General features: G+C 36.7%; 3 protein-coding genes across 3 annotated transcripts; 2 read left to right on the top strand and 1 right to left on the bottom strand.

Annotated features, from left to right (window-relative positions):
- Positions 1–63,179: 63,179 nt before the first annotated feature.
- LOC147512100 (protein FAR1-RELATED SEQUENCE 5-like) lies at positions 63,180–64,406 on the bottom strand. The gene is made up of 2 exons (XM_086598649.1): positions 63,569–64,406; positions 63,180–63,481 (listed from the first exon to the last, which is right to left on the bottom strand). Exons 1-2 carry the CDS (start codon positions 64,404–64,406, stop codon positions 63,180–63,182), a joined length of 1,140 nt encoding a protein of 379 aa, XP_086454775.1.
- Positions 64,407–66,347: 1,941 nt separating this feature from the next.
- LOC147512099 (protein FAR1-RELATED SEQUENCE 5-like) lies at positions 66,348–67,748 on the top strand. Its single transcript, XM_086598648.1, has 2 exons — positions 66,348–66,431; positions 66,906–67,748. Exons 1-2 carry the CDS (start codon positions 66,348–66,350, stop codon positions 67,746–67,748), a joined length of 927 nt encoding a protein of 308 aa, XP_086454774.1.
- Positions 67,749–67,828: 80 nt separating this feature from the next.
- LOC147512098 (protein FAR-RED IMPAIRED RESPONSE 1-like) lies at positions 67,829–68,262 on the top strand. The gene is made up of 2 exons (XM_086598647.1): positions 67,829–67,920; positions 67,998–68,262. Exons 1-2 carry the CDS (start codon positions 67,829–67,831, stop codon positions 68,260–68,262), a joined length of 357 nt encoding a protein of 118 aa, XP_086454773.1.
- The last annotated feature ends 3,827 nt before the right edge of the window (positions 68,263–72,089 follow it).

Here is a 72,089-nt window from a genome sequence, read left to right as displayed (position 1 = left end):
CATTAATTAGTTTTAGAACTTAGTTTAATTAGTTTCAATTCATTGTATTAGATTAAACCTTTGAATCTTGTTCTTCATTTGATTAGATCAATAAAGTAGTATTCTTTATCAATTTCGATTTTGTCATTTCCAATTCTAGATCTAATTTCAATTCTGTCCTTATTTCATTTTAGTCATTAAATTAGATTTCATTATTGTTTAATTAAGTAAATTTGAATCTTGATAGTATGTTTAGTTATAATAATATGGGAAATTATGTTTTGATGACTCAAGGCTAAAACCTCCATTAGAGGGTTGATGAAGCCTTGATGAAGACTTAGTTGTTTAGTATAGAATTGGTTGTAGAATCTATTCCACTCTAGAAGGTGGAGTGTTTAGCCATGAGAATGGGTGGGCGACCTCACATGCTAGTTAGTATCCGGTAGAAATGCCATGAACACTAGGGATTAGACTCTCGAAATTCTTGCAGTGAAAGCGTAAGAATCGAGATCGACAATCTATACTAGGTTATTAAGTTGGATTAGAGGTGGATTCAATTCCCTACAATCCTTTATCTAGATTCAAACAATCGTATTTCCGTAGCTTCGTAGATTAACTTTAGTTTATATTTTATCTTGTTACTTATTATATCTCGTTAGTTAAATTAATGTGTCTTGTTAGCATAACATTTCGTAAAGCTCTCATTGACTTAAGACTGATTTCTTAGACTTAGAAGACAATCCATGCTAGGGAACTAGGAGTGGAACGAACTTCCTACTCCACTTAGTGCAATTCGCATCGAGAGTAGAACCTTTGATAATAGACTCGTAAAAGATTAGTTTTAGTTTACTTACGTTTTGAATTCATCGTTCATTTCGTAGGTAAACTATTCATTTTATGGTTATCAACATACAAATACTCATCAGGAAAAGAGTTAGGTATGGACTCAGAATCACTATCATCGTCGTTTGTCAGACTAGATAAGTGGTCGGCAACTACATTTTTGACCTCTTTTGTCCTTTATTTCTAGTGTGAACTCTTGCAGGAGGAGAATCCATCAGATTAATCTCTGCTTAGCATTCTTCTTTGCGAGAAGGTACCTAAGGGCTGCATGGTCCATGTAAACTAGGGTCTTAGAACCAACCAAATAAGGACGAAACTTATCTAAAGCATAAACGACAGGTAAGAATTCTTTTTCAGTAGTTGTATAATTCCTTTGAGCATCGTTTAGAGTTTTACTAGCATAATAAATAACAGTGGATTTATTATCTAGTTTAAATCCCAAAGACACCAACCTGCATAATCACTAGCATCACACATGAGTTGAAAGATTTAAACCAATCGGGAGGCTGATAATGGGTGCAGAACTTAAGGTGACTTTTAAAGTTTCAAAAGCCTATTTACAGTTAAAATTAAAATCAAAGATGACATCCTTTAAAAGCATATTAGTTAGCGGCCTAGCTATTTTCGAAAAATCTTTGATAAAGTGCCTATAAAAACTTGCATTGCCTAGAAAGGCTCTAATATCACGGACAGTCCATGGTATAGGTAGAGTCGCTATCTTATCTAGTTTGGCCTTATCAACTTCTATGCCACCACTAGATACAATGTGACCTAGTACTATGCCCTTTTTTACCATGAAATGATATTTTTCCCAATTTAAAACTAGACTCTTCTCTTCACACCGTGTCAAAATCTTAGATAGGTTAGATAGGCAGTCAATGAAAGAGTCTCCATAGATAGAAAAATCATCCATGAATACTTCCATGAAACGCTCTACCATGTCACTAAATATATGAAGCATACACCGCTGGAAGGTACCGGGAGCATTACAAAGGCCAAAAGGCATTCGTTTATAGGCGTATGTTCCAAAAGGACATGTAAAGGTAGTCTTTTCTTGGTCATCAATATCAATAATAATTTGGAAATAGCTAGAGTAGCCATCCAAAAAACAGTAAAAAGCATGACCAGCTAGACGTTCTAGCATCTGATCTATAAAGGGTAAGGGAAAATGATCCTTTCGTGTCATGGCATTTAAACGTCTGTAATCAATACAGATCCTCCATTTCATAGGACCATGTGTGGCAATATATTCACCCTTGGCATTACGTACCATGGTGATCCCTGATTTCTTTAGAACTACATGAATGGGACTTACCCATTAGCTATCAGAGATTGGGTATATGATACCCGCATCGAGTAACCGTAAGACTTCTTCCCTGACCACTTCTTTCATGGCAGGGTTCAAGCGACGCTGAGGTTCGCGAGAAGTCTTTGTGTTATCCTCTAAATGGATACGGTGAGTGCACACATTAGGGTCAATTCCCTTAATGTTAGCTAGGGACCAACCAATCGCAGAACGATGTTCCCTAATCACCCTGATTAAACGTGTCTCTTCCTTCTTAGATAACAGAGAAGATATAATTACCGGATGACTATCATCCGGGTCAAGTTGAATATATTTTAACTCAGGAGGAAGAGGTTTAAATACCGAGGTGGTTGGTATGTCGATAAAAGCTTCTGGAGGGTCCTCATCTTGAGTAATGAATACTTGCTTAGGAAACAGGTCTTCAAACTCTGTATATGGAGCAACCGAAGGGTCTACGATTTGTGTAGACTTGAAGATGGTGTTGACTTCTTCTACGTAGGAGTCATCAACAAAATTTGAACTTCCAAAATAAAGGAATTTATGCATGTGGTTTTCTGGAAACGTGTTATTAAAGTAATCTTGAGCTAAGCTCTCGATCATGCTAACCTCTCCATCAATAGACAAATCTGGTAACTATTTCATCATTTTAAAAACATTTACCTCAACCGAAAGATGGCCAAAAGATAAGGACATCGAACCATTGCAGCAGTTTATAAGTGTGTTGGCAGTTGCCAAGAATGGTCGCCCTAAGATGATCGGAACAGAGTCATTAACGACTTCTGTATCAAGGATAACAAAATCAGCAGGATAGTAAAAATCCTGGACCTTAACTAGCATATTTTCAACCACACCCTTAGGATACTTAATAGACCTATCCGCTAATTGCAACATCATTTTAGTAGGTTGCATCTCTTGTGAACCTATTTGTTTGTATAAATAATACGGGAGTAAGTTGACACTTGCCCCCAGGTCTAATAAAGCGGTGGTCGTGTGAGAATCTCCTAAGGTGCATTGTACAGTAGGACGACCAGGGTCCTTATACTTAACTATTCCATTATGTTCTGATAAAGTTCGAAATTGTTCAGTTAGAAAGGCATCTTTAGGAATATTTGTCCTACGCCTAGTAGTGCACAACTCCTTAAGAAACTTAGCGTGGTGAGGTAATTTTTTTATTGCTTCGAGAAAGGGTAGGTTAATCGTTAGATTCTTGAATACTTCCCTAATCTCGTCAAAGTTTGTATCTCGGTTTAACATAGCTAATTTCTGTGGAAACGGTGGTTTCTCTCTATACTTAGCGTATGGTTCAACTGGATGTCTAAGCTTTACTTTTTGTTTCTTAGGTTGTGGGTTAACTGGTACCTCTACAGGGGTAGGCTCTTCAGTTTCCATTTCGGTATCTAGTTCAATCTCTGGTGTAGGGACTACTTGTGGGGTAACTATAGGCATAGTTACATTGTTATCAACCACTCTGCCAAACTGGAGAGTGGTGATGGCATTTAGCTCACCTACGTTTGCATTTTCCGTACTAGTATTACCGTTCACCTCAAAGGCTGTGTTTGTTATTTTAGGATTAGGTATTGCTTGTCCTGGAAACACACCTTTAGGTTGTACTTTCTCTTGAGCTAACTGCTGTAAAGAAAGTTGGATGGCTTGTAAAATCTGTTGTTGAGATTGTATAAAGGTATCGAAATGATCCGGTTGTGGAAGAGTGTTAGCTATAGGTTGTGTGACAAGAACTATGTCACGTTGATTATTAATGGGTGGATTTTGATAGTGATTATTTATCGTAACGATACCTCTATTAGCATTATAATTATTATTGTTATAATTATTATAATTACCCTAACCTTGTGCTTGACCTTGTCGTGGTTGCGCTTGGTTGTTATAATTATTATAATTACCCTGACCTTGTCCTTGTCGTGGTGGAGCTTGGTTTAATTGTTTGCTTGCCTAACATTTTGATTATTAAACCCTGGAGGTGTTACTTGTTGATTATTTCTCCAACTGAAGTTGGGGTGTTGTCTCTAAGGGGCGTTAGAAATAGTATAACTACTAATTGAATAAACATTATCTTGTTGTAATGTTTGTTGTTCGTAAACGAGAGGACAATAGGAGTCGGGGTGCTCTGGACTCAAATAGAAAGTACATGGATTGGAGTTAACATTCATGATGGGGATAGGCTTTTGTTGAACAGAAATAGCCTCTACCTTTCTAGTTAAATATTCGATTAAATTTTTAAGTTTCGGATCAGGTTTCATCTCAAACATACCCGCGGCTTTAACTGTTGTAGAAGAACTAGCGCAACAGGAGATATCATCACTACCCCCAATTATTATTATGCTTAGTTTGATCTTCTAAAAATTTTTACGCCTCTGAGGCTCCTTTAGTTAGGAAACTACCCCCATTCATTATGTCAAGCACCTCCTTATGGTGGTGTAACAGTCCCTTGAAAAAGGCACGAACTAGCGTGTCTTTAGCGAGGTTATGGTGTGGACACTCTATAAGTAGATCGGTGAAATGATTTCAAGCCTTTGAAAATGATTCATGAGAATTCTGTCGAAAGAAATGAATCTTGGAAAGCATTTCATCGGTCTTCAGTGGTCGGTAAAAATGTTCCATAAACAATTGAACAAGTTTAGCCCATGAGTCCACAGAATTAGGCGCTTGGGCAGTTAACCAAGACGCCGCCTTGTCGGCTAAAGTGAAAGGAAATACCCTCAGTTTAATTTGTTCAGCACCAACCGTAGGATGGTGGAAGGTAGTAAGGACTTGGTCAATCCTACGCATGTGCTGATAAGGTTTTTCATGGTCTATCCCATGAAAAACAAGTAACAAATTAAATATATTTTGGGGGATTCGGAAATCCCCCACTAGGTCTGATAGAACGATGCAAGATTTAGGGCTATCGCTCAAGGCTTTGTAAAAGTCCGAGAGAGGAGTCTCTCTTTCTTCAGCCATTACTTCAGGTGTGGTGTGTGTTTGCTAGCTAAAGGTGTAGTAAGGCGTGTTTGTTGATTTTGTCGGTTAATTACATTAGGCGTTTTTCTTCGGCCTGACCTTAATCTCATGCATTGCTAAAACCAATCTTAACGAAATACAACAACACTCCAAACAATCCTGATATGCTAGTATGAACCTCTAACAGAAGATGCGAGGTGTGGAAGAAAAGAGTACCTGAAAACCTCCTTACTTCGCTTATGAATAGCGTCTTGTTTACGCGTGCTCAGTGTATATAACAAGTTAGAACACCAAAAACTTTGAAAGAAATGTAAATTTGAAAAAAACCTGTGGAAATCGGGCTGTTCCAGCAGAGGTCGCAGGTAGCGCTCCAAATATGCCTAGGCAGGGCGCAGGTCGCGCTCCAAGTTGGCCTTGGTAGGGCGCAGGTCGTGCTCAGGCAAGGAGTGGAATTCCAGGTGTGTGGGCACAGGGTGCGCTCCAAGTTGGCCTTGGTAGGGCGCAGGTCGCACTCAGGCAAGGAGTGGAATTCCAGGCGTGTGGGCGCAGGGTGCGCTCCAATTTGGCTTGCCCAGGGCGCGGGTCGCGCTCTGAGTAATTTTCTGAGGAAAATTGCAGTGCTGAAATGGACAACCCCGGTAAGAATCAAACAAGGGTGAGTGGGTTATGGGACTTTGAAAAACTATCAATTTTAAAGAAAACAATACTAAAGAGTACTAAGAGGGCAGCGGCGCCATTTGATAAACGATAAAAATGATTAGTTTTTCCTACGACATAAAACGATGAAACTTCAAAACGCAAGTAAAACTAAACTATTTTTTATGCTTGCTCGATTGCTTATCAAAAATATCTATTCTCTCGAATCTATCGAAATAGAGTGAAGTAAAAGATTCGTTCCACTCCTAATCCTTTAGCATTCAAGTTTTCTACAATTGACAAGTCTGTTCAAAGTCTAATGAGAGTAATGGTGGGATTTTATACTACGATGTGAATTCAATAACACGATATGAATAACGAAATGACAGAATGCTAAGGTTCGAATCTAGAATAAGAATTAAAGGGAATTGAAACCACCTTAACTCGACTTAATCAACTAACAAAGATTCGTCATGATCCAAATTGCAATGCTTCGCATATCAAAATGGTAATTCTAATCCCTAATTATACATGGCATCTCTACCAATTAATAACTAACATGTGAGGTCGTCCACCCATTCTCATGGCAAATCAACGACCTTCTAGAGTGGAATAAACTCTCACGACGATTCTAAGTTAACAAGGATCAAGCTTCATCAAGGCTTCTTCAACCCCTCTAATGGAGGTTTAGCCTTGATTCATCAAGCTATCATTTCTCATTGAATTAACACTAGACATAATATAAAGATTTGAACTTTACTAATTTTAACTAAACAATGCTTCAAATTTAATTAATAACTAAGAATTAAATAACAACAAGAATTGAAATTAGATCTACAAATTTAAATGACAAAATCGAAATGATCAAGAACTACTATTTTATTTATGTAATCAATGAAGAACAATCATTCAAATAACTAATCTAAAAACAATATATGAAACTAATTAATTAACTAATTGAAATTCAAAATCTAGATCTACAAGCTATTCTAATGGCTACTTTCTATTCTAAACTATTTTTTTATATTTTCTTAAGAGCTAAGTCTTGTTTTTATGTAAAGGAGGAGATCAGATCCACAATTTCGTGCATGGGCTGAGGAACCATGTTTTGGGCCGAAAAATCGAGCCCAAAGCCCAATTTCTTCAGTTCACAGAGCCTGTTTCAACTGGCTTTTACTTTAGCAGACTTTTCGTCCACTTTTGCTCCTTTGTTTTGGTCAAGGCTTTGTCCATTGGAAAGCTCTTTCCGAGCCGGTCATTTTGACATAAGGTAGGCCCAATTCCGAGGCCTGAGTCCAAAGATATGGTATTCGGAAGTTCTGCTGACTTGTGCACTATTTTTGCCCGTGTTGACTTTTCAGCTTTTGATCGAGCTATACAAAGGCTTTGTCTCCTTGAATCTTGGCCTTTAGCACAGAACTTCTTAGCAACCAACCCTTGCTCCTTTATCTCGCCAAAATGGCACATTTCTGCACATAATCGACTTTACTGCCTGAAATACATAAAAACACGTAATCAGCATTAACTCTTGTTTATTACTCGCATAATTGGTCTAAAAGTATGATTGTTAAGTGGTTAAAACTATAGTATTGGGCTCTTATCAAGTAGTCTATTCCTATAGAGCAAGTATACATTTTTCTTTTTCTTTATTTTACATTCTTTTTCAGAATAGATTTTCTTTGTTGTGTTTTATAAAAGCTCTTGTGTTTCATGTGCTTATAATAGAGGATTCTCGATACAACACTAGTCATGTGATTTTCTAAAACATGGGCAATGGATTCTACATAGACCAACCCCTAGAACAATACAATCTAGGGGCGGTTTGAGATCGGTTTTACTTATTAAAGGTTGCCTATATCACCACACTAATCACACTGGTCTGGACGTTTATGTCTTACGCAGTAAATCCCTCAACTCGTGTAACTGAATCTCAGTCAGTCTGGATTGGGTTTGCCTCAGAGCCGACACAAAAGTTGCCTAAGATCACTTGTTATGGTTTGTTTTAAAAACTTAGCCTTAGAAATCACGTCTTTTGTACGAGTTATCTTTATATATCTCTATATAGTTTTTCAAAAACTTGAGGATATAAAATTTTAAATTATTACATCCCAGAGTAACCAAAATGATACTGGATAAATGTATAATTTTAATTTTATCTTCTTATGTAAAACCCTCTATATGGCTAGAGATACCTTTTGAGGGGGGGGGGGACTCAACGAGGCGTCAAAATCTAAAATTAAACAAATGGTGTAACCCAAAGTGAAACCATTATCTATTCAATTCTATCTTATATGCACCTCTCTATTATTGTCTCGAGAATCTGACATTAAAAGACTCATTTTGTACAAAAATTTCAAAAATTCTTTTCCCCCTCCCTTTCTAAAAATCTTGAAAACTTTTCAAAAATGTCTAAAAACAGTTTTTCTCCACGGAGCAGTACTCAATAGAGACGTGTACCAACCCCTTCTAAAGTTTTTATAGCTCTTCCAATTGATATAAAACTTGATATTTGGAAAAGAGTTCACAATACAAAACCAGGTCAAGGAAAAAGTTCTTTCACACACAAAAGACGTGCAGTTAGGGAAAATTGGTGTATGCGCTGTCAAACACTAGATTGCCCTGGCCTTCAACCTCTTAGCGAAGGTTCAGTTTTCATAGTTTATACTTGTTTAACACCAGCAAGTCATCAACAACTTCTACATGTCATCCCACCATCTGGTTGGGAATGATTCGTGTTATGTTCAGTCTTGGGGATCTGACTATAAACGACCTACCTTTTTACAGCTTTTCAAAAATTTAGTCCAAAAAAATTAATTAATCTTTAATTTCAAAGTTTGTAAATCCAAAATAATGTTCCATTTTCCTTTGGTCTCGTAGCTTTCTTTTTTATTCATTCCACCATTCGTACACCTTGCTTTCAAGTTTGACACTCTCTATTTCTGTTAGAGCTCATTTATGTTTAAAACTTATGACATCTACGCATTTCAAGGCGTTTCTCCATCATCCTTTGTGTCATTCACACTTGGATGATAGCATGTGATATACCGTTGCATTGGTTTTTTTTAGCCGATCGTTTTGGTAGCTCATTGGTCCAAATCGAACAGGTAACAAAACGGGAATCTGCATTTTACACTTTTCGAGGTACAAACTACAAGATCATAATTATTGCATTTCATATGGGCTCGGGCCAAAAAAATTAAAAACCTAAAAAAAAGGGCATGTGTGGTGCACGTTCCTACTTCATTTCTACCCCCGTGTTCACCCCCATCGCTCTCCATCTTCCCTAGCCAAAACAAAACCCTAGCCACCGCAACTCAACCCACACCGATCCCTAATTAGGTCACGTCCGCCCCTCTACCCACCAACACCACCCACCAAAAATTTCACAGTTCACTCCATTTTTTACCCCAACAAAAAATCTCCACTCCTATTTCACTAATTCAAAGCCGAAATGAACTAGGTCACAAAAATCGTTCCAGAACAAAATTTTGAGCACCTATTCAATTCCATTCTTTTTGGTATACATTTCAAGGCAGAGATAGAGAGAAGACATTGGGAGTCTTTGGTTGAGTTGGTGCATACAACTTACTCTCCCTCGCTCACTCTTTCATTTTATAAAAGTATGCACCGAGCGGCGGATGGTATGGTTTTTTGTACATTTGTTGAGGGTACGTTTGAGCTTACACTGAGGTTGTGAGTGAAACCATCGGGATTCCGTTGAATGCTTACACTCAGACAGAACAGTCTCCAGAAAATAAGTCTGTACATGTTCTGATCGCCGAGATGCTTCTGGAGGGTAGGAAGAACACCACATCTCACTGCACTTATCAAAACTCGCTGAGGAGGAATCAGTTGGCAGTTTCACAATGGATAGCCTACAGTCTTATAGGCTCAGCCAAGCCCTCCGATATCGGTAAGAGTATTTTTGCACATTCTTTGGATTCTACAAGAGCAGAAAAACAGTTTCTACATAGTTCATTTCATTTGGGAGCAGCTTCGTAAAGTCCGTAGGACTTATGCTTCCCTCCCTGTGATTGCAACTCTCATCATGCAATAAACGGATTTTGAGCTTCCTAATGACAAAGTGGAATTCTAGTACGCTATGACTGGTCCCATCTATGCCCACTGTGTCTAGCAATACTAGCATTCTCCTACATCCAAAGCAGCTGAGCACATTCGTGCTAGTCCAGAACCTGAAGACAACTTTGCTCTAGGCGCTACTTGCCAGTTCACTCAGCCAATAGACATAATTTATTTCCTCCATGAGGGTTAGAGACTCCTCCACGAGCAAGTTCTCAAACTCAGGCAAACTCAAGAAGCCAGACTAGGTAATCAACAAGCCTTCCAGCATAAGCAGAGATTCTCTCAACACAATGTCGCAAAGACATTGCATAGGATACAGAATGCTGTCACCGGTAGAGAACACATAAACCGTCGTCAACCAGGAGAAGGATCTTCTCGGCATAACGACGAGTCACGCACGGATTCTGACTAGGCACATCCCAAGCGTCCGTATAGATAGTTTTATGTTTACTATTTGCATTTATTATTTGTAATAACTGTTAGTAGTATGAATGTATATTTAGAATTTTCTTATGGAAAATTTGGTATATGAGTAGAAGGTAAAACAAGTACATCATACCAAAATTTTCTAATTTCTGCATTATATATGCTTTTTTTAAAATAAATACAAAAACTCAAAAATTTCATGGTAGAATAATTATGTAACTTACTATCTAGATAAACCATGTATTTCTTGTTCTATATCCATCAACCCACGCTCCAAACTTGTTTGGGGGTGGTATATTTTCATCACGAAGACCATAATACAGGCATACTGCCGTTTTTGTTCATTTCCTATGGTAATATTTTTTCTTATCTCTTCATATTTTGAGGACAAAGCATATTTCTGTTTGGAGGTGGTATAGTAACATTCTGCAAAAACAAGGCATTTCTTATATTAGGTATATTAGTATATTTATTTCTTTCTTAAAATATTTTCAAAAAGATCAAAAATAGTTTTTCTGTTTAGTACTAAAAATCTTGTTTCCTTTTTCTATGATGAATACATGGTCTAGAAGTCTCATTATAGCAATAGAGTAAGGATTCGTTCTTTGAACTTAGACTAATATTCGTACAATAGTTTTTGCATCTTTTCATGAAAGGCATGCATAAGTGATAATAATTAAATTGGACGTCACTCTAACTCACACTTATATCAATTACCTTACTCTCAAATTTTGTTAAAAGATAACTCGAGTAAAGGTATCGTCCCATGCCTAACATTGAAGCACGTTTGGTTTACAACTTAGCTAGACTAATCACAAGAAACCTTTAATGAGAGAAGGCTTTAGGTGGAAGTTTTTACACTACTCTTGGATTATCTTACTTTAACTTACAATTTACATAAACTTGATTTGTACCTACTTACACAAAGAGAATTTAGAGAAAGAGAAAAAGATGTGGAAAGTTATATGTGGAGGATTAACTTTACTCATGCAAGGATAACTACCATTTTTAATCAATTCGTTACCCTAGAATACCCTAACAAGTCCTAGCTTGTTATCAACATAAACTATTTTGGAGTTGATGTTGATAACAAGCTTGTGAAAATTTAAAGTAATGAAAGACTCCATTAATGAAGCTTCTCCTCACATGAGCATCATTAACCCTCCACAAAGGAGGGTTTAGCTCATGATCCTAGGACCTATGAACTACTTACAAAAGAACTAGAGATTGAGAAGAAGAAGAAAAAGAAGAAGAAGAAGAAGAAGCCCAAAAAGTTTTAACCCTTAATAAAGAGACCAATTATGTGAAGTAAGGCTACGTGTTTTAAGGCTTCAAAGTCCATTATGTGCGTAAATGTGCCACAAATCACAAGTGAATTGGGCCTACCTTATGCCAAAAAGTTTATTTAGTGGACGAAAAGCACCAACAGGCCCTCAAGCCCATGCACGATTTTTGGATCTGAATTTATAGTTTTAAATAATAGTAGATAGCTTAGAAAGGAGATCTAGTTTTATTTAAGATGGGAATCTTGTTCTTCATTAGGATCAATAAAAGATTTTATCCATTTCAAATTTTTATTTATTTTCAATCATTAAATTAGATTTCATTATTGTTTAAAGTAAATTTCAATGCTTTATATTATGTTTAGTTGGAATGTTTTAATCTAAATGGAAATGAAATGGAATGATTCAAGGCTAAAACCTGATGAAAGCTTGATTCGATTATCGTAGAAAAATGCCGTATTTTCTATTCCACTTTCTAGAAATGATTAGTTCAATGGAATTTATTTAATCTAATGAATTGGGAAAGAAAATTGGGATTGAAATAGTAATTCCCATTACAAGATAAATAATTTAGATAATGGTTTTGAGCGAACTTATCTACTCCACTATATTATTAAGAATTCTTTGATAAATTAGACACGTAAAAGGACTTACGTTGTGGAAAGTAGGGGTGATTTAGAGCACCACCCCTCCATATTACATCTTATATTTTCCAAAGGTTACAAATTAAACTTTTACAATGGAATTTATTTAATCATGATGAATAGTAATTTGGGATTTTTAACTTTGTCATTGAATTCGGACTTGGTTCGGACCTGTTTCAAATTCTAGTCTAGTAAATTGATGGAAGCTAAATACCATTGTGTAGAGCTTGTTATGATGATCGTTTTGACAGGTCACACGCCCAAAACGGAGTTTGGAGTCAAAAGATATGATTTTCCGAAGTTTCGCTAATTTTTCTACAAGATTTGACCCGGAATTGACCATTTTGACTAGGCTTACTTCATGGGCTTGATTTAAGCTTCCAATGGACTTCTTTTGGACTTGATAAAAAGGTTTTATTTCCAATTAGCATATTCACCTTGTTTCCATGCCAAAATGCCGGTTTTGTTGAAATTTCATCGTTTACGTGTCAAAACCTGCAAAAGCATGGAAATATAATTATTTTACATTTATTACACACATAATTAACCAATATGTAATGTCTCTACGGGGTTTATATTATAGTTTTGGGTACTTATCAACCACCCCCAAACAGCACTTTGCTTGTCCTCAAGCAAAGAAAAGACACTAAACAGATAAGTTGGGCAAAAATGTGTAGTCTACGCTAATTCTCGTTTCGCAGAGTGTGATTGCATTGACCGTATACAACAAGGCCTTAAACCACTAGAAGTTCCCTAGTGGACGAGTTATAGCCTCGTGAGAGTTTTCCAGAGAAGATACTCACAAACTTCATTTATACTACAATGACTCAATAACAAAGACTTATTTCCTTAATTAATCTCATATATCTATACATCTCATTAACGGGGAACAAGAACTAATTCCATTGAAACTTGAGTTAATAAATTTACAATAATTAAAACATCTACATATGATCATGCATGCAGTGAATATTTACAATAAACTGTACAAGCAGGGCCGTTTCTGGATCTTTTGGAGAGCGTCCTTAAGTAGGTTCTCACAGGTATGTGTCGAAATACAAATTCTCTCATAATTTTTACCACTCAGGTTTTGCTTACTCCAGTGTGCAGTGGGCACACGTTTCCTCACATTCTCAATGACATTCAGAAGAGTCGAGGTCAATCGATCACAACTACTACTTATTATCACACTACCCTACTCCTAATTGAGCTAGAGGTCTTTAATAGGAATTATGGGGATTAGGGGATAGTGTAGAAAAAATGGAAAAATCAAAAATATGATAAGTATGAGAGAACAGGGTCTTCAAAAAATTTAACACTAGAGAAATCCTTTATTTGCTGCTTCTAACTTATGTTTCCATTCTCATGCTTTTTTGGCTTGTGACTCATTTTGATTTGACTTAGAGAGTTCTAACTTTCTTTTTCTTTTCTTTTTGGAAACTTATTTCTATTTTTCTTTTCTTTTCTGAAGCAAGTAACTGATTTTTGTTTGGACAAGTCTTTCTCTTCACTTTTCTGCATTCATCCTATTTATCATACTCATCCAATAGATGGGTTTATTTTATTTTGGGGTTAATAGATGGGTAAGGAAATGTTGGTGAAAATGAAAATGGCTAAATGAAAGGTTCAATGGGGCGACTAGCGATAAAATTTGTACAGGTATATATTTATGGCTATATCGATCCAAAGAAGGCCTAAATTCTCTTCTAGGATTCGGATGGTGATCAAGTAAGTAGACGTGTGATTTCTCTACTCGAAATAACTACTCTTCTGTGTCATTACTCATAAATCACTCCTGTCGAGGCTTTTAGGCTAGATTCTCACTGGATTTGAAATTAAGTAGTCTAACCGTGGGTCCCAGAAACTTACTGCTAAGTACAGTCAACGATACTTATTGCATGAATGTTCATGAAAAGATGTAAAAACTATTACCTACGTATTAACCTAAGTTTCAAGGAACAAATTCTCATCCTAGTGCTAAGGTGAGATTTCTAGACAATTTTCATCACAGAAAAGAAAACAAAACTTTGTCACTAAATACGTTGAAAAGAAAAGAAAGAAAGAAAAAACTATAAACAAGCTAATAATATGCTAAATTTTTGCAAAAAAAAAAGGTTTTTACCACCCCCAAACAGAAGGACACTTTGTCCTCAAAGTGTAAGAGAAAGAGAGAAAATACCTGAGAAGCTTAAGCAAAGATTTAGCGAACAAACTGCAACAAAATGGTATTCAAGCACAATATACAATATACCAAAAGAAAACTGAAAATATCACACTAAGCAAAGAAAACAAACAACAAACAAATATCACACAACAAAAAGGAAAAACACACCAAATACATATATATATATACAACCCAATATCAGACGACATTTATACTCAATTTTGAAATAGTGTTGTTGTGGACGAAGGCTCCGGCGCTTGCAACCACATACTCCAAGAAAGAAAATAAAGGAGGGCCCGGGTACCAATATGGTGCACTCCCTCTAAATAAGAATGGAATGGAGTGCACCGAAAGACAAGATGAGTTGTTTATAGTCAGATACTCGAGACTATATGGGGGTCTTTTTAAGTCAGATTCCCTAAGACTGTGCACACCTTGAGGTGGAACTGGATGGATGATATTTTGTCAACTATACGCTAATAGTCGAAAGAGTTGTTGGTCTAGCCATAAAAATATAATATAGCATGCACCCCCAAACAAGAAGAAATGGTGTCTTTGAATTTTATGGTGAATAGTAACAAAGATAAACTTATTCCACCCATCATAGAACTTATGCAAGATCCCGTCATGCAACACATCATGTTGTAGTTGATCAAAAGAGTGAGAATGTCCCAAAAGATGAACTTGTGATATTTGAGATGAGAGAGAATGGAAGTGAGGTTGTAGTTGTCCTTCATGAAACTTAGTTAATGAAAGAGTAGACAAAATAGGTTCCGCAAAATACTCAGGCAAAACTTGTCTCTCAACTATAGGTACAATGGACTCATGGGTATGTGGGCTAGGAAAAGATTTGTCACCGTGAGGATTGAAAAAGTTATATAGGACCTCTGAGGCAAAAGGCTTAAGTGCAAATTGGAGGTTCATTCGAAAAGGTCAAGAGATGGAAGGCTTGATAGAATTTACATTTCCTACGTCAGACACCTCAATTTCGACTTGCATCAGTTTAGAATCAGTGGTCTCGATTTCCTTACCTTTTTCCTCTGGAACTGTAACAAGTTCCATTATAACATTATCAAAATGTTCTAGTTTGGCTATGTCATTGTCCTTTCTTCCTATAACTTCAAAAATTTTCCTCAATGGGTTCGTCCATATGTGTCGATTCATTTTCCAACCCAAGGCCTAAAGAGTCCTCTGCAGGAATTTCCTCATTCATGAGAGCAGTGCGTTTTTCCAAGTGAGAAGGTTCACATTGACCGAAATCTGATGTTTCATAGTTTGTGGTTAACATGTCAATGATGAATTGTAAGGGTGATGGTGCACTAGGGTGAATGAGAGACGCTAAATTTTGAGGCGTATAGTCATCATTAGAGGCTATAGAGTTCACACAATTGTCAAATGGAGGGTCATGGGGTTGTGGTTGTTCAGCAAATGTTTTATTTATGGTAACACTTTGGTCCACTTGTTTGTTGTGGTCTAGACTGGTTGGAAGAATATTAGTCTCAGGTGGGGCATATGTCGAAGTGGATTGTAACAAACACAAGGACTGTGTTATTTCTTGAAGTGTTTTTGCATGATTGGTCATTGCTTGCTAAATCAGGTCTGTGAAAGGTGGCGGAGCGGAAGGTGGATTGTATGGTTCTTCCCACTGAGTAGTATTGTCAGTGTTGGCCAGTGCTTCTGTTGGGTATTGAAATGAATAGTCAGGGCAACTGGTAAGCTAATTAAACATGAGTTTAGTGGGTGATTGTGTATGGAAGGATGGAATGGGCATGGAATAGGAATTGGGTAGGGGTTGCGAATTTAGTTGGGAGTTCGGTACTTCCCACTGAGTAGATGTAATGTTACTTGGGAAGTTGCTCAATATTTGTGATTGTTGGGCCATTAGTCTAGAGAATTCATGGGATTGACTTTTTGTGAACCTGTAATCGGACTGCCTAGGTGTAAACATGAATGGTCGTTGACTCGTTGTGGTTGAACTCCATGAATTATTAGGATGACTATAAAACTCCTGAGTACTATACAAGTTGGAATGTTGAGGCTCAAAATTGTACGATTGTCCCATAGTATTCTCAAACTCTTGATATGATGGACATTGAGAAGCCCAATGGTAATGACTACCATAACAAGAACAAGGTTTTGGATGTGCATAGTTATTCCAGGAGGGATGTTGCGATAATGATTGGCCATAACTATGGTAGTTACTGGCAACAGTTAGGCTTGTGCGAATTGTTGCAGTTAAGCGCTAGCTAGAATCGCATGCGCATATACCAACAGGCAGGGCACTTGTTAGAGTTGAAGGAGGTTTTTTGTGCTTGCTCGTTCCTTAATTAGAGAACCTCAATCAAGCAAGTGTCCTAGACACTGTTTGTATATTTTTTTTTTTCGATGGCATAAACTAACAGGCAAGTCACAGGAAAGATACGAGGGAGGGTTCCGTGCAAGCACGGTCCTAATTAAGTAACCTCAACTTTCAAGTTTCCTAGACACCATTAGAATATGATTAAGATTTATGCGTTTTTTTTTTTTTTTTTTTTTTTTTTTTTTTTTTTTTTTTTTTTACGTAGTTAAGAATTATACAAACAAATATGGCAATACAACACAAACTAAAACACAATTTATACAAGGTACAAAAATATCTAGCATGCAAACAACTTATAATCAACAAATTTTAACATGCAACGTAAAAACAAATCTCATATTACTAATATGCTTAGACAACTCAAATTATAAGTATGCTATATACGATAACTCACGAAACATGCATCTGTTTACACAATATATACGACACTAGTTAACGCGTGTTTTGTATAAAGATTCAATTCCGTCAATACTCATTGAGATTGTGAATGTCATATAGAGAGCAGCTTTACCCCGAAGGGCTTAAAAACAACTTACCCAACTTAGATTTTAACCCTTGTTGGAATATTTTCCTCTTTCTTGACAAAATCGAATACTTATACAAACATCCAAACCATACATACATACATACATACATATATACTAAATAATCCTAATCATGCAAACAAATATTATAATACATACTACTATACGTATACAAGGTCTAAATAGGTTATATCATGCAAGAAGTTACTCCTCTAGCAAGTGAGTCAAGGAGTACTGGTAGAAAATGGAACCTGAAAAGCATCCCGCAACTCCACCTTATAGATATAAAAATGATTTCGGAACTTCCTCGCAAGATATGAAACATTAATGTCCCCTTCAGTAAGGGGACTCGCGCACACCACCTTTTCAGTCGCGTCCCGCAACGTGAATCTAGTGCCAGAAATGAGAACCTGTGACCAAAAACAAAACAAAAGTTAAAATATAACAGTAGACAAAAAAGAATAAAGAGAAAAAAATAGAAGGGAGAGAAGTGGGGGGATTCCCCGTGACGTAGACGTGCTTCGTTGTCGCGCTCCGATAGATGTTAGGACGAGAATGGTGCCATTTGATAAGAATTAAATTGAAATAGCTTTTCCCCGGTAGCGGCGCTGTTTGATAAGTGTTAAATTGGACGTCACTCCAACTCACACTTATATCAATTACCTTACTCACAAATTATGTTAAAAGATAGCTCGAGTAAAGGTATCGTCCCATGCCTAACATTAAAGCACGTTTGGTTTACAACTTAGCTAGACTAATCACAAGAAACCTTTAATGAGAGAAGGCTTTAGGTGGAAGTTTTTACACTACTCTTGGATTATTTTACCTTAACTTACAATTTACGTAAACTTGATTTGTACCTACTTAATTACACAAAGAGAATTTAGAGAGAGAAAAAGATGTAGAGAGTTATATGTGGAGGATTAACTTTACTCATGCAAGGATAACTACCATTTTTAATCAATTCATTACAAGAACTATAATTATTATTGGGTTCATAGACAAACCCAAGAATAATATCAAGTTTGATCCCTAGTAGATTTTTCTTATCTCTAAGACAACCTACTAGCATGTGGAGTTATTATGGTACTCTATCTCTAGAATACCCTAACAAGTCCTAGCTTGTTATCAACATAAACTATTTTGGAGTTGATGTTGATAACAAGCTTGTGAAAATTTAAAGTAATGAAAGACTCCATTAATGGAGCTTCTCCTCACATGAGCATCATTAACCCTCCACAAAGGAGGGTTTAGCTCATGATTCTAGGACCTATGAACCACTTACAAAAGAACTAGAGATTGAGAAGAAGAAGAGAGTGAAGGGCTACAAGGCCACAAATCATAAGTGAATTGGCAAGTTTATTTAGAGCACCACCCCTCTTATTTATAGTTTCAAAAAGAGTGAGATGGGTGGCCAAGATTACATCTTACATTTTCAATCCAAAGGTTACAAATTAATCTACTTTTACAATGGAATTTATTTAATCTAAGTGGAGAAAAGTGGGTGAAATAGTAATTCCCATTATAAGATAAATAATTATGAGTGGTTTGTGCACTTATTAAGTGGAGAAAGTGGGTGATTACATAAGCTTCCACTTAATGACATCATGATGAATAGTAATCGAACTTTTACTTTGTCTTTGTTAAGACCTGCTTCAAATCCTAGTCTAGTAAATTGATGGAAGTTATACACCATTGTGTAGAGCTTGTTACGCTGATCGTTTTGATAGGTCACACGCCCAAAACAGAGTTCAGAGTCAAAAGATATGATTTTCCGAAGTTTCGCTGATTTTTCTACAATATTTGACCCGGAATTGACCATTTTGACCAGGCTTACTTCATGGGCTTGATTTAAGCTTCTGATAAAACGCTCTTTATACACGTTTTGGTTTTCAGTTACTTATTTTCTTAAGTCCGAGGTCCACAGTCCAAAGTCCAAAGTCCAAAGACCCAAGTCCAAAGTCCAAATTCCAACATCCGTATAGTCGTACGTTTTAGTCAAGTTACCTTACTCACGTGGGTTTGGTAGGATAGGTCGAGTAAGGGATCGTCCAAACCTTAGGGCTCGGATAGGTTCACAACTGGAATTACAACTTTTAGTGAGTAGGATTTTTAGGTTTTTTTAGTTGGTTTAATAAATTTTACGGTAATGCAAATAATGTAAATTAATACGGTGATTTTTATGTAGGTGAACAAGGGTGGAGAAACAGGGAGAGAGTTAATCATGCTCATGCAAGAATCATTTTTTAACAGTTTATATTACCAAATCACTACATCTCTACTTCGTCTCGTTTTCGGAGACGACGTCGAGTATTGATCCCCCTAGCATGCCCACATCTCTAGGTCGCATTTCACTAGCATAAGGAGTTTCAATAATACCTCATCTCTGGTATATTATTTCATCTCCTGGCTCGATTTCACATCAGCTGGGCGAATTGGAGAGCTGTCTGACACCAGAGAGTCGCTACAGACATTTTGGGGTCGTGGCGTGAGACTGTCTTGGAGCATCAGCAGTCCAACTTTGTACAGTCTAGTCATTTTGGGACCGGATGTCAATTCTAAGCCTAATTCCTAAGTAGTGATTCTAGAATATTAACGAGTCAATCCGGATTTTCACACGAGCAGCATAACCCTCCCCCTGAGGGGGGGGATTAGCTCATGGTCATAGAAGGAATAATAAAACTTGTTGTATACATTAAGTAAATAAATGCACGGGATGAGAAATTAAACTAGAAAAGAAATGATCTGTTATTAAAGGGTAAAATAACTTACGATATTTAAGCTCTTTGGAATGGAAATGGCGAGAATGTGTAAATCTTGAAGGAAAAATCTAACTAAAGCGGAAGCTAAAGCATTAATATCTTTGAAGGGTAATAATGAAGGCGACCCCTTCATATATATATAGGCTGATACGAGGAAGGCTATCCGTGAATGTTTTAGATTTTGGCTTTATGCTAATTGAATGGTTCAAAACAAAATTTTGTTTTAACTGCGTTTTAATTTTGTCTTTTTGCTTTTAAGGTTTGGTTTGTTAGCTCATTTCAATTCAAACCACCGGTTTGAATTGGTGCGTAATCTTCTCTCTTGCCGAGGTGGTACCAAATTGAAACCATTCTTTGCCACCTGCCTATATGCCGACTTCGTCATGCCTTACGGGCCCCAAAGTGTGTCCACTCGGTGTGTCCGCGGCGCCCGATTTTGGTGTTTTTACGACTTTTGTCCTTGCGCCAAAGTTAAGTTGCCGGTCGCTATGGCAGCTTCACCACCAACGTCGGCATCTAGATTTATCCGATTTGAGCTTCGGAAGTTTCCTGCTTCTTTATATGTGGGCCCATTCTGCACTGGTTTTGTTCTTTTGGAAACTTCGGCTCTAGTCAGGCTTTGTTGGGCTTCACGGGGATTGAGTGGGAACTCCAAATATTCCTATACTTGGCAGCTTCACTAGCCAACGTCGGCATCTAGATTTATCTGATTTGAGCTTCGGAAGTTTGCTGCTTCTTTATATGTGGACCCGTTCTGCACTGGTTTTGTTCTTTTGGAAACTTCGGCTTTAGTCAGGCTTTGTTGGGCTTCACGGGGGTCGAGTGGGAAACTTCAATTATTCCCGTATTCTTGTACTTCAATGCATGTTTTATCACTATATTTATTTTAATTGCGGAATCCTGCAAAAGTATGAAAATATAATTATTACATGATTATTAAACACATAATCGACCAAAATGCTATGTCTCTCGGGGTTTAATATTACAGTTTTGGGTGCTTATCACACCACCCCCAAACAGCACTTTGCTTGTCCTCAAGCAAAGAAGAGACATTAAAACGATAAGTGGTCAAAAATGTGTTGTCTAAGCTAAATCTCATTTTAGCGAGTCGCGGTTGCATTGACCGTATGCAACAAGGCCTTGAACCACTAGGAATTCCCTAGTGGACGAGTTATAGCCTCGTGAGAGATTTCTAGAGAAGATACTCACAAACTTCATTTATACTACAACGACTCAGTAACAAAGACTTGTTTCTTTAATTAATCTCCGGTATCTAGACATCTCATTAGCAGGGGAAACAAGGATTTTATTCTTTCGAAATTCAAGTTAATATACATACAATAATTGAAACATCTACGTATGAGCATGCATGCAGTAATCTAATAATGAAATGTATGAGCAGGGCCATTTCTGGATCCTTTGGATAGCGTCCTTAATTAGGTTCTCACAGGTATGTGTCGAAACACAATTTCTCTCTTATTTTTCCACTCAAGCTTTGCTATCTCCAGTGTGCAGTGGGCACACGTTTCCTCACATACTCAATGACGGTTAGAGGGCCAGAGGTCGAGAAGTCACAACTACTACTTATTATCACATTATCCTATTCCTAATTGAGCTAGAGGTCTTTATTAGGTGTTATGGGGCTTAGGTGGTAGTGTAGAAGAAAATGGAATGGAAAGTTCAAAAATGATAAGTATGAGAGAATAAGGTCTTCGAGATATTTATACTAGAGAATCCTTATTTTCTTTCCTGCTTCTAACATGGGTTTCCATACTTGGATTTTTCAAGCTTTTGTATTCCCTTTTGATTTGATTTTTTTTGGGGGGGGGGGGGATTCTAACCTTGACATTTCTTTTGATTTTTGGAAACATATTTCTATTTTGTTCTTTTTCTTTTCTTCTGAAACAGGTAACTGATTTTGATTTGTGACAAGGTTTTTCTCTTCATTTTTCTGCACTTCATCCTATTTCTCATACTCATCATCTAGGTAGGCTTATTTATTTGTGGTTACTATATGGGTAATGATTTTTTTTTTTTTTGTGAGTGGAAAGTATTAATGAAAGGTTCAGTGGGCAACTAGCGGTAATTTTTTTTTTTTTTTTTTCAGGTGTGAATTTTTGGCTATATCGATCCAAAAAAGGCCTAAATTCTCGCCTAGGATTTGGGTAGTGATCAAGTAAGTAGACGTGTGAACTTCTCTATTCGGAAGAAGAACTCCTCCTCGTGTCATTACTCATATATCATACATTTTGAGGCTTTTGGTTAGATTCTTACAGGATATGGAAACTAAGTTGTCTAACCGTAGGTCCCAGAAACTTACTGTTGTGTACATTTAATGATAGTCAGTGCATGAATGCTTATGAAAAGATGTAAAAACTATTGCATAATTATTAAATTAAGTTTCTAAGAACAAGTCCCGATTTCGATGCTAGGGGAGATTTCTAAATATTTTTCATCATAGAAAGGAAACGAGAATTTGTCACTAAACACGTTTATTTAGACATTAAGTAAACTATATACAACTATGCATGCCTAATTTTTGCAAAAGTTCTCACCACCCAAAGCAATTCGGACTTTGTGTCCTCAAAGTGTTAAGAGGAAGAAAGAGTATACGAGAGGCTTTGAGCAAAAATAAAGCTAACATCTTCCACAGAAATTTATTGTAACACACTATATATTATACATCATAAAAGTAGAAGCACTGCTTGTTAGAGTAGCACATTGTTAGGTTATTTATTTATTTCACATCAAAGCGTAAAACAAATATGTACATGCATCAACTCACATTGCCCCATCCTTGAGGCGGGGGATAGTCCCTCCTTGCCTCGTCCACGTAGAAATGCCATTCCTTTGCATCCCGCCAATCTATCATAGCTTTCCAAACTTCACTCCACTTCCTCTTCTTTGCATTGTCTAGATGAGCTATCATTTTATCATCATCAGGGAAAGAACGAACTTTCTTAAGATACCTTGCAGGGCGTGTCCATGTCGAAATTGCAAAAGAACGAATTATCTTGTTTGTTGGACACATAAATTCGACCTTTACCCAGTCCTGAAAGGTGGCCGCAAACTCAGGGAAGTACGTCCTCACTATCCTGCATGCTATAACTGGCAAGGTGATATAGTGTTGCTGAAAAGACCGAGCCTTCTTAAGATTCTCAATTACTAGTTATGTAATGTCGAAGGTGGTATGTTGCTGGGCCAATACATGGAATGTCTTACATGCTGATTTTGATGTAGTGGAAAAATGTCAATCCCCCATGATGTTGAGAAGAATAAATAGCATGGCAGTTCCAACATTCATGGTCATACTGACTAGTGGAATAGTGAATTCGACCATCGGCCAGCTTCGACACGTTCTTTGACGTGGGCAAGGCCATCGCCATACTGGGCAGCAAAGTCTTCCCTAGAATAGTCATTAAGGTCATTCTCTATCATGTATTGAATGGGGAGATCTGGCTGAAGAGGAGGAAGGTCTAGAGCCATAGCCACTGTTGGCTTATAAAAAGCGTGTCATGTGTTACCAATACGTAGTGTAAAACCATTCAAAAGGAAACCCTGGACAGCTGGTAGATCTTCCATGTGATCATAAAAATAAGTTGCCAAACCTGGGGAGTACGTCTTCTCCGGGTGTAGAATAAGAGAGTTCCAACCAACTCGAGTGATGTAGTCTCTAAAAAGATGTCCATATGCCGGAGAATTCAACAACGAGTGGAAAGATTGTTCTGGAATCATCTTTGGAGCTTCCATTGTAGAAGATGTGTGAAAAAAAATGTGACCTGTTTAGACAAGGATAAACAAATATTAGAGTATGATGAGAATAATTAAGTAAAAACAAATTACCATATGAAAATTAAAAACTAAAAAGAAAATGATAAATAATATAAAATTGCAAAATTTAAATGGTTTCATTGGCCCAAGTAACGGCGAGGATCCTTTTGTGGGAGGGATCCGTTTATAAGATTTTCTATATGTCAATCCAATCCGTGCGGCGACTGTTTGCAACATTTTGTTTTAAATGCGGTAAATCTCGTGGTTCTCCATTATGAGAGTGTGATTTGCCAAGAATTGGTTGTGGCTGTGCAAGAATTGTGCTTGTTCCTCTTCGTTTATTGTCCGCAGGTCCTGAAATTCAAGAAGGCTGGTGATAATTATGTTCTGACGTTTGAATAATGTCATCAGTCCTTGTTGAATTAAGAGAAGCCCTTCCATGGGATTAAATACGTTGCATAATGCATTTTCAGTAAAGATGTTGTTGGTGGAACAATCTTCGTTGGTTCCTGCACTGACATGGTTCTTTGCAACGTCGGGGTTCCAAAATCCGTTCCTACATACTGAGTGAATGGTAAGAATGTTAGCTATTCGAAGAGGTGTATGAGGAGAAGTACTAGAAAAACCCCAATGTATCATGATAAGTGTCACAATGGTTGGTAAAGGAGCTGCCTTTTTCCTGGCACGTGCGATCGCATTCCAAAGAAATTTAATAATGCAAAAATCATTGCAGTTACTCTGCAAGACCCAAAGTAAATGGAGGAGGGGTTTGGTTATTTCAGAAGTCTTAGACGTGCCTAGGACATTATGAGCTACCCATTGGATCACAGATAATTGGTTCTTTTGTAAGGATCTCTGATAAACAATACGGTTTTTCTGGTTGTATTCGCCGTGAAGGATAGTTGCAAACATCAGATGCCGGATATTATCGAAAGGTGAATCCTGAAGGTGTACTCCTTGGTTTGTAATAGGAATTTGAAGTACCTCAGAGATGATTTCCATAGTTAATTCATGTTCGCATCCGTTAGCACGGACAAAGAATTGTCCGTTTTGGAAATAACCGCTTTTATAAAATAACAAGACCAACTCTCTGGAATAAAATGCTTGCTTATGGTGTAAAAGAGGGTACCATCCTCGACGTAATATTTCAGTGTCAAAAAAAGGATGAAAAAGACCATTTTGGAAATTTTCCATAAAATTTTGCTCGGGCACGAAACTTCGAGTGAGGGCCATTAAAGATGGAGTGGTGGAAAAGAAAAAATTATTTTGGAAAAAGGGAAGTTAAATTTTTGAGGTGTCTATCCTTGGTATAAATAAGCACCCATCCGAAACTGTAAAAGATACGTTTTGAGGTGTCACAGGGTAGTTAGACCACGTGTATCTTCTAAGATATGCGCAAAAGTGGATGTAGTGTGGATGAGAAGAATGGGGCATGTGACAAGGAGTGCCCTTTTTTTCTTTTTTTTTTTTTTTTTTTTTTTTTAAACGTAAGTAGAATGACAAGGAAACTGTAGATATACGATTACAATAAGATGTAAGAACGTACAACGGTATGGAAACACAACATAATGATACAATGACTTAAATACAAACCTAAATGTTAGATAGAACTATATGCCACATGAACAACATGACTATAATAAAACAACCGAGCATGAAGACTTGAGTAGCATATTCAATCTCTTCTTTGCTCAAACTTTTCTAGTGCATCCATGAATCTTGAGCTTGGAGTGATCCAAAAATGGTTTTTAGAATAAGAAGTGTAGAGGGAAGAATATGAAATGAGTGAATATGGAGGAAGAGTTGAACTTATTTATAGAGAGAAAATTGCCGTTTTCTGACCGTTTTCTGGATGTGGTCATGACCGTTTTCTGACCGTTTTTTAGATGTGGTTCATGACCGTTTTCTTACCGTTTTTTTTTATGCGTTTTCATTATCGGTTTCTGAACGTTTTATAAAACGTTAGTTACGTTAAAATTTGTTGTTTAAGTATGACATGTAAAATATATATTTATATATGTATATAATTTATTATTACCAATATATGTTCCTACCTATATACTATAATATTAGATATAGCTAATATATCAAGATAGAAATATTTAGGAACTATCTACTATTAAGCTGGAAAATGCAAACACGTAAATAAAATATCTGATATAAATATTATACAAGACCGGAAAAAAATAAATCTAGCTACTGATGATCCTCAGTCTTTGTAGCGAGAATCATCGGGGCGCTGCGAAGAAGAACCGGGAGTCTGCGGCGTCGTGCGATCGAGCTCCCATGGAGGCTAACTGCTCTGGATATCACCAAGAGTATCCATCACGAGCACGGCCCGATCTTTGGCTCGCCATGAACATTTGCTGAAACCGGTTACGGGGAGTAAGCATATTGTCTGAAATCAGTCATGGAGGCTCTCATTTCCCTCTGGAATTAGCCCATCTTCATGCGTCATCGACTTCGTGGCGAGTGGTCATATCTGTCCTTAACTTCGCCCAAAGGTGCGTCTCATCGATACGGCGAGTGTACATGTCTCTCGGACCCTTTGTTCACAACATGTAGGGCCTCATGGGTTGGGTGATCTTACTCATGGCAGTCTCATCAAAGTATGGTGGGTGAGAGGATCCTACGCTAAGCGTGCTTTCGGCAGCCCTAGGTCTTTGTGGGTTCCCAAAGGGTCTGTATGCATTTCTTGAAGACAAGCATATTCTCATATTGTGGTATAGGGAGTAGTGGGGTGGCGGATGAGAAACCCAGTTAATCATGACTTGCGTTACTAGAGCGGCAAGGGGGGCTGACCTAAGAGTGGCATGTGTGATAATATCAAAAGAAAGGTAGCGATGCGAAGTTACCCTTTAAATCTGGAGGATCCAGAGAAGGTGGAGGAAGGTCTTGTTGATGTCGGAAGGTTTGAGGTGCCAATGACGTTCAGTCCCAGCCATTAAGTCACTGCTAGCTGGTTCCGTCGCATCGAGCGCTGATACGCGCATTTCCCGTCGATGTTGTACTCTCCCTCGATTAGCGTGTCGAGCATTAGGTCGTAAGTCCGTGGGTACATGGACTGCTGCTGAGTTAGTACGTGGTCAACCAGAGGAATGCCCGTGATCCCGGAGAGCAACACAGGTGTGACTTCGTGGCGCACACCCTCGACGGTGACCCAAAAATGGTCGCCATTAAAGCTCCCATTGTCGTAGAATTTCATCACCAAATCCTTGGAATAAAGCCCTCCATTGGCATATAACAAACTCTCCCATCCTCTAGAGTGAATTTCGTGATCAAAGAATGGAGCAAACATCCCGTTTTCAAACAAATTTCCAAAATTTCTTTCCACACAAATCCGTCTGTTTCCGGCCATTCTTTGGTCTTAGAGCGAGGATGGCTATTGATTCTTGATGAGGGGAAGAAATGGGATGTTCGATGGAAGGAAAACTTGGTGGGGAGATGTGAGGGTCTCGCGCGAGACCTAGTTTTAGTGTGGGCCTGTCTCGTGCGAGACTTAATCGAGAGGGGGCAAGATCCGGTTTTTGAGGAAGAAGAGTGATGGAAATGTGACGCGTGTTATTGGTTTTTTTGGGTTTAAATGGACCGAGAAATCGATATTTTGGTTGGGCCAAAAAATTTCTCGAAGCCCAAATCAAGCCTAAAGCCCGATTTAAACATAAAAAATCTAAATGTTTACCCACGACTCGTTTGGACTCCGAATTGGACGAATGAGATACCAAAACGATTGGCACGAAAAATGCTATCCAATTGTATGAGTCATTCTTGAAAGTCACAATTTTTTTTTTTTTTTTTTTTAAAAAAAAAAACAGAGAGTGTTTTATTTATAAACAAAGGTTTTATTTACATACAAGGGAGATATACGTGAAAAACACTGGATGTCCAGGGGAGTCACCATCTTAAATCATAGACAACTGTCATGTCGGCTCTGGAGCGAACCCAATCCAGCCAGACTGTGGCTTCACCTCTATGTATTATGGGGTTAGGGGCAGGACGGTACCATCCTGGACCGTGCGCGCTATGGTCTAATAAAATTGCCCTTATTACATACGGTTATCCTCAAACCGCCCCAAGGGACTCAAAGTAACCAATTCTAGGGTTGGTCTGGTGGAATCCATTGCCCGTTTGTGTTCCAAGTATGCAACATATGAGGTTTGACACGAATCCCATGTGCAAAACTTAATGCAAAGGGAAAAGGCAACAATATAAACATATTTATAAGGTGAGTCTTTTAACGTCAGATACTCAAGACGAGTTGAGTCCTTTAACGTCAGATTCTCAAGATGAATCCCAACCTGTGGGAGAAACGTCGCGGCGACGAATATTATCCTGCGCAACTGGTGTTAGACAAAAGTATACCTTAAACTGGCTAGTATCAGATAGGAAGTCAAAGCCTAGACAGAAGGGTGTTTGGCAATGCATACACCAGCCCATCCTTCGCGCACGTCGTTTACGAGCAAAAGAACTATGACCATTCCCTATTCGTGATGAGTGAGACTTACACCAAATGATTAGTTGAAGTTCGCGAGGTAGAGAGTAGAAAAGGGAAGAGAAGGAAGGAGGTGAAATTTTAGGTACCCATCGTTTACGAGAATACGTTTGCTTTCGTGTTCTGAGAAGACATTTATACTCAGTTCTGAAAAAGAGTTTTCGTGGACTAAGGTTCCGGCGCTTGCAACCAGACACTTCAAAGAACTTTGGAGATCTTAAGATAGAAGATGGCTCGGCTACCAAAATGGCATACCCTCTATAGAAACAAGATTGAGATGCGCCAAGCGAAACATCTAGTCGGTGTATCTTTGGATTCGAAGAAGAGTATGTTCAACATCGGTGGCGTAATCGTGGTAATGTTTTAGGCATTGTCCATTGACTCGAAATTCACTGTTATCTTTTGGATTAAGCAAAGAGATTGCCCCATAATGTTTTACAGGTGACACAATGAAAGGACCGGACCATCGTGTTTTCAATTTACGGGGAAAGATGTGTAATCACGGGTTATGCAAGTAAAACTTTTTGGCCAATTTTGAAATCCTTACGCAAAAAATGTGCTTGTCGTGCACTCTTTTCATATTAGCTTTGTAGGATTTCGAGAGATCATAAGCATCACTCCGAATCTCCTCCAGCTCATTTAATTGCAGTTTTCGCTTCTCACCTGCCTCGATGATATTGTAATTAAGGCTTTTGATGGCCCAAAGGGCATGATGCTCAAGTTCAACTGGCAGATGACAAGGTTTTCCAAAAACAATGCGGTAAGGAGACATCCCTATAAGTGTCTTAAATGATGTTGGTATGCCCACAAGGCATCCGATAAGCGGAAGACCGATCCTTTCTTGATGGGGTTGACAGTTTTCTCGAATAGACTTTATCTCTGTTGGAGACTTCCACTTGGCCACTCGTTTGTGGGTGGTATGGAATAGCAACCTTGTGAGTAACTCCATATTTCTTCATTAAAAACCCAAAATTTTGTTACAAAATGTGTACCCCATCGATGATAGCTTTGGGAACACCAAAGCGAGAGAAAATGTTTTCTTTTACAAATCTCCACGGCAGTCTTGTGGTCATTTGAGCGACATCACGAGTGCCTCAATCCATTTGGACACATAGTCTACTGACTAAAATGTATAGAAAACCTTGGAAAATAGGGAAGGGTCCCATAAAATCAATGCCCCAAACATCAAAAAATTTCACAATCAAGATAGGATTTAGGGGCATCATATTTCGTTTGGTAATTCGACCTAGGTGCTGACAATGAATGCAAGCTATGCAATGTTCGTGTGCATCGCGAAAAAGGGTAGGCTAGTAAAAACCATATTGTAACACCTTGGCCGCAGTTTTCTTCCCACTGAAATGACCTCCGCAAGATTGTTCATGGCAAAAGGATAATACGTCGGTGTGTTCCCAGTCGGGAATGCAGTGACGAATGAGTTGGTCGGAATAATACTTAAAGAGGTAGGGTTCATCCCAGAAATAATATTTTACAGTGGATAAGAACTTTTTATGATCAGGACGTGACCAAAAGGAGGGGACTTCCTCAGTAACTAGGTAGTTAACGATATCCGCGTACCATGGGGATGAGAAAATAGAGTACAAGTATTCGTCTGGGAAGGAATCACCGATAGCTTCAGAATCACTATCGATGTCACTAACCAGCCTTGATAAATGGTCGGCTATGACATTTTCTGTTCCTTTCTTGTCTTTGATTTCCAAGGTGAATTCTTGTAAGAGAAGGATCCAACGGAACAATCGTTGTTTTGCGTCCTTTTTCGCGAGTAAGTACTGAATTGCTGCATGGTCAGTATATACGATGGTCGATGTTCCAACTAGGTAGTGGCGAAACTTATCCAAAGCATAGACAACAGCTAGGAACTCTTTCTTAGTTGTGGTATAATTACGTTGAGCGTCGTTAAGAGTTTTACTAGCGTAGTAAATGACAATGGGTTTGTCGTCACGTCGTTGGCCTATACGGCACCAGTAGTAAAAGTCGCTAAGCGTCACACATCGATTCGAATGGTTGAGACCAATCGAGGGGTTGAATGATAGGAGGCGGTAGTCGAGGCGGTTTTAGAGTATCAAAAGCTTGTTTGCAATTGAAATTGAAGTCAAATACTACATCCTTAAGGGGAGATTGGTTAAGGGTCGAGCAACTTTAGAAAAATCCTGAATGAATCTCTGTAAAACCCAGTGGCCTAAAAAGGCACGGATATCCGAACGCATACATGGGAAAGGTAGCGAAGAAATTTTAACAATTTTAGCTTTATCAACCTCTATCCGTCTTTTGAAACAATATGACCTAGAACAAGTCCTTTGGTAACCATGAAATGACACTTCTCCCAATTTAGTACCAGATTTTTTCTCTTCAACGCGTTAATACTTTAGAAAGGTTGGATAAACAGTCGTTAAAGGAATTTCCGTAAATGGAAAAGTCGTCCATGAAGACTTCCATATAACGTTCCACCATATCACTAAAAATGTGAAGCATGCAGCGTTGGAAAGTGTCTGGGGCATTACAAAGACCAAAAGGCATTCGTCTGTATGCAAAGGTTCTAAAGGGACACGTGAAAGTTGTCTTTTCTTGATCGGCGGGATCGATGACGATTTGGAAGTATCCAGAATAGCCATCAAGAAAAGAGTAGTAAGCATGACCGGCTAAACGTTCTAGCATCTGGTCAATGAATGGGAGAGGGAAGTGATCTTTACGGGTTCTGGCATTAAGTTTGCGATAGTTAATGCAAATTCTCCATTTCAAAGGAATGCGAGTGGAGATGCACTCACCATTTTCATTTTGTACAACTTGAATGCCGGACTTTTTGGGAACAACGTGGACAGGACTAACCCAGTCACTATCTGAGATAGGGTATATGATACCCGCATCAAGTAAACGTAAAACTTCCTCTCTCACTACTTCCTTCATGGCGGGATTAAAGGCGTTGTGGTTCTCGTGATGTCTTTTGTGCGTCATCAAGATGTATACGATGCGTGCACATGCTAGGGTCTATTCCCTTGATATCATCTAAGGACCATCTGATAGCGGAGCGGTGTTCACGAATGACATGAATCAAACGTGCCTCTTCGTATGTAGTCAAGTGAGCAAAAATTATTATAGGGTGACTACCATCGAGATCGAGATGCACTTACTTCAAATCAGAGGGTAGAGGTTTTAAATCCGGAGTTGGAGGATTAGGGATCAAGGATTCGTGAGGGATCATCTCTTCAATGGAAAAGAGCGAATCTGGTTCTACGAATCGGTTTGCACGAAGCATTAGGGTCAAATAGTGATGCGACTCCAATAATGCATGGACATCCCTTACGTCACGAGTCATCGTCAAACTCGGATTATCAAAGAAAGAAATTGGTGTACCTCAAAAATGGGGAAAAGAGTTTGTGAAATAATCATGTTCGGACTATCAACCGGGCTAATCTCGCCCTCCATTATAGGATCGGAAACTGTTTCATTAATTTGAACCACGTTAAGTTCGGTCTGGGGTGCGAAAGGTTCGAAAGACAATGTCATTGAACCGTCCGACAATTTATGAGGCGTTAGCGATTGATAAAAGAAAAGGGCGTCCCAAGATGATAGGAATGGAGTCACGAGGCCAAAAAAAATTATCTAAAATGACAAAATCCACTGGGTAGTAAAAATCTTGGACCTTTACTATAACGTTCTCTACTATGCCTTTTGTGTACTTGATGGAGCGATCCGCGAGTTGCGAGTCATATTGGTAGGTTTTAATTCATGAAGACCTAACTGCTTAAATAAGTAGTAGGGAAGTAGGTTAACACCGGCACCTAAGTCTAAAAAGTGCGATGTAGCGGTATACTTGTGGCGTGCATGGATACGGTTTGGTTTCGACCTAGGTCCACTATACTTTACCACACCATTGGTAGTGGTAATCGAAACCGCGCCTTTTCGATGAGGCGGCTTGTTGAGGTACATTGATGCGTCGTTTGGTGGTGCACATTTCCTTCAAAAACTTGGCATGCTTGGGCAAATGCTTTGCCATTTAAAGCGCATCTAGGAAAGGTAAGTTTATGGTCAAATTTTTGAAGGTTTCACGGATCTCATCAAAATGTTCATCATGTTTGTTCTTTACCAAGCGGGCGGGGAGCGGAGCTTTTGGGGAATCGCGATATAAGGATCGATGGCGGCGTCTCTTTCCCTAGGGGCGTAGGTGTAGATTTTGAAGGTACAACCGTCCGTTATAGGTTGAGGTAGGTAGGAGTTGGAAGGGCGTCGGTCGTGACTTTCGTCGACTCCGTCGGCATCACGTATATTATTGTCGATGGTTGGCCCGAGCGAAGAGTGGTAATGGCATTTACCTCACCCTAGCTTGGATTACTAGGTCATTTTGGTGCATTATTGAGTTCAAAGGAAATGGTGTTTGTAGGATTAGGGTTTGGAAGCTGCTTGGCGATAAGGGAACACGTTTCTTTTTGACTTTTATCCCGAGCTAACAATTTGAAGACCTGTTGGATAGAAGCTAGGATTTGATTCTGTTGATTCATGTATGTCGGGGAAAGTTTCAGCCCGTTTTATCGGGTATGGATTTACCAAAGGAGATAGCAGGAACTAGTTCTAGTTCGGTTATTATTCACGGGTTGATTTTGGTAGCCATATCCTTGATTAAGCGGGAACAAGGTTGCGGTTGTTTTGGTATCCTATATTTGTGTTGTTGGGAAAATTACCTTGCCCTTCTTTGGAATTGTGGAGGATTTCCTTGACAATAGGAATTTGTAGTTTGGTGGTCATACTGAAGCGTTGTTGCCACTGAAGGTGCTTGTTGTTGGGCGGGGGTGCCGAAGCTAAATTCGGATGTTGTCGCCAAGGTGCATTAGGGATGTTGAAAGCACAAGCCTCTTGAAGGTAAGGGGAGGACACTTTCGTATACCAAAGGACAATAAGAATCGGGTTTGCTTTTACCTAGGACTTTTCGGGGCTTAAGCAAAGAGGGCATGGGGAAGCGTTGTTTGTAGCCATGACTTTGTTTGGGTTTTGTTCATTTACTTGTACGAGAAAGAGCATCGACATTTTTGTTTAGGGACTTCGATTAGAGTTTTAATTCGGATCGGGTTTGACCTCGAACATAGGCGTAACTTTGGTAGGAGTGTCTTTAGAAGATCTAGAAGAATCGGTGTTTCCCCGATGGGTGCCGTGAGGCCTGTTTCTCAAGAAAAGTGTATGCTTCAAGATGCGCCCTTGTCCATAAAACAACCGCCGTTCATGATATCTAATGTTTCCTTTTGATGGTCGGAGAGACCATTAAAGAATGAACGGACTAATACGGGTTTTGTGTCGAGTTGATGATGGGGACATTAGAAGTAGATCAATAAATCTGCTCCACGCCCGAAAAGGATTCACAGGGTCTTTGGCGAAAAGAATTGAATCTTTTGAAGCATTTCGTAGTTTTCCGAGTATAAAACTTTATCATGAATGCTTGAACAAGTTTGGCCCATGTGTCAATGGATTGCGGCGCTTGTCCGGCGAGCCAAATTTTTGAAGCTTTATCGGCTAAGGTGAAGGGAAACAACCTAAGCAAGACTTGTTCGTTGGTAACGGTCGGATGGCGAAAAGTGGTGACTACTTGTTGCATCGGCGAAGATGATTATCGGTTTTTTCATGGTCTAACCCATGGTAAGCAGGTAACAAACCGAAAATGTTTGGCGGAATCTGAAAATCACCTACAATAGCATCGAGTTTAATGCGAGAAGCGGAGGTCCTTCTGTAAGGCGATATAGAAATCCGAAAGGGTTTTCATTTGTGAGATTTTCCTCACCATAATTAAAGGAGATAATGGCAACGGAGATGTTTGACGAGGTTGATTTACGGAGGAGGGACTATGTCTAGGAGATAACATAAACAGTTGTTTCTTGTATTTTCGACGATGATATGTAAGTTCTAATATAATTCCTTATGTTTACCGGACCGTAGTCTCATACAAATATAATTTTAATTTAAGGCTCATAAGGAACGAACAATGACTGGAGGTTTTAGATTTTAGGAAGGAGGGAGTTGAAACACGTCTTCCGAAATTTGCTAACTTCGGCGCAGGAAGCTAGGATAACGTGTGAATATTCCAACAGCCAGGTCACCCGAGAGAATTGAGGGAGGTTGTTCGTGCTAGCACGTTCCTTAATTAGGAAACCTCAATTTTTTTTTCAAGTTTCTTAGGCACTGATGAAATAGGATGATGATTTATGATGGTGTATTATGCGGGGTGTTATTAAGATGATTTAGATGAAATTTTTAATTACTATGATTTTTTACTTTTTTTATTTTTTATTATTTTTTATATTTTTTATATTTTATTTTATTTTTTTTTTTTTTTTTATTTTTTATTTTTTATTTTTTTTGTTTACGTAATTAATGTATTATGGAGACGTAATTACGAAAAATGCAATTAAAACGATAGATGCCAAAATAGAAACTAACTAACATATACTAGTTTACGCAGAAAGTCTACCCATGCAAATCTATATTACCTATACGTGCAACTATATGTAAGTTATACGTGAGGTAGGGGAATGTCAAGAACGAACTCATGCAATTGAATACCGTGTATGTGAATTGATGTAACATATACATACAAAAATATTCTAAGCAGATGGTTTGACGCTACGCATATATCAAAATATATTTGAATCATATTGTGTTAACGTGAATATGTAATGACGAACCACCTTTACATGCAAGGAGTTCTCATGCCAACAAATATACGAGGTAAAACAAGTTATAGCAAATAATATCCTCGACAAAGTTTGAGGAGTTTAAGAGTTGAAACATGGCGTCCCGCGATTCCTCGTATAGCGATCGACTACTCCCGAGTTTATGCTTACTAGCAAAACAGGACCAAAGAGCCCAAAAGAGTACTGAAAAGGAAAGTGGCATGTACCTGAAAACTGGAGTGTTGATACTCCAGGTTAGTCTCGCGTGCTACTAATTCAGTCTCGTCGAGACTCTTTTTGTGCATTCAAGATTACTTCAAATTCCTACGAGTACTTAGATCGTGCTAATGAAAATAAACAAAACTTGGTTCCACGGATATTTGTTAGTAGAAAAAGTTAAGGTAAACTGCCCAGTAACTTCGTTAGTATTGTAACATAAATGAAAATTAAAAAGATGAGGAGGTAGGGAGGGGGTTTTATGGATGTATTCCGGTTATTACGTTAAGTCCAGAGTCCTCGGGCGCAAAGGCGCCATTTGACAAAAACGCTCTTTATACACGTTTTGGTTTTCGATTATTTATTTTCTTAAGTCCGAGGTCCACACGGTCAAAGTCCGAAGTCCAAAGACCCAAGTCCAAAGTCCAAATTCCAACGTCCGTGATAGTAAATACATTTTAGTCAAGTTACCTTACTTACGTGGGTTTGGAGGGATAGGTCGAGTAAGGGATCGTCCAAACCTTAGGGCTCGGATAGGTTCACAACTGGAATTACAACTTTTTAGTAAGTAGGATTTTTAGGTTTTTTAGTTGGTTTAATAAATTTTACGGTAATGCAAATAATGTAAATTAATACGGTGATTTTATGTAGGTGAACAAGGGTGGAGAAAGCGGAGAGAGTTAATCATGCTCATGCAAGAATCATTTTTAACGGTTTATATTACCAAATCACTACATCTCTACTTCGCCTCCGTTTCGGAGGCGACGCGTCGAGTATTGATCCCTAGCGCATGCCCACATCTCTAGGTCGCATTTCACTAGCATAAGGAGTTTCAATAATACCTCATCTACGGTATATTATTTCAGCTCCCGGCTCGATTTCACATCACCGGGCGAATTGGAGAGTCATTCGACACGAGGAGAGTCGCGCGAGACATTTTGGGTCGTAGCGTGAGGCTATCTCTAGAGCATCAGCATGATCCAACTTTGTCTGATCTCGATCATTTTGGGACCGGATGTCAATTCTAAGCCTAATTCCTAACTAGTGATTCTAGAATATTAACGAAGTCAATCGGATTTTCACACGAAGCAAAGATAACCCTCCCCCAAGGGGATTAGCTCATGGTCATAGAAGGAATAATAAAACTTGCTGTATGCTTTAAGTAAATAAATGCAGGAGAGAAATTAAACTAGAAAAGAAATGACTGTTATTAAGGGTAAAAATAACTTACAGTATTTAAGCTACTGGAATGGAAATGGCAGAATGTAAGTACTGAAGGAAAAATCTAACTAAGCGGAAGCTAAAGCATTAATATGCTGAAGGGGTAATAATGAAGGTGACCCCTTCATATATATAGGCTGATACAGGAAGGCTATCCATGAATGTTTTAGATTTTGGCTTTATGCTAATTGAATGGTTCGAAACAAAATTTTGTTTTAAGTGTTTTAATTTTTGTCTTTTTGCTTTTAAGGTTTTGTTTGTTAGCTCATTTCAATTCAAACCACCTGGTTTGAATTGGTACGTGTCTTCTCTCTTTCCAGGTGGTACCAAATTGAAACCATTCTTTGCCACATGCCTATGCTGACTCGTCATGCCTTCTGGGCCCGCAGAGTGTGTCCACTTAGTGTGTCCAGTGGCGGTGCCGATTTTGGCATTTTTACGACTTTTTGTCCTTGCGCAGAGTTCGTCGCTTGGTCGCTATGGCAGCTTCACCAGCCAACGTCGGCATCTAGATTTATCCGATTTGAGCTTCGGAAGTTTCCTGCTTCTTTATATGTGGGCCCGTTCTGCACTGGTTTTGTTCTTTTGGAAACTTCGGCTCTAGTCAGGCTTTGTTGGGCTTCACGGGAATTGAGTGGGAACTCCAAATATTCCCGTATTTCAGATTTAGCAACTTCACTAGCCAACGTCGGCATCTAGATTTATCCGATTTGAGCCGGAAGTTTCTTTGCTTCTTTATATGTGGACCCGCCGAAGACCGGTTTTGTTTTGTTTTGGAAACTTCGGCTTTAGTCGGGCTTTGTTGGGCTTCACGGGGGTCGAGTGAGAAACTTCAATTATTCCCGTATTCCTGTACTTCGATGCATGTTTTATCACTATATTTATTTTAATTGTGGAATCCTGCAAAAGTACGAAAATATAATTATTACATGATTATTAAACACATAATCGACCAAAATGTTATGTCTCTCGGGGTTTAATATTATAGTTTTTGGTGCTTATCAGCTTCCAATGGGCTTCTTTTAGACTTGATAAAAAGGCTTTGTTTCCAATTAGCATATTCACCTTGTTTCCATGCCAAAATGCGGTTTTGTTGAAATTTCATCGTTTACTTGTCGAAACCTGCAAAAGCATAGAAAGACAATTATTTTGCATTTATTACACACATAATTAACCAATATGCAATGTCTCTACGGGGTTTATATTATAGTTTTGGGTGCTTATCAATAAGCATTTGATTGCATATAGCAGTAAGTTTCCGAGACCAAGGTTAGAACAATTAAGTTCCATATCATGTAAGAATCTAGCCAAAAGCCTCATCTGTATGTTTATTAAGTGATGACACAAAGGATGTCTGGATAGAAAGACCACACATCCACTTGCTTGATCACCACGCCATTTCCTATGAGAGAATTTAGGCCCTTTTTGGATTGATATAGCTAAATAAACGTTAAAAACCCAAAAAGAAAATTTTCATTTAGTTACCCTTTTTTTAGCCTTCAAAAACTTTTAAAAGCTTTTTTATTTTTCACCATCAAATCATTAACCCATTGCTACACACAAAAAAAGCTTACCCAGCTGGGGAATTAAGAATTGGATGAGCGGTGAAAAGAAAAGAGAAGACCTTGTACAAAAACTAAACAGTTAGTTGCTTCGAAAAGAAAAGAAAAGAAAGATTCATATCAAAAATCGAAACTCCCAAAAGTTCAAAATCAAATGGAGTTGATTTCAAAAGAAACAAAAGCAAAGTTAGAACTCCCAAAAATCAAAATCATATGGAGTCACAAAGTCAAAGGGCTAAAGAATAAATCACAAATTTGGAAACAAAGAACAAAACGAGGCTCTTCTCTTGTTATAAATATCCTGAAAACCCGATTTCTCAACTTATCAGAGTTTGTTTTTCCGTTCCTTTTTAGTTCTAAACCACCACCTTACCCTCGTAACTCCTAATAAAAGACATCTAGTTTAACTAAGAATAGGATGGTGTGAGAGTAAATGGCAATTATGAGCAATCGACCCCGGTTTTCTTTGGACATCATTCGTGTATGTGAGGAATATAAGTGCCCTTTGCATTTGAGAGAACAAAACTTGAGTGAATCTATCATAGAGTTTGTGTTTTAGCACATTCCTGTGAGAACCCACCTTAAGGACGCTCTCCAAAAGTTTCGGAAGCGCCTCCGCTTTTGCATTTCATTGCTCATGTTTGCGCATTTATATGTAGATGATTAAATTATTGTACATATGTTATCCTAAGTTCAAAGGAGCTTATCCTTATTCCCCGCTAATGAGATATATGGACTTCTGAGAATAAATAAGGAGACAAGACTCTTTGTGCTAGATAGAGGAAGTTTGTGAGTACCTTCTCTCGAAAACTCTCACGAGGCTTAAAGTTCATCTACTAGGGAATTCCTAATGGTTTAATGCTTTGTTGCATACAGTCAATGTAGTTGCACTCTGCAAAACGAGATTAGTATATTAAACACATATTTGACTTCTTCTGTTTTGTTTCTCATCTTCGCTTGAGGAAAAACAAAATGCTGTTTGGGGGTAGTTGATCAGTCCCCAAATATGCGTTTTTATCCTCTAATAATGCTTCAATTTAGTCAAATTATATGATCAATAATGTAGAAAACTCGTATTCTTGTCCCTTTTTCAGGATACAACCCTATTCTTGACCAAATAACTCAAAATACTTGATCTAGAGCCAAAAGGAGCCTAAAAGGAACCTTATAGGACAACTGAGAAAAAGTGCCAAAAAGTTAACGGTCAAAGTCAAAGTCAAAGTCAACGATCAAAGTCAACTCAAGGGTCCAAAAACCCAAAAGCTCAGGAAACACTCCAAGGCTTCAAGGACCAAGGACTCAACCCTTTACAAGACAAGGACTAAACACAAAAGTCTCAAAAGACCAAAGGATCAAATTCCCAAAGACATGGGCTTGGGCCCAAAAGGCTTGACCCTATCCACTCAAAGAAGGCACAAGAAGCTTCTAGATTAGGTTACTTGTTGGATAAGATTAGATGAGGTCAAACTTGTACATCTCTACACATATATAAGTGTAGAGATGCCTACAAAATAAGGGAGTTAGTTAACTAATAGTTAGACTCTAATAAGAGTAGGAAATAAGAATTTAGTTAATTGTTTTTTTTTTTTTTTTTTTTTTTTTTGCTAAGAAAGTTAAGAATTCTATTAAAGGAAAGCATTATACAAGTACATTAACATGACATCACTCCCCCTAATCTACTTGGTTCAAGCAAATCGCGTAAAGGTTTTGTAAGGCACCTCCCATTTATGAATCCATGGGGATTTCTCATTACAAACAATTAACTGATCTTTCTCTAGGTTTGAGGCTTTTTTGGCTATGGCATCCTCCACGGTATTCCCTTCCCTCCATATGTGAGAGAGGTAAAAGAAATGTAGTCTCTTCATGCAATTCTGCCATCTGTACTTCATCTGCCACGGCATTGAATTGGAAGTGTAAGCAGAAACCGCTGGCCGCGATTCCGATTCCACCCACACATTCAGCCATCCTTGCTCAATAGCGATTTCCACACTTTCCAAGATACCCATGCTCTCTGCCCAATAACTTGTAGCTTCGCCCAGCCCTTTTCCACGAATTAGCATAAAATTCCCATCATGATCCCTAAAGGATGACCCATACCCCGCCTGACCTGGATTACCTTTAGCAGCACCATCGGTATTAATTTTGACGACCCGGGGCGGCAGCCAAATGCCCTCTTTGAACCCTCGGGGCTCTTTGTGGGTCTCATGCTCAATCCCCAAATTCGAAAGTAATCTCGGTTCTTGTAAAGAGTTATGGGTGTGAGCTATCGAGAGAGTAGCCGCATTATGAATCTCTTTTGAATCAGATTGAAACAATACTTGAAGTGTGGGAGTTCTTCCTTCAAAATGTGCTTACATTTTCTGACTTTCCAAATAGCAACCATGCCACCACTAACCGCCACCGGCCCACAACTGTTTTTGAAAGGGACTCACTTGTCGCGGACCGACTCATTGCATCTCTCGGCTTTTTCTAAAGCCGCTCTGAATTTGAACCTTCCCGCCACCAATTCCAAGTCTTATCGGCAAAATCACATTGCCACAAGAGATGGTTCAGTCCTCTTCTTGCAGTCCACATAGCTTACATTTTGACGCTTATTTGGATGCCCTTTTTCTTAGTTTTGCTAAATGTGTCATTTGCTCTTCCACTATAAAGTTTCCAAGCGTTAGCTGCTAAATCTGCCCTCTTCTTGTTTTTTTTTACTTTTATGGGGTTATTTAGACTTACACCCCCCCGCCCCATAATAGTTGCAATTAGTGTTACCCCCAATTGCAAGATCCAACGGCTACTGAGATGATTTTTTTTTTAGGATGAAGAAATCTAACCATTGGATCTTACAAAAATGGGGTGGGGTATCACTAATATTTTTGAAAATGGGGGGGTAACACTAATTGCAACTATTAATAGGGGGTAAGTCTAACTAACCTTACTTTTAATTCATTGTTTTCCATTTTCATTACTTTAAAGCTTGAAGCTTTGTTGAATCTAGTTGGTTTTCTTCCATTCAAAGTGTTTAATTTTGTTTTTCATAACAAGGAGTTCTTCAAAACATCTTCTTAATCATTTATTTACCCAACCAAAGTTGGTTATACTCATTTGAATCAATCAAATGAGTGTAACCAACTTTGGTTGGGTAAATAAATGATTGAGAAGATGTTCAATCAAATGAGTGTAACTTGCTAACCAAGTCACCTTTCTCTTATCTAATCTTCATGTTTCTCAAGCTAAAACAACTCTTAATTACATGTTTTAATCATCAAAACAGTAATAACTAGTTCTCAACATCATCATACATCAAAAACCATACCAAAAACAATAAAGAAATCAAAGAAAAGTTGGGGTTTTCTCCATCACCATTCTTCTCACATTAGATCTAAGATTAACAACTTCAAAACCCCAAAAAGTCTCGATATGTGTGATATATGAGTATTGACACAAAAGGGTAGTTTTTCTAAATAGAGAAATTATGCATCTACTTACCTGATCACCATCCGAATCCTAGGCGAGAATTTAGGCCTTCTTTGGATCGACATAGCCAAAAATTCATACCTGCTATAAATTTTACTGCTAGTCACCCCACTGAACCTTCCATCAAACCTTTCACTTTCACCAACAATTCCCTACCCATCTATTAACCCCCGAATAAAATAAACCCGCCTAAAGGATAAGTATGAGAAATTGGATGAAAAGTGGAAAAATAAAGAGAAAGACTTGTCACAAATTAAAATTAGTTACTTGCTTCAGAAAGAAAAGAAAAGAAAAATAGAAATATGTTTCCAAAATTCAAAAGAAAAATGGATGAGTCTAGTTAACAATCAAAGTTAGAACTCCCCAAAATCAAATCAAAAGGAGTCCAAAAGCTTAAAAGTGTTAAGCATGGAAACTCGTGTTAGAAGCAAGAAAAGAAAACAAGGATTTCTCTGGTGTAAATATCTCAAAGACCTTATTCTCTCATACTTATCATTTTTTATTTTTCATTCTCATTTTCTTCTACACCAACACCTAAACCCCATAATACCTAATAAAGACCTCTAGCTTAATTAGGAGTAGGATGGTGTGATAGTAAGTAGTAGACATGATTGATCGACCTCGGCTCCTCTGATTGTCATTAAGATGTGAGAAAACATGATGTGCCACTACACATTGGAATTAGCAAAACCTGAGTGGAAAAATTATAAGTGAATTTGTGTTTCGGCATATACCTATGAGAACCTATTTAGGGACATTCTCCAAAGGATCCAAAAACGTCCCTGCTTATACATATCATTGTAAAGTTCACTGTATGCATGTTCATATGTATATGTTTTAATTATTTCATGCATATTAACTTGAGTTTCAAAATAATTAATCCTTGTTCCCCGCTAGTGAGATGTATAGATATCTGAAAGTAATTAAAGGAACAAGCCTTTGTTACTAAGTCGTTGTGGTATAAATAAAGTTTGTGAGTATCTTCTCTGAAAAACTCTTACGAGGCTATAACTCGTCCACTAGGGAATTCCTAGTGGTTTAAAGCCTTGTTGTATATGGTCAATGCAACCGCACTCTGCGAAACGAGACTTAGTTTAGGACTACACATTTTTTGCCACTTATCTGTTTTAATGTCTCTTCTTTATTTGAGGACAAGCAAAGTGCTGTTTGGGGGTGGTGTGATAACCACCCAAAACTATAATATAAAACTCCGTAGAGACATAACATTTTGTTAATTATATGTTTAATAATCATGAATTAATTATATTTTTGTGCTTCTACAGGTTTTCGCAATGAACATAAAAATGAGGATAAAGCCAGTATTTAAGCATGAAATAGTGTGTCCACGTGAAGCATTTTGATTTAGCCCATGCAAAGCTCAAATGAAGCCTGACTAAAGCCGGGGACTCAAACAAGATAGTTCTAAGGCATAACAGGATCAACGTGCTAGAAAGCATCAAACTTCTAAAGCTCATATCTTCTTAACCTAGACTACAAATCCAGCAAGTGAACCATCAGAACGATCAGTTCGACAAGCTCTATCTCAGGCTAGATTTTGTAGATATCGATTTTTGGACCCACCACTAGACAGAGCACATGGGCCCACTATACGAACCCACAGAATTTGGTGTTCAAGCTCACACGTCAAACTTCCACACAAGTCAAGCACTTTGGCACAGAAGTCTTGATAGGTGGCACAAAATTAGGAATCACAAAGTCTTGATTAGTTGGATGATGGGAGTTGAAATTAAATGTGCCAAAAGTCTTGATTGAAGAAAAAATCAAAAGGAGCATTAATGGGATAGTTGAGTTCACGTGGAGCAAAAGAGAAAGGAAGCAATCTCTTGCTTTAAAAGGTAGTCTTCATTGGCAAGACACAAGTTTGGCATTCTTAAGTTAGTTTAGTTTTCATTTTGCTCAAAAGTTAGCAAAGTTACATTTTCTAGTTCTAAGTTTGTAATTAAACTTTGTATAAGTTTTCACAAAGCCTTTTAATAAAAATACTATCTTGTCAAATTAGGATTTCCTTAACGTTGTTCTCTTTTCTTCCTATCAATTGAATTCTCTTTAATTTATAGAATCTAAGGATCATGAGCTAAAATCCTCCTTGGTGGAGGGTTAATGACGCTCATGTGAAGATCAAATTGTAGTTATGGAGACCTGGATCAATGCTTAGGACTTAGGTTGTATTTGACATCATGTCACAAAATGACAGTGATCGTCCAAGATTGGAGCCTGGACCTCTGGACAAGCTCGCATGCGCAACCCTAGTGACACTAAAACAATTCAATCCGGGTTCTGAAAAATTGTGCAGCTGGTGTTGAATAGAACCAGGGGTTGAAAAGGTATTTCAGAGATGAAATATCAATTCAATATCTCATGCTAACAAGATCGGCTTAGAAATAGGTTCGTGTTGTTAGAGATCGACGTCTTAACTTGTTTTGGGTTTGTCTATGAACCTAAAACAAGTTAAAGACAATATGATTAAGGCTTCTTAATTATAGAATGGTTTAACATGAGTTGAATCAACTCTCCACCCTTCTTTCTCTCTATCTCTTTTGTGTTAAGAAAATCAGTTTTTGTAAGTTTTAGTAATTGAACTTCAAGCAACATAGTTGAGTAGTTCAAATAACCACTTTTAAAATCCTTCTCACGAGCTCCCTAGGTAGTAATTCTAGTGAAGCAACTTTAAAGTTCTAGTCTTTAGGTGTGGAACGATACCTTTAATCGAAGTGTATTCCAACGTGCATGTAAGTTAGGTACTTGATTGATTCGTGCTTGAGCGTGTATATGATCTAAACTTTGTATACATATCAACTCAATTTTTAAAAAGTCCCTACTTAAAACATAATTAATACATAGATTACCTATTTAACCTTATTATTGGTGTATTTTGAAATTTAAAAAAAAAATGTTTTGATCTTTTTACATACTTTTGAAATAAGAAAACCAAGTGCACGCCCTTATTTGAATTATACATTGAGGGTAATTGAGTAATTAACTATGGAAAATAGAAATAAAACCCGAACTCCCTTCGTGAAACACTCCAAACTCTCACAAAAATGACTCTTCGTCAAACTCGCCCTAAGTCCAAGTCTTTTCAAGGTTGAAGCTTCTCTCTTCAGTACGTAGTAGCTATCTTACCAAAAAATTTGATTCATGCCAAAGGTTTTCCAGCAAATATGTTTTAGGTAGAACTCCTTAGGTGCATTTGAGGTATTTGAAGTTTCTTTTTCAAAATTTGGTTATGTTTGATTCTTACAGGAGTTGTAAAAGGTTTTAATGAAATTCAAAATTGAAACCCAAACCCCATACCAATTCTAGATTCCTAAAAACCCAACACAGTACCGTCTCGAACAATCAGTTGTGAATAGAATCGCAGCAGGTGAAGTGATTCAAAGACCAATTTCGACTGTCAAAGAATTCATCAAGAATAGTCTCTAGATGCTTCTTATTTTTCTATGGATAGGTTTCTTCATTATGGGTTCAAATTTGTTGTTGAAAGCGTTCAATTGGTAAAGTGTTCGATTGGTCTCTCACTTAAGTCTAATTCATTGTAGGTTTATTTATTTCTTTATAACTTTTAATCGATCTTGAAATAGGTTTTTGAAATTGACCTATTTATTTCCAGATGCTCCATATATTTTTTTTGTTATGTATTTATGTGACAATATATTGGTTTAAGTGCTACTTACGTAGTAAAAACATGCCAGGGGATAGTCTTATCTGATTATAATGTTATAGATTCATGTATGGTGTTGTGTGGTTGATTTGATATTCTCGAGCCCATCCCCATGGAAATTATGGAATTTCTTGAAGCTTTGCAAGAATTGAAGTCTGAAGCATGTGTGGAAAAAGATTGGGCACTACAAAATGAATGTAGGTGGTTTCCTGGCTTTAATGAAGCCATGCTTAACAATTTTGTCCATCATAGCCATTGTTTTCTAGACGAATCCATGTCATTGAAAATGAGTGTGCTTGAATGAGCTCACTGGATGTGGTCAAGTTTGACGTGAAGTTATTTATTTTACCATTCATTTTACCACATATTATTGAACCATTGATTTTGAATTTAGGTGGGCAAAAGAATGCAATTGGAGTTCTGTAGCAGTTTTCGGGTGCCAAGGAAGTAGAATTTTGGAATAAGGTTCGGTCAAGACAATTATTATAATAGCTGTTGTTACATTTTTGTTGTTGTTGTTGTTGTTATTTTTGTTGTTGTTGTTATTGTTGTTGTGTAACCTTTTGTGTAGGTTGAGACGGATCAAATTTGAAGTGGAATATAGAAGAAAAAAGAATTAGAGCAAGAAAAGTAGAGAAAGATTTTTATTTTCATTTGTTATGTGCCGAATTTTATGTTTATAGGAGTAGGACCTTTTTGTGTTGATTGCATTTGTGTTTGTTCTGGCATTCAGCTTGCCTCTACAAATAATCAGTCCTTTACCTCAAACTATTGTAAGACAATGAGCTTCATGCTGTAAAGGCTGTGGCTAATGCATCTAAAGCGGCTCTGAAGTTTTCTACTGCTCAATGTGAAGATGACAAAGGGTCTGGCGAACGAAATGGTTTGAGAGAAAATAACAGGATATAACACAAGCTAAGCATTTCTTTTTTCTTTTAATAGGTTTTTTTTGCATTGATTGTTTAACTTTTAGTTTGTGTTTTAAAACAAGTATACATTGTTCTTCAAAATATGTATTTTAGTTTTTTATATATTCTTTATTCGATATAGCCCTCCAATTATGAGCCACATACCATCACTATTGTAGTGGAGCTTGGTTGAATTTTACTATGATAACCAACCCCTATAGTTAGTTGTTTATGTACTTTCAGCAAGCTAGACATACACGTTGACGCTCCTTTGATACATAGATCACCTGATTAATTATCAAACTTTGTTCCATGAGAATTGAAAATAATATATATGAATGAAGCTTTAATGTCATTAGGTTGTTGCGAGTGGATGAATGTTTACTGATATATACTTTTCCTAGGCTTTTGCTAGTTCAGTATGTAACTATTAATTTATATTTTTAAAAGGTCTTTAAAGATTAAGTAACACTTCTCCATATTTAAACCTTCTTAAAAAAAATCAAATTGTTTATGTAAAGCAAGCTTATTTTCACCATATATTATGTGTTTCAATGCTAAGATCTTTTTTTTTTTCCTTTTTCTTTGTGTAAGTTAACTGGATTTAATGCAAGTGTATATTTGGAGTAAATTGGCTTCAATTAGGCTAACTAGATCCCTGCTTCTCGACAAAAGAAATGGACAAGTTTATCCTATGAAAGAGACCCCCTAGGCCCTAATGTGCCTATGAAGCAAACATATGTTCCGAGTTCTTAGATTTTTCCAAACTTGAGAACTTATATTTTTTTCGCTAGCGTGAAAGCCGTGACATTATGAAATGTTGCTATTGTGGTTTTTCATGTACATGGTTTTTGAGTTGAAGCATGCCACTTAAGCTGTTGGTGTTAAGGTTGTAGCACAATTGTTAAAATTTTGTTAGGGACGGTAAGTTTCATTCTTTTATAGCTTTTTCAAGAACTTGCATTATGACTGGTGAAATTCGATGTCCAATCAAAGAGTCTAAAGTCGTCTAATTAGGATTGTCATATGTTCTATTGGTTGTACTTGGTGAGTTGAGCATGTGAGAAACATAATTTGCATCCTACCACTTGTGATCTATCTCATGATTTAACAGGTAACTATAATACTAACTACATGAATTTATTTATTTTTTATTTTATTTTATTTTGCAATGGAACACTTAGATTTTCATAGATTCAAAGCTCTTGAAGAGTGCCTTACTATTGGTTAGAGCATCTATGCTCCCATTTTTTAAGCTCAACAAGGTTTTATGTCAAGGTGTATGTATACACTGTGTTTAAAATGCAATAGTATTTTTCACTTCTGTTATATAAATTTTGAGTGGCTTTAGTAGTTTTTCTCCTATTTTTCATTATTGAAGCATCTATATTCTAAAGTGACAAACACAACTTTGCAAATTTTATGTTGACACGTAAGTTTTGTGTTACAGACATTGTTTACCATAGGACTGAAATTGTCTAGAACTCTTTAGAAAGTTTGCGTTGCTCATAGATTTCAAAGTTTAAATTTTTGCTTGAAGTCTAAGTACTTTATATGTGGTGTTATGTTGTACGTGTAGATTCTTGAACCAATCATGCGTTGTCAATAATAATCTTATTAAGAATCAGAAAGTTATCTTATAGAAGACATACTATGGTTACTAACACACGTCGTCATGGCTCCATAAATAGATGGTAGCGAGAAAACCTTAGATAGAGCCGTTATTATTTTCGAGATATACACAATTGTACGTATAGTTTTTGTGTAATAAAGTGATAAATGAGAATGCAAGTAAAGATGGCCGGGAATATATAGATGGGGACCAAGTACACATGAATTGTAAGTACTTAATCTGTCATTAAGCGATGAATTTATTTGAAAAGATGCTCCAAACTGTAGACTACGAAATCCTGCATCATATGAAATGGGGTTTAGCATGGGATTGGTGTGGTATGTTAAAATTCTCTAAAATTGTATGTACTGATGTAATCACATAGTAGTACAAGAACTTATGAATGTGCTATTGTTATTGAAACATTCCCACGTGTCATTCACCCACGAGAGTACCAAATTTAGCTTTTGAAATTCCAAGAAATATAGTTAAACTCGAAGTATGCAATATGTTTGTTATATATATACGCATATATAGCTTAGATTTTTATATAAACTTTTGAATTGGTGTGGCATATTGAGCTTTTTTTAACATTATAGGACGAGTACTCTCAACAACATAATTTGGCACAATTACAAAACCGAGATGTACACAATATGCATGTTTGTTATATATATAAGCATATATCTTAGATTTTTGGTATAGACTTTTGAATTTGTGTGGTATATTGACCTTCTTTCGGCATTACAGAACGAGTGGTAGAACAGACTCTAGGGATGCAAAGATCTGAGGCTGATCACATGACCACTTTCAAGGTGCACAACAGATATGTTCATGGTGCACAATGAATTGCAACTATTTATCGTCGTACAAGTACCAAACAATAAAGGATCACCGCAGAAAACAATTGTGTGGTATACCATACAGAGTGATTAGACTATGCAAATGGGTTTTTTGTTCGACCCCTATCTAGCGCAATCCTTCTATTGTTACCTAGCAAAAAAAGAAAAAGAAAAAAAAAATGTACACTTGAACGAGTTTTTGGAATATGTGAGAGTTTAGGACTACTAATGAGATAATTTAGTTATGTAAATGTATTGCTCTCTATGTGAAATGTGAAAGAGAAATATAAAGTTAAACGTGCGGAATTTTTTCGTATTTTTGTGTCTACTGATATGTTCAATGGCAATGGCAGTCCATTTTTGTGTTTCTAATGATCATTTTCTCTTTACTTCATCTTCAAGCTTTATAGTCTTCTTTTAACTTTGTGTTCTTTTCAAGCTAAGTTAGAAGTTTGCAACCACTCTTCAGCAACAAATATCTCCTTTTTCACCAAGCTGCAAGCATCACAGCCCTTACCTCATCTTTTGCTTCATGGCTGGGATTGCATCACACAATCACTAGGTGAGGTTCTTTGGCTGGCTATGAAGGAAAATAAAAGGCCATTGATATAAGACCATGTTAAGTTCTTATTGATGCCCACGTCATAAAAGTTATAACTCATATAATTTCCGTTCACTGAGAAACTTTGAATACAATGGTTTGCTAACATTGTTAAATAACATGTGAGAACTTTCTTACTCTTAAAATTGTTCGTCAATAACATTCACTACTCTTCTATGTTATGTTAACAAGTTTGGGATTAATTTAAAAGGAATCGAAGTTATAATCTTCAATTCATTATATTTGTAACTTCATAATGTTGTCGCTAAGAACTGAAACATCAAAAGATGCATAAGCTATTAAGGACCAAAAACAAAAACTATATACTAAATAAAATAGAAAATGTTATTATACAAATGGGCTTAAGCACATCAACCAAAATTAAAAGCCTAAAAATTAACAGGTTTACACATAATGGGTTTAAGAATAGTATGCCCGACCAGGTGACCACAGGTCGGGTTGCATGGCTAGTTCACTCAAGTGTCTAATTAGTACCTCTCTTTAGTCTTCCAATTACGGGGGTAGTTAGAGATAATAACCGTCTGTTTCTTTTACCACTTCTTATTCTCACCATTAACCCACCAATTAACTATTCTGGTTTAACATGTTTTGATTTGAGAGATGGAGATGCCAACAAAATAGGTATTTCTAACTTTTGGACCTATACTGTTTTTTTAAATCCATTGGTAATTAAGGTTAACATATTGTTCAAGAGCAAAAAAAAAATATATGTAGAAATAAAGACCCTCCCCATTAGCATGTATCCTATATGTACTGAACAGAGACAAATAATGAACTTAAAAAGTAACATAGAAATTCTTTTAAGCGATGGGATGCCCTTGTTACAAAGGATAAAACATAATGGCCAAAGGTTTACCTGTCTAGACGCATAGCAGGGTGAATTCATTATATCCAGTGTGATTGGACAAATGAATTAACGAGGGATAGACAAAGACAGGAACTTCAATTCACAAGAGTTTTTGCAGCAAGTTCATTGAGCACATCAGACACTTCAACCCCTGCAATTTTCAATCCGCCGAATTGTGACATATACATTACCTGTAAAAAAAACATGAAAGAAACTTGTAGATCTTTCTTCCACTATCATGGCTGAATTTATTGCTCTAAAATTAAGTTGGCCTTGTCCTAAGTGTTTGCAATTAACACGGTCATCAAGATGAACTCCAGTTTGGTGCCTTAAGCAAATACTCATCCTAGTAAGGGCATTCTAGTCACCTTGATGTCCTAAGAAATAGAGGTGAAACACCACCAATAGAACTACAAAGAAAACATGTTTAAGTACTACAAATACTGGTATATGCAAAGTGGTACAATATATGAAAGTACGAAACACGACATAAAAATAAGAAAAGCAACCACTTCAATATTTTGAGGGAGTACGTACACTTGTGTTCGAAGCACGATATTAACCTTCATGATTTTGATTACAAACTTTTAAAAATCATTGAGTTTCCACAACCATTAAATACGTACAAAGAAGCAAACAACATCACCGAGTGTAAGCATGGTTGTCAAACAAATCAATTTACAATGCCCGCTTTGACAAACTGCAAGCACGATCAGGAGAGTTCAGAATTTCAAAATATAACACCGAGAAATTAAGTGCAGGCCCCAATCTTATAGGATAAATAGGACCATACATTATCTGCAAAATAAAATAAAACTAAAGAACTGAGTTCTATACCAACTGAAAAAAGGAAGAAACAATAAGCAAAGCATTGTGTAGTGATTCAACAAAACAATTAGCAGAGCAGTAATCACAAAGAGATATGATGGACAACCTTTAGAAATATTTTTATCACAGTACTAACTCAACATATATTACCAATTCAATAAAGTGATGATGCTAGTATTGTTTCAGAACCAATGTAGTAATAGTGCTAATTTACACCCTCGCATAAGCTTAGTAATAAGAACGTTCTTCTTCAAAAGACAAAACATACTCCTATTTATATGAAAAGGCCAAATAGGAATCAACAAAACATTAATCATCCTCAAACTCACCTGGATCAACATAACCTGAAAATCAAATTCATGAATTGGACTTCCCGAAATTGATGATTCCAAGGGAGATCGAGGAAGAAGAGGGCATAAGAGGTCCTCTTTATAGCCTGTAACATGGATCCCAATTTTCTATTAAGTTTCCACCAATATTGTTATAAACTATACCAAAGTATGTATTCTCATCTCTAAGCCTACTACTTTTATATCTCAAGAGAAAAGGGTTCAAAAATGTGAATGACCTGCTTTCTATTTGAAGCACCTATAATTTCTACTTGCCTTCGCGTGACTATTAGCCACTCCAAAACATTCTAATCAGCACCATCGTCGTCATTTTAAGTGTTGAAGACTGTTGTTATCCCTCCATTAAAATACTCCAAACCTGTTTCGTGAATTGATGTATCAATATTCTATATATTAAGGTATGAAAATTGCAACAACAATGTGCATAGTCCTCTCACTAACGAAAAATTAGATGTAACAAATACAGGTAGGGTAATGTTAGAACCATTATATATGGGCTATCAAGCATTTCATATAACTGATTATCGGGAAAAAAAATCATTTCATATATATAACCCTATGATAACGATTAACCAAGAGTAATCTAGCAAGAAATAGTCACCAACTCACCATTCATAAGTGTGCAAATGTGCACTCAAAAGTCCGATCCCTTGGACCCGCCTAGAAAACGAAGTGATATAACACATTTCGGATCAAAGAAATGAATGAGATTGAGCATAACGTAAACTATGACCTGAAGTATGAGGGAAAAATATATAAAAATGCAATGGTTCTTTTGAGTTGACAAAGTGCTATACATTAACCATCTGTTGTTCCTAAGTGGGTCTTATTTGGTTGAAAGATTCACGAGAAGTATAAGATAGTTTGATAGTGTGATAGGTGAACACGTCAACTACTAATACAAAGCTAAAGAGTAAGGATAATTAAAATATAAAAATATACACCATTTTATAGGCAATGACTTCAGTGTTAAATTACCTACTAATACATATCTAAGGATAATTAAAACATAGAAATATACACTTCCTATAAAGTGTCGTCAAACGAATCTAGCATGGCGATAAGTTGGGGTCATTGTATTGATTGCTTCTGTCAATTCCCAAACAAATTATTGCAAAGATTCACATGGCTCTGTTGTCTCTTCAAGAAGCATGTTGTAGGCAACAAATTTATGTTGAAGCAAAGATGCTTCCATGTTAATGGTCACAAAACTTTAGTCCTGCTATTATCGTGATTAAGCTCATATTAACTATACTAATATTAGTTATCCTTTACATAATCTACTGATTCTAGTATCGCAATAACTACTATAGTAATGATCACCCTAACAAAAAAACAACATCAAAACCCTTGTTTTCTCAAATTGAAACATTGATGCAAGATTTCTAAATTAACTTCTAGTAAATGGTATAAGGATTTCAATAGATGCCTATTCTTGTACCTCACTTGAGATGTGTCTAATGATCTTCTTATGCACTCATAGCTTCATACATCGACCAATATCACATTCAAAAAAAAATTCATGAAAATAATAAAAGAAACCACGATTATATATAAACCACGATCACTCAAAGACATCTTCTCTACTCCTTTCTTAAGGTCTGTAGATATGATCTCCCTACCATGGAGAACATGCTCACAAAAATTCAGCTCATTCAAAGAAGTCTAACATTATAACATGCTCATAAAACTTTTAGACCTAAAGATGAAAAATTCAAAAATGAACACAAATGAACACTAATTTTAATATGGTTAGACATATCCAAATATTATTATTTTTTGTGAGAATGATCTTCATGGTGGGGAGATCATCTCCACAAAAAACTAGGCCTTAATTCATTTGTATGTCGAAAATGTGGTTATAATGTGCGCATAATGAATGTGCCTCTATCCCTCCCCTATATATGGAGCTCCATTCCAGCCAATCAAGAGTTCAAAGCAGAGCTCTTTTCGTACAACAAAAGAATTCAACCGGTTCCTTGAGCCTTAGTTCAATGCTCTAAGTCGCAACAAAATGCTGTAAATAACTACACTTCTCCTATAATTTTTTTTTTTTTTTTTGTTAGTACTCTTATTTATTGTCAGCTTATCACCACCCAAGGAAAGTTTATAATTACAAGTACTTTTGGGGTGACATATACATTCCCTAATGCAAATTTAGTAGTCTTAGAAATCACAGAAAATCTATATCAAGTTATCAACACCTCGCAGACAACTTAGAAATCAGCCACTGAGGCCCAAATGAATACCTGAGTTCCATATTTTCAAGTCGAATTCAATCCACATATAGATCTGTCTCCTCTCCTTCGGTTTTTATTTCATCAGTTTTCTTTGGATCGTATTGGGGCCTTTGACGTGACTTTCTGGAAAAAAAAGTAATGCAGCCTGGAAGCACAATATCAAACAAAAGGAAGCATAAACTTATCATGTTTGATTTAAGGAAACTAAAAGTCACAATGGATGTGAGAATAATTGGTGTTTCCATGTACAAAACAAACAACTTACCTTGTTATTCTAAGAAGCCACACAGATAAACGCAAGACTATCACATCCACTTTCTCCGATCCATAAAAAAGTAATCGGTTGTGCGATCAATCCCAATGCCCCAGCAGAAGATTATGTACTAAATACACCAAAAATCCATATTAGTTTAATGTTTTGAACAATCAGTAAACATAAAGACAGATGCACCTACTTTTCTTCATTCCAGTACATATGATGCTTAACAAAATTAAAAGAATATCTCAATCATCTTATGTTAATACTTACGCGATTGATAGCAATTTCAAGTATTAAGCTTGTGTCTTGTGAGGACAAGAAAACTAATGGCGCCATTCAAAAATCAGGAAAAAACATGATTTTTTATATTTTTACATATTTAAGAATTGGTAGGTTTGGGAGATTGAGAAAGAAAGGTGAGAGACGATGGAGAGAAACTGTTTTTTGTTTTATTTACGATAGAGAGAAACCCTTAGTCAATCGGTATTAATGGAAATTAAGTGGTAATTAAGTCGGTATTAATTGTTAGGCTATTTGATGTACAATTCAATTTGGGCGCGGATTTCGTTTTTGACATGAATTTACACAAAAAGCATGTGCGAATGTGTATCACATTAAGGGTATAAACATAAATACTTGCTTCTTGTGGTTGGCGTTATAATTTGTCAACATGCTTAAATTTGGCATCAATTCTATTCAATATATTTATTAAAATTCATTTGGATGGTGATCAATACTATGCTTCGATTTGGAGCTTGATACAAAGCCCAAACGGACAACCGAACTGAACATTCGGTTCAGTCAGTTCGGTTTCATCTTGATTTTTGTTCAAGTTCGGTCTCGGTTTAGACATTTAGAAAACCAAGTATATATATATATGTTCGGTTTATATAGGAACCCATAAAAATCGGACCGATAACAGCCCCAAAGTCTCGATCTGAGTTTGACCCGCAAGCTTAACAGGTCGCGGGTCGGGTTACCCGTTAATTTGGCGGGTTGGGCAATCCAAAACGTGACATTTGGATTTGGTGGTATAAGAAGGCGAGAACATGTTTTAGCAAGTTGAAACCCTCTAGCCGCAGCAGAATCCGTATACCTAGAATCTCTCAGATCCGATTCGTCACTTTCTTCAAAATCGCTGGTCACCAGGGTTGGAGAAGAAGATGGAAGACCCAATGCTAGACGAAAGTTCGTACACGGTGAAGACAGTAAAGAAGAGGAGGATCGAACCCGAAAAGGTGAAATACCCGTTAGTGACGACAGTAAAGAAGAATGTATTTCCATAGAGAAGACGATAAACGACGAGCCCGAGAAGGATAAATATTGTTTCGTGTTAAACAAAGATTATGGTAGGGATGAATTTTCTATATACAAGGTGGACACTGGCAAGAGCACCAAATCCGTTCAGAGTCTCTCTCCAGTTATCACGACTAGGTTTTCTGATTTCCTTCTTAATTTTGCCTTTTTCGCCGTGGGACCAAAATTCTATATTGTTGGAGGGGTCACATCCTTTAACGTGGCAAAAAGAAGAACGTATGCTTGCCAAGAGGTTTAAGCCCCAAGTAGTCGCTGCAGGAGGGAAGGTCTATGTATTTGGAACTTATTTCGGCTCTGAAATTCCAAATACTTGGGGTGAGGTTTTTGATCCCGAACAGAACCTATGGTCCGCTCTTCCTGACCCACCTCGTCTAGTCAGCAAACCTGTTGGATTACTTTTGCTGTGGTCGATAGTTATTCAATGATACTTGTTAGTGTGCACGGTGGGTTACCTATTCTCTTTTGACACCAAAAGTCTTTTTGGTGTAAAATTGAGAAGTCCCCTATTATGACAAAACGTCCTCGCTGGGTGCCTAGTGCCTACAGGTACTTCTCTAGATGGTGTGATGTTTGTGTTCGATTATGGCAAAGTGCTTGCTTATGATTTGGTTGTCGATAAGTGGTTTGAAAAGCCCGTCCAAGACATAGGGATTTCTTCTCCTCATGATGACCAGGTTCTGGGACGTGTTGCTGCCATTGGAAAAAATTCCTTGTGCGCTGTTTGGGTAGACTTGATGGTTTCTGATAAGTCTAACGATAATAATGATGATTTCATGCTCCTTCACTGTGTGGTCTTCTGTGTTGCTCTAGTTGGTAATAATTTGCACGCAATTGTTGAAAGGCGTTCAGCTTACATATTTCCTGGTTTCATGCTCAAATGCTGCTTCTCCATTTAAATTGCAATTGACTTTGCTGTGTATTTGTACCTGTCTCGTTGAGGTACAGACCTTAAGACTGAATGGTGAACTCTTTTATCACTTTATCTTGTTTACCCTTTGCTGTTGTGCACCTGTCTTTCTGAGGCACTGCACAGGTTTAGATTTGTGTATGAAGACTTTTTTATGATGATGTATCTTGTTTAGTTGATGCTTGCTGTTCCTATTACATTTTCACTTTGTTCTTCCTTTGGTGATATGTCCTTTATTAGGTTCTTGGTTGAAAGGATAATGTATTTTCAAAGCTTGCATAGCCTTGTGCATTAGAATCTCTAGAATTCAGTCGTATCAGTTTTGTAACATGTTCCCATACGAGGTAGGACTACATTCCGGAAGATTTTGTTTTGCTTCACAACGTTAAACTTGCCCCCCACCAAGGAGTCCGTTCAAGCCCACATCATATGTACCCGTCCGATCAACTCCACCGGCATTTAGCTTGACATTGGAAACCATTTATGTTACTTTGTTGGGTAGACGGTACAAACGAGGGTATGTAAGAGAAGGATATACTTGATTTCTCGTGTGTGAAAGTTGCTCCAGTGGACGATACTGTTTCTGCCGAGGTTCAGTTGCAGCTCACTCGAGGTTCACTCCAGTGCACTTTTTTCTTATACATATCGGCCATGTAAATCATATTAGAATTTAACCCGTGGCTATGCAACTCGAGTCATTATGGGTGAATCTAGTAAAATAAAATCGTGTCAATTTATTATTTTAACCCCAATTTTATTAGGAAAAAAATCAAGTTTTTCCACTACTTTTTTACATTTAATTAAATTGAACTATTGTGTGTTATACATACTCAATTTCACACGTCAATATGCCCATCAGTGATGCACCCACAAGTGCTTCAAATCCCATGTTATTGCGCAACACACTAATGTGTTCCCAGAATAAACAACATGCCTCACACGATCCAAGAATAAACATGATGTATGATTATAAAACCAATGACTCAACAGTTAGTAAGCTATATCTTTGAGGTCATGCAATCATTTTTTTAAGTTTAACGGCCGCAGAGCATGTACAAACCTTCAATTTCAATATTGATAATGTGGATTTTCACTTGTAACAATTAGTCTCATGGATCCCATAAATCCCATAAGTAACTAAAACATATCCACCTAATTCAATAGAAAAAACTTTGAAAAATAGAGTTGACATTTTGATTAAAACATGAGCACATATTCTGACACATACAACACTTTTAGAAAATGTAAGAACTAAATATGTGAGAAAGAAAATAAAAGAAAAAATACATTCAACAAGAGCATCTTCTAGGTTTCATAATATCTATTATAACAAAATATAGTTATTGTCTCAATATATGACCAAAAAATCAGGTTGTCATCGTTGGCAGAATTGGCATGATGTGTGCATTTGGTTTTCTGTCACTCAAGTGCCTGTAACAAAAACGAACTATATATTAGAAATCAATGATACAACACTCAAAACCTCCAAACTATATTGAAAATGAACATTTTTCTTAATTACTTTTACAATTGGTTTATTGATGGTTTTTTGTATAAACCAAACCTCTTTCCAGCAGAAATCTAGCAAAAAAATAGAAATTGTCAAGTTGAAAAACACTCAGTTCTCATCTTCTAACTTGGATTCTACTTACGCCTTCAGAAATCTCTCATCGAATTAGACCAAAAATATATGTATTAAGAAAGTTATAGCTATGATTCAATAAAATATTCTAGCTATAATTTTAACTATAACAAACCAAAAACTAAACGATACATAATTTCAAAGGATGTAATGGAGCAGCAGATGGACTTGCTAGCTATGTTATATGTACTCATCACTGATCACACATGGTGGTGCACAATGGCAGACTTTATATATAGCTCGTAAGATATCTAGAGATTTGTAAGGATATAGATAGATACATAACAGATAGATTCCATGTGTAAAAGAATCTATATAATCTATAAAAAAAATGTACGCAAAACAAGATTCTCTTGAATTTACTTGAAAAAAGCAAAGCAGTTCTCACACATTTCATTCATCACCAAACACATTAGTTTTAATCGTAACAGTACATCAAAGAGCTTGAACATGAAATACCTTAATGAACTTGAATGATTGGATTGAAGGGAGCCTGATCGGAATGAGCGATAAACAAACAAAAAAAAATCCACAAAATTAAAGTTAGTATAAAGACTTCATATCTAAATGAAAATTATTGTTACTGCAATATAAGCATTTGAAATATATATTAGAAATATCAAACAACACATATTACTCAGGACATTAACATTGTGGTCTTGCATTGTGGCCGCAGTGCAATGATTCGATCACCTGCACACGACAGTTAATGTTAAAGGAAAGATAGCTTAACAACATAAGGTGACAATCCAAAATAAGAATTAAGGGTGGATGCCCAATGTTTAGAGACAAAAAATGGTATGAGATGGTGTTATACTTGAGGCCCAGAGAAATAAACACGCGTTTTTTAGGAACATGGAATCCAAGTGATATTGACAAAAAATGTGCCGGAAGGGATTTACAACTAAACAGATAATGTTTACAACAAACTAATTTACAACTAAAGGGATTTACAACTAACAAAAAAAATCTCAGATAATTGCAACCATAGTACAAAATATCCCGATATATCGCGATATTTGGGGATATCTATCCAGATTTCAAATAAAGATATATAAATATCACGATATGTTCAGAGATATATACGACTGCAAATATCAGTAATATTTCAATGATATTTGTGATATTTGGTGTATATGACAATTTTATTTAATATTTATCATTATATTTCAAATAAATATAAATAATGTATCATGATATATCAAGAAATATCCACAATATCCACGATATTTGTCGATATTTTAGAAATATCCACGATATTTGCATGTGAAAAATGTCAAATATCCGGGGATATATCCACGATACATATCCAAAAATTGAATATCGGTAAATACCCATATCCTGATATTTTGTACTATGATCGTAACTATAGTATGTAACCATTATCAAATAATTTCAAACAGTCAAAGTCAAGACTCTTGGGAAAGCAAATATCAAGTGATTGCTTGAGCACTATGGTATATCAATGTACATAGTCATATGCATGTGCTGGCTTCAAGTACTAACATCCCTAACACTATACATTCAAAGGTCCTAAAGCAAAGACAATGATGAGTAATAAAAATCTAAAATAATATCTTATGTCAAAATCATTAAAATCGGAAGTTCAAAATCATAGATCATCAAAGATATACCAAAACAAAAGGGAACATACTGAATTTTATAGTTGTGCATATTTCTTGCCTACAATAATTTAAATTTGAGTAGATCGATCTATGCAAGTACCAAAATCAGTAGGAACGAAGAAGAAAAATTTACGTGAAATACCAAAATAAGTAGGAAGAAGAACATATAAGTGCCTAACAATAATTCTCTAAAAAAAATCTCTAGAAAGGATACATATTAAGTAGAGAAAAGATAGTGGTAATACTCATGATGACATGGTACTTGCCGAATTTGAAAGCTGGCCTTTGTTATTGTAGTTTGTGTTCGAGTTAAATGTTCGTGTTACGGAGGCTAATACTTGGAGGAATATGCCACATTCACCTAGCTGATTTTTCAATGGAGTATATATATGGGACTTCTAGAAAACCAATCCAACCAATTTAGTAGTCAACATATTCATTAGAAAAGTAAAATACTGATAAAATTATGTCATATGTACCTCCAATTCGTTTTTTCAACTTTTGTAAAATTAAATGTATAGAGACATAGAGTTCTACTGGAACTAAACCGGCTATAAAGCTACATGATAAAATGGGTAGTAGAAATTTCAATGCATGTTCACTCTAGAACACTAATACAAACAAATTTAGAAAATTGAACATAGTGTCACAACACTCTAGCTAAAATTGCTATTCAACTATGTGCTCTGCTCAGTCTCAGTGTGTCTGAGTTCCTTTCCTCTCTCCATCCTTACCCGCTTTTAAAAATAATAATAATAATGTTAGAATCTAGTATGCAACCGAGACAATTCCCAAAACAGTAAACTACAATTCTTTCAATTACACAGGACTAAACAAAGAGAACTGAAAAAAAAAGTATTTGAAGATCAAAGAACCACAAAGAGAGTACCCGTTATCTCCACCATTTGAAGAAGGTTATTGAAGAAGTATTGAAAGAGTTGAATTTGGAGTGCTTTTTTAGGAGTGCTTTTTTTTTTTTGCGTGAAGAAAAGGAAATATAGGGTGTTTTTTTTTTTTTTTTTTTAACCTTAAACTAATGATTGCGTCTGGAGATCCTTGTGCTCGAACGTGCGAGGACGAGAAGAAGGAATGTGCCACCAAGGTGTTAGCTTACTGGTTAGGAAGAAGAAAGGGTTGGCGAACTCGTGAGGAAGAGGAAAAAGTGAAAGAAAGAAAGGGTTTTCCACTTTTCCTTTTGGCGAACTTTTTCTTTTTATTTCTGATTTTTCTTTTTGGGAATTTTTAATAAGTGGGACTCTTAAAAGAAAGTGGTTCATGGTCGTAGGATCTCCCAAAACTATTTTCTCCCTAACCGCTTGATATAAACATGCGAACTTTTTCTTTTTTATTTACAATTTTTCTTTTGGGAATTTTTAATAAGTGGGACTCTTAAAAGAAAGTGGTTCATAGCCGTAGGATCTCCCAAAACTATTTTCTCCCTGACCGCTTGATATAAACACATTAAAAACCAAGCTGCTTTATTATATAGATTTGGACAAGCGGTTTTTTTTTTAAAGAAGAGAGTGTATATGTTAGACACAATTGGGTGGAAATGTACAGATCGTGCGGATACCATTGAAACTTTTGAGCCTATATATATATATATATATATATATAGGGGAGGGATCAATATACCATAGTTTATACCATGCCCCACAACTTTACCCACGAACTATAACCTAATTTTTTGTGGATATGTCTAACAAACCATGAAGATCACCTCCACAAAATTTCAACTCATTTGATAGTGTTTAACAATATCAAAAGATGATTGCAAAATCGAAAAATCTAGGCCATTAAAAAAAAATCAAAGTTGTCAAAAAAATTTAAATAGGTTAGAGGTTTCCAAATGAGCCAAATTTTTGTGGAGTATCTATCCGTAGTTAGTATATCATATCCACAAAATATTAGTTTTTAACTCATCTTGTAAAGGGGCGTGGTATAAACCATGGTATAAAAAACTATGGTAAACGGATCCCTTCCTATATATATATATATATATATATATATATATATATATATATATATATATATTTATATATATATATGGATATTTTGTTAAGTTACATACATACTTGGAGCGGACTCAAACTCAAAAGGAAACTCATACTTTTAATTTAGTATTTCTTATTCTTTCATTAAATATAACTAAATTGGGTCCCACAAATATATTCACGTGTCTCTCTTTCTTAATTCTCTCTCTATTTTATCTCCCCACACAACACACACGTTCTCTCTCCTTACTCTCTCTCTCCAAAAGTAAACACACGCTCTCTCTCCTTACTCTTTCTCCAAAAGTAATTTCTCTCTCATCTGACTTCAATTAATATATTTTTTCTCACCTCTCTCCTACCTATCTCTCTCTCCACTTTTTGCTGATGTCACTGGTTGTTATCAAATCTTTAGAATTCAGGTCATTCAAATCTTTAGAAATCAAGTCATTAGGCCAGCTAATTAGTATTCTACTTCATAAAAAATCTTTACGGCAACAATTTTACATTCAAATCTTTTCACTTTTTCTGCATAGATTTAATAGGGGCTGATACGAAAAATGCTTGTTTGAAGCTAGCTAGGATGTTCCAACGGTTCTTTGTGAACTTGTGAAGTACCAATCTTTGATTCAACTCTCTGACAGAGTTGCAAAGAGTGCGCTTACTTATGCATCACTATGTAGTACCTATTACCTAAACTGAGTGGCATGTATTGGATTCCTGATAGCTGCAAATCATTTGAGTGAATGTGTAAGATAATATATTTCAATGTTACTGAGTTACTCTCTCCTGCTGATTTTTAGACTTCTCAAATTGTTTTGATCATCATCATCATCATCCAGTCTCGAAAGAGGAGTCAAGTGATCTCTCTATGCCAAACAACTTCAGAAATAGGAGGGTCCAGTTAAGCTTTATGGTTTAAATTTGGAACCCACTCACCAAAGAGGAGGGTACAGTTAAGATTCCGTAAATACAATGATCAAGCTTCTCATCTTGTCAAACAAGAACCCATGGGCGTGGACCATCAGCCATAATTAGAAAACGATAGGGGATAAAGTTAGTGCTCTAATCAGTCAAAACTACAAAGCATTCATGTACGGATTGAAGGAAACATCAAGGCGTTGTTCTAATGAAAAGTGTGGTGCCAAATTGAAAGACACGGTTCTTGATTGGGAGGATGCCTTACCTCCAAAGGAGATGAATCAAGCAGAGAAGCACTGTAGAATGGCTGATGTTGTACTATGTCTAGGAATCAGGTGGTTATGGTGCTATTTTCCGTTGGCTGAGACGTTCAGTCGACAAAACGGGCTTTGCTCCCCTTTACAACCCTTTAATGGTTGTCCCAGCAAGGACATCGAGAATGACCGCAGAGAACAAGGCGGGGAAGTGCTATTGAAAGAATAAAAAGAAAAACAGTAAATAGTCCTCAGACATTCACATGCTTGGCCTATAGTGCGGATGATTTCTCGTGTTGGTTAGATGAAAATGAATATGTATATATATAATATAAGCATGTGGGACTACAACTATACTTTTGGTTTTTTGTCCCACCATTTTGTACTGTCAAAAACTGATGTCAAAACTGTATAGTGGAACAAGATAAACAATACGTGAACTTCACTGAGTTGGAAACTTGGAATCAAATCATTTAGCAAACATGTACCATGAACTAGCTAAAGGTACTTAAAATGATATGCTTAAAAATAACATAGGAACACCTCAATTCACATAAAAAAAATAACGTTAATTCTAACTACAGACTATTTAATTTACCGAATAAAAATGCCACCAGTTCATTATTTTCACACTTGATTCTCTCACAATCATGATCCACTCAAGGCAAACGTTCAACCTGTGTAGAGATTGACGAGTTACCACCACCATCTGCTGAACTCTGAGTGCTAGTTGAACCTGCAAAAGCTAATATTAACCTCAATACAAAATAAAAATAAAAGAGTACGTATTAAATAAAAATAATAAACAATCGAACATTACCAATCAACCGGACCGGTTTCTTTTTTGTCGTGTGATTGCCCGGTAAGTCCACATCCATTACTAGCCTTGCTTGAACTTGTACTTGAACTCGTGCCTTCTCTCTTTTTCCCCTTGCAATCTATGTTTCCCACCCCCTTTGCTTGCTAGCTAGATTGGCTCATTCAAAGTCACATGTCGAGGCATTTTTTCCTTCTGAGAAATTCCAACTCCTTTAATAGCCAGCACTTCCTTAATCATTTCATGTACCACTTTCAAATGTTGCTCATAGATTTCACTTGCCTCTTCACAAGCTACAGCGTCGTCATCAAGTACCCTTGAAGTAAGATGAGATAATTTTGTGTGCCTCAACAACATAAAGTCGTTACTACTTTCTTTCACCTCTTTCCCACCATCTGATATTATTTCTTCCACTTTTGTATCTTTCCTCCATCTACTCAATATATAAGCATCTTACAAGTAAACAATTTGACTAACTTTCAAGTAAGCCAAAATGTGTCTACAAGGAATTCCTTCAAATTCAAATTTTTTGCAGCTACAAGTAGCAAAATTTAGAGCCTTATCATATACAACTTTCCGCGGTCTAGAATCTCTTGCACTTGGCCTTTTCACCATGTAGGCAACCTGTTTTTCATCATCTACTGAACTTTCAATCAAGTACTCCAAACTCTCCCACAACTCATTCTGAAATTTAAAAAAAATAGACAAGGTATATATATCTGCCATCTGCTTCTCCATAGAAATTGGGGTTTTCATCACAGGACGCTCATTGCTATCAACATGATCAGCTTGCAATTCTTTATGACGTTGGTATTCAAGTGCACTATTAAATCGCGTAACAAATTCATTTAAAGAATTTTCTCTAGCGACATACCTCTTGAAAAATGCATGTGAACTTTCCGCTCTTTGACTACTTGACATGCCGACAACGAAAATGTGTTTCACAAATGACGGAACCCACCTAGAACGCATACCATACAATGCAGCTAACCAAATGTTATCTTTTAGTTCGCTTTTCCCTATTGTATCTTGCCACATTGCCTCAAACTCTTCACTAGACTCGGTATTCCAAATGCATTTTTGAAAAACATTATAATGATCTCTATAAATGATAGCATCCAATTTTTCAAAAAACTTGTTTAGAATATGCCAAATGCAGTATCGGTGATATGTATTTGGAAGAGCTTGAGCAATAGCTTTTGACATAGCGGGGTCTTGATCGGTGATAATCATTTTGGGAGGGCCAACTGACATTACTTCCATCCATTGTCGGAGTAGCCAAATGAATGATTCTGTCGTCTCGTCACACAGGAATGCATAGCCAAATATTACAGTCTGACGATGTTTATTTACCCCAGCAAATGGTGCAAATATCATACCATATTTATTGGTGTTGTAGGTTGTATCAAACACTACTACATCACCATAAAGTTTGTACGCTCTTATTGCCTTCAAGATCAGCCCGTAAAACAATGAGTCAACCTATTTTCGTTATGCTGTCTTAATTCGAAGAAAAATGAAGAATTTTTTCTTGCTCGACAAAAGTATTCCATCAATATCTCTGCATCATGCCCATCTACCAAGTTCTTTGCATCCCTAACAAAATTCCTAAGGTCTTTTTCTGTATAGCCAATATTTTCTATTCCACCCACTTCCATTGAAAGAATACTTATCTGCTGGTTTATAGGTATATTGGCCGAAGAAAGAACTTTAGACAATGACTTTTTTGTTTCAGATACACCTCGGTGGGATCTCAACAGATGTACTTTATGAGGGGTTGAAAGAGAATGGTTGTGACCCTCGATAAACTGGCTAACAATGTAACCCGATCTCTTCAAAACTGACAATTTTGCCTTGCAACCCTCACTTTAACAATCCCCGGCTTTTTTTTTTTTTTTTTCATTTTTTGTTTAGGTTTCCCCTCTTTGAAACAGCAGACTCCTTCCTAGTTATTTCATTATCTTCTTTATCCTTCTTAGTGGAACTACTTCTTTTACTTCAGGCATATAAACCATATCAGATTGTTCTTTTTCATCTGAGTTTAATTGTTCAAACTCCATATTCATTCGATAGATACTACACATAAATAAAATTGTAATTAATTAATATTTAATAAGAATTATTGAAAAATTAAATTGTAAATAAATTGAATATAACACTAAGAGACCCTGAATAGGGAGTATACGTAATAACCATTTAATAAAAAAATGAGCAAAAAAAACTAAAAAAAAATTGAACATACCGGCACGGGGACGCTGAAAAACGACTTCAGCTATATTATTTTGCTCCACGTTGGAACAATCCAAAAAGAAAAGAAAAGAAAAATGTGTGATAGTGAGATTGAGGTGAGAGACTATGTGTGTGGGGTCGGAAATAGAGAAGAGGGTTGGAAATAGAGAAGAGTACGTGACATCAGCAAAAAGTGGAGAGAGAGATAGGTAGGAGAGAGGTGAGAAAAAATATATTAATTGAAGTCAGATGAGAGAGAAATTACTTTTGGAGAAAGAGTGAGGAGAGAGAGCGTGTGTTTACTTTTGGAGAGAGAGAGAGAGTGAGGAGAGAGAACGTGTGTGTTGTGTGGGGAGATAAAATAGAGAGAGAATTAAGAAAGAGAGACACGTGAATATATTTGTGGGACCCAATTTAGTTATATTTAATGAAAGAATAAGAAATACTAAATTAAAAGTATGAGTTTCCTTTTGAGTTTGAGTCCGCTCCAAGTATGTAACTTAACAGTCCGCATGAGAGCAAAATTGTATATATATATATATATATATATATATACAGTCCCTCTCTTAAACGTAGGTACTTAAGATAATAACTAACGGAGTAAACCTCACAAGATATCCCACGAGATTTAGTCAATCCAAAAACTAAAAAAACCCACTCGTATATCTCTTTCTCTTTTATTTTCTCTCCCCATTTTTCTCTCCCATTTTTTACTCCCGTAACTCTCCCTCTCAACCAAAGGAACAAAAAAAAAAAAAAAAATGAAAAAGAAAATAAACTCTCGTTGCTCTCTCTCTCACTTCCTCTGTTCACTCGTGTTTTTCTCTCTTTCCATCTTTTGTTAATAGCTTCCATGGAAAGCTCAATCTATTCTAATATAGCAGCCTATTTTTTTTTTTTTTTGAAGATTTTTTTGTTTGAAGTTATTTGAAGCAGTGGTGAAACTTGAAAGTAGAGGTAAGGGTATGGATATGTTGACTTCGATTTCATATTTCTGAAACTTATTTCTCGTATCAAATTTTGTTGTTAGTAATTTTATTTTGTAGTTAAATTTCTTTTGGGGCATATGGCGTCTTGAATTTCAATATCATGAGTGATGGGTATGTCAATGGGCATGATCTAGTGAAGCTGAAGTTGAATTTGGTTTTACGTTTTGTTGTTGGCTTTCTAATGGTAATTGGCGTGAGGGAGTAAACTGGTTTGTCAAGCACCAATGCATCTAGGATCGGAGTACTTAATTTCTATTGGAAAAGAACGTCATTTGATTGTCTTGATCTTGTACTATGGCTAATTAGTATTAACTACACTGCCTAGTCCGGGTTTGCGACAAACATAAGCATAATATCTCTTGTGTTTCTCTCGTTTTTACGCTATTGAAATACGAGAGGAGGACAAAAACATAAAAGTTCAAGTGACAAGATCGGCTTAAGTTTTCAAAGTAGAAAAGACAAGTGACTTACCGATTTGGTTATGAGCCGAATAAAAGAAGTCGCAAAAGCTTAGCAGTAATCAAATAATACATTTTGAGAAATGAGATGTGGAGTATTATTTGGTGAATTGATGAGATGTTGCTATACTAAAACAAATAATTAATTATTACTATATGGTGTTTTTTGGTAATAAGTTTAATTTTTTCTTATGTGTTAGGTTATAGTGATGGAGAATTCGGAACTCGATGCAGAGAGTGGGAGCTTAGGTGCTGAAAATTGTGAGATCTATACTCCTCAAGAATCAAATGACGTGAAGCCAAAAGTAGGTCAAGAATTTGAATCATTGGATGACGTTTACAACTTTTACAACGCATATGTAAAAATAGCTGGATTTAGTATACGTAGTTGGACTCAACAGAAGAAGGATGGTGTAACAGTAAGAAAGGAATATGTTTGTTATAAACAAGGAAAAAGTTTACTAGTAGCCGATGTTGGGCAAAAAAGGCGTCGGGGTAATATAAAAGAAGATTGTAAAGCAAAAGTAGCATTGACGAAGACAAAATCCGGTGCATTTGTAGTTAGTATGTTCGTTGAGGGGCATACTCACTCGTTGTCAACTCCGAGTAGAGTACACTTTCTGAGATCTCACCGTGGCTTTTCTAATGCCCAAAAATGTTTAACGCAACAACTTAGCATGGTTAATATACCACAACATCAACAATTCAGCTTGCTTGGTGTGCAGTCAGGTGGGATAGAAAACATTGGTTTTATACAGAAGGATTTATATAACCAGAAAAGGAACAAGCGTAATGAGATGAAGGGCCACGATGGAGATATGTTTCATGAGTATTTAAAATTGGAACAAGGAAAGAATCCTTCTTTCACTTTTAAAATTGTGGCAGATGCTGAACAAAGAATTACTCGTTGTTTTTGGACAGATGCAACCTCTAGGCGAGCATACAAGTTTTTTGGAGATGTGGTTATTTTTTATACTACCTATAAGACCAATCGATATGGATTGATTTTCGCACCATTATTTGGGGTTAATAATCATGGCTAGACTATTTTATTTGCTTGTGCTTTTTATGTGATGAGACCACAGTGTCGTTTTGTTGGTTATTCGACCAATTTTTAGAAGCTATGTCAAGCGACGCGCCGAAGATGATTATAACAGATCAGGATCCAGCAATGACAAAAGCCATTTCTCAAGTTCTTTCAACTACTTATCACAGGTATTGTAATTTTTTCTTTTCTTTTATTTTCTTTTTATTTCTTTTGACATACTAAAGATTTGGGTACTCTGTCACAGGTACTGTAGTTGGCACATATTAACGAAATTTTCCGAGAGATTAGATATAGTTAAGTATACTGAGTACTATGGTGAGTTTTCAAGTTGCATATGGAGATGTGAGATGAAGGACGAGTTTGACTCCAAATGGAATGATCTTGTTCAAAGGAGTGGTTTACATGAAAACAAATGGCTACAGTCAATGTACGATATCCGTTCACAGTGGGTGCCTGCATATGTGAATCATATTTTCTCTGCTGGTATGTCAAGTAGCAGCGAGAAATGAAAGTGCTCATTCATTCTACAAGAGGTATGTTTCAAAGGAAAATTCTTTAGTAGATTTTATGATTCAATTTGGTAGGGGAATTATGCACCAACGCCATGAAGAATTAATGGCTGATAACAAAGATATGATTGAGAAACCTAAATTGAAAATGCCCCATAATTTTTTGGTACATATGGCTGATGTTTATACACTTGAGTTGTTTTTTAAATTTCAAGATGAGTTGTGGGAGAGCTTGAACTATAGATTTGAGCTTCTTAGTGATGATGACAGTTGTTGTGTTTATAAAGTTGAAAGGAAAATCTTGGGGAAGAAAGTGGTGGAAACGTATAGAGTGCGGGAAGTTTGTTATAAAAAAGATTTGGATTTGGCTTCATGTAGTTGCAAAGTGTTTGAAAGTGCGGGGGTCATTTGTAGACATATTTTGGCATATTTGAACAAGATGCATGATTTTGATAAATTGCCGGACCAATACATTTTAAAGAGATGGTGTAAAAGTGCAAAATCAGATACAGTCATTGATGATGGTGGAATGGAGATAAAAGATAATCAATTATACCTTTTGACGAGGAATGAACTTATTCAAATGTCTACAGTTGTAGTTGATGAAGCTCTTAGAAGTAAAGAAGCAATTAAAGTGTATACAGATGCTTTATGTAGTGCACTTGAAGAGATTAAGAAGTTAGTTGATTGTGGCACAAGTGTAGCAGCAACACGCGATAAAAATATTTTTCCTATAAATAAGAGTTCTAATTTGGAAAATAATTATACTGAACCGAGTCAAGCAAGGTCAAGAGGTTGCGGAAAAAGGCTTAAGAGGGGAAAAGAGAAGGCACTCAGAAAGGGGAAGCAAAGTAAAGGCAGGCGGTGCAATGAATGTAATAAGATTGGAGTATCTCATGACAAAAGGAATTGTCCAATGCTTAACAATAGGTAAGAAATGCAAATTTATTATTTCTTCATTTTTAATCCTAAAAGTGCATTTCACATATTCTTTGTTATGTTAATTTCCTTGTAGCGAACAAGCTTCACAAATTTTTTCATGTGATGAGGAGGATGAAACTAATACAAATTCTAATAGTGATGATGATTCTTATACGCCCGGGTACCTTTGGTTTTTGTATTATTTTTTACCTTTTAGATAGTATTGTATTGCTTTTACTCTTTGTTGTATTGAATTTTTGCTTGATATTAGGTGATGGAGCTTTGCATTGATATGCATAAAGTACATGGCAAAGGGATTTGGTCTTAGCTGCTTGTGTCATACACAATCATATTAGATGCGAAGAGAAAAATGATTGGTTATTCTGTGCCGAACAGAGTAAAGCTTTGGAAGAATTGCATGATCTTGATGATCAACCTGAGGCACAATGCACTTCTATGATGCAAGATCGGATCGCATATTTGCTACGTGAACTCAATTCTTTGGATCAATGTAGAATAACTTTATGAATGAATGGGAGACATGGTAATCGATATTGTCGTGTTTGAGCTCATTATAGAGACTTGTGTATGTCAAAGATAGAGAATGATCTTTTTCTTTTCAGACGATCAATATTTTGTCAACATTTTTAGCCTTTACTTTATTCTGCATTAAATTGACATTTGTGGTTTAGTTGTTGTTGGTGGTACCATGATTGAGTTACATTGAATCCTCAAATCACTTGACCGGCAGAAATGTTCTCAGTGTGTAGTAACTTTTTTTTTGGATAGTGAAGCATTTGTACTCTAAGGGCACAAGTGTGTAGTAACTAAGTGAATGGCAGGGAGCTCAATTACTCTTTTGCGATGGTTATTGCACACTTGAACTGCATTGTTATTTTCCTTTACTTTTTTTTCTTCATGCTGATTGCTGTCTTGAGGCAAATTTACTCTGATATGTCCCCAGAATTGGACAGTATTATGCTGAGCCACTTGAGCTCATAAACTTTTCTATCGAAACCCACCTAAATAATGCATCTAACAGTCTAGTCCTAGAAACTAGAAGCAGACTTGTTAAAGATAAACTAGAAGCAGACTTATTAAATAAACTTTTCTGACATTTGTTGGTTAATAAATAAACTTATTAATAAACCCACATGACTTATTAGATAAACTTTAGAGAAAACCTTTATTAAATAAACTTTTCTGACATGATGCTTACTTGTAAAACTAGAAGCAGACTTGTTAAAGATATGTGGAGTACGTGCTGCTGCCATCACATTGTTAGTGAAAATTTGGAAGAATAGTAATAAGATTAACTATGATGGGAGTAAATCCAATTTTGGCTTCATTTGCTTGCAGCTCTTAAGTGCAGTTAAGAGAGCTCATAATAAGCTTTCCAGTGGGCTCACGGACAACTCAGTTCAAGACCTCGCTGTTCTCAATGCTTTTAGTGTCCAATGCAAACTCAGAAGAGCGCCAAAGATACTAGAATGCTACTGGAGCAGACCACCACTAGGAATCACAAAAGCTAATAGGGATGGTTCTTCAAGGGGAAACCTCACACAGTCATTACTTACAAAGGTCCTTATAGCCTTAATCACTGTGCATCTCTGACAAAATTATCACTTAGCAACTGGTTTGTGATGACAATGGGTGGCAATCTCCGAAAAGGAAAAACGGCTACAAAGCTAGAAACAGAAGTGATGAGAGTGAAGGGAGGAATGAAGTGATCAGTGATGGCATGTACCCAGGAACAGAAGTATGCAGGGAAATTCTGACAAGGAATACAAAGGGCAACAGCAGCAGTGATGAAGGACCTAAATTTAGGCTATTTATACACCCTCATATCCATAAATGATTGATTGTGCTTGCTAGAAAATGACACTAAAGTGCATGTGCTTGTACAATCTTGAACCGAAATGAGGAAGTCTCAACAACAATATAGGATCTTGGTGGATTCGAACCACCATATCTTTGGATAACTCCAAAGTGCTCTACCATTTGAGCTAAAGATCCAATCCTTGTGAATGTGTTTATCGACACTTTATAAAAACCAGTAAACAATGTAGGCTGCTCAACATCTCATCAATTCTCCAAATAATACTCCACATCTCATTTCTCAAAATGTATTATTTGATTACTGCTAAGCTTTTGCGACTTCTCTTCTTCGGCTCATAACCAAATCGGTAAGTCACTTGTCTTTTCTACTTTGAAAACTTAAGCCGATCTTGTCACTTGAACTTGTATTTTTTTTTTGTCCTGTTCTGTATTCCAATAGCAGAAAACAGAGAAACACAAGAGATATTATGCTTATGTTTGTCTGCAAAACCAGACTAGGCAGTGCAGTTAATACTAATTAGCCATAGTACAAGATCAAGACAATCAAATGACGCGTTCTTTTCCAATAGAAATTAAGTACTCGATCCTAGATGCATTGGTGCTTGACAAACCCGGTTTACTCCCTCACGCCAATTACCATTAGAAAGCCAACAACAAAACGTAAAACCAAATTCAACTTCAGCTTCACTAGATCATGCCCATTGACATACCCATCACTCCTGATATTGAAATTCAAGACGCCATATGCCCCAAAAAAAATTTAACTACAAAATAAAATTACTAACAACAAAATTTGATAATGAGAAATAAGTTTGTAAATATGAAATCGAAGTCAACATATCCATACCCTTACCTCTACTTTCAAGTTTCACTGCTGCTTCAAATAACTTCAAACAAAAAAATCTTCAAAAAGAACAAAATAGGCTGCCATATTAGAATAGATTGAGCTTTCCATGGAAGTTATTAACAAAAGATGGAAAGAGAGAAAAACACGAGTGAACAGAGGAAGTGAGAGAGAGAGAAACGAGAGTTTATTTTCTTTTTCATTTTTTTTTGTTCCTTTGGTT

The sequence above is a fragment of the Coptis chinensis genome, chromosome 3 (genome assembly GCF_015680905.1).
Source record: "Coptis chinensis isolate HL-2020 chromosome 3, ASM1568090v1, whole genome shotgun sequence".
NCBI classification, from domain to species: Eukaryota; Viridiplantae; Streptophyta; class Magnoliopsida; order Ranunculales; family Ranunculaceae; genus Coptis; species Coptis chinensis.
The sequence above is the reverse complement of the archived record's forward strand: the minus strand, read 5'-3'. Positions and strand labels throughout refer to the sequence as shown.

Bases quoted from the DNA above. Each gene is read 5' to 3' on its own strand.
- LOC147512100 (XM_086598649.1), bottom strand. From the start codon at position 64,406: ATGATATTTGCACCATTTGCTGGGGTAAATAAACATCGTCAGACTGTA. The intron at 63,482-63,568 runs GTAGCTGCAAAA...TTTACTTGTAAG, and splicing joins GGCTCTAAATTTTGCTACTT to ATGCTTATATATTGAGTAGA.
- LOC147512099 (XM_086598648.1), top strand. From the start codon at position 66,348: ATGAGTGATGGGTATGTCAATGGGCATGATCTAGTGAAGCTGAAGTTG. The intron at 66,432-66,905 runs GTAATTGGCGTG...CTTATGTGTTAG, and splicing joins TTGTTGTTGGCTTTCTAATG to GTTATAGTGATGGAGAATTC.
- LOC147512098 (XM_086598647.1), top strand. From the start codon at position 67,829: ATGTCAAGCGACGCGCCGAAGATGATTATAACAGATCAGGATCCAGCA. The intron at 67,921-67,997 runs GTATTGTAATTT...ACTCTGTCACAG, and splicing joins CTTTCAACTACTTATCACAG to GTACTGTAGTTGGCACATAT.